At 45.1% G+C, this 72089-nt stretch overlaps 1 protein-coding gene and 1 non-coding gene across 3 annotated transcripts; one reads left to right on the top strand and one right to left on the bottom strand.

The window, feature by feature from the left end:
* Positions 1-2307: 2307 nt before the first annotated feature.
* On the bottom strand, positions 2308-29514 carry LOC145357053 (uncharacterized). 2 transcript variants are annotated; one of them, XM_080210121.1, is made up of 4 exons: positions 29370-29514; positions 25368-26584; positions 12911-13579; positions 2308-3138 (listed from the first exon to the last, which is right to left on the bottom strand). In XM_080210121.1, the coding sequence occupies exons 1-4, from the start codon at positions 29371-29373 to the stop codon at positions 2683-2685; spliced, it is 2346 nt and encodes a 781-aa protein (XP_080066247.1). In that variant the 5' UTR covers positions 29374-29514; the 3' UTR covers positions 2308-2682. The 2 variants fall into 2 exon arrangements, with proteins under 2 accessions (XP_080066247.1, XP_080066248.1); XM_080210122.1 differs by lacking the exon at positions 29370-29514 and adding an exon at positions 27308-27389.
* Positions 29515-48085: 18571 nt separating this feature from the next.
* On the top strand, positions 48086-48157 carry trnah-gug (transfer RNA histidin (anticodon GUG)). Its single transcript has one exon. It is a non-coding gene; the product is annotated as a tRNA-His (tRNA).
* The last annotated feature ends 23932 nt before the right edge of the window (positions 48158-72089 follow it).

Genomic DNA, 72089 nt, shown 5'->3' on the forward strand with positions numbered 1-72089 from the left:
ATGTGACTGTTGGGTAGAAATGTTCTGGAAGTTCTGACATGGCACAGAATGTGCACTCCATCTGACAGATGTCCTGTAAATGTTACTGTTCACTTTCCCTTGTGCTAATATCACTTACTGAAAAGTTTGGATTCCTTTAGCATTCCTACCCCACATGATCATAAGATGAGACCTAATTAAACATGAGGTATAGATTGAGTTATGTATAAATGGGCTTCCTTTCTGTTCTTGTTATTTAATGTGGGTTTTTTGGTTTGTAGATTTGCCTCAACATAGCTTCTTGTTGTAAGGTTCACATTCATGGTATCTTGGTGTCAAATTTTTCAAAGTTGATCAATCAAAAATGAGTGAATCTTGTATGGAAACTGGCAGTGGAGTAAACACTGCACTACTTCACTTGCCCTGGTCTACCTAACAGTATTGTTGCTTAAGCTGATTGAAGAACCACCACACAAATATGCTAGCTATCTATCTTTAGTAAGTCATGATGGTTATTTCTGTGCTTGAGACCAGAACAGTGCAAGTGATTGCCTGTGGTACACACCAAACCTCCTGATGGCCAAAGGGACAATAGCCAAAATAACACCAACTGGCAACTAATTAAGCAGTCTAATTGCCACCAGACCACAACACACAGCTATACACTCTGAAATCCTGAAAACATTTCACACCCTCCAAATGGTGGACAGGCTACAGAAGGTGTAGCCACTTTCACAAGGTCAAAGGGGGGTCTGTGGCCATCTCACTGTCCACAAACTGAACTTTTCCCTTGTGGTAGCACAACTAGTCAGTTAACTGAAACTGTTGGTTTGTTAACCTGTATGTTAACTATAACTGTTTCCTAGTCATATGAGGTTCCTATTCAGCCACCAAGTCTGTGCAGCTCTCCCTAGCAACTCTATTCCTAGGATTCACTCCTTATACCTACCTTTTGCTCTCTATCCACCTCTTGTTAAGAACTTCAAAATTCTACCTGTAGGTAATATTCATGGGGTTTACTTTAATGTATTCTAATTCTCTCTGCCAGCCTTACTGTATCAATTTAAATCCCTTACAAATATCCACAATAATTGGAGATTTTGAATCCTCATACTGACATTATGAAAATAATGTTGCATACTAGCTTTTGTGCCAGCTTATCAGTTTCTAGTTTCTAATTTGTAATTTAGCAGCACATTTTTTTCATTCATGGTATATGGCCTTGGGCAGCAGTCATTGCCCTTGACCTGAGTGGTTTGTGTTGGGCATTTGAGGCAACCACATTGCTATGGATCTAGTGTCACATGTATGCCAGACCTGGGAATAATGGCAGATTTCCTTAAAGGACATTTATTTTCCAAAAATTGGAAATAGTTTACATTTTTAATGACAATGAATTCAAATCCTGCCATCTGCCACAGTAAGATTTAAACCCAGGTTCCCCAGAGCATTACTCTGGATTATTAGTCCAGTGACTATCACTACATGCTCTTCCTCTAGTACTAACACCCATGTGCAAAAGAGGAAGATGATCTTACCAAAAATCTTCCAATAAACCAGCTATCTTAAGGTGATCCACACACTTTAACCATTTCACCTTATTACACTAAAGAGATGAACAAAACACTTCCATCTGTGACCAGATTAAAGCTTTTTGATATCAATGACACCAGCCTGATCCTTTTGGCAGAGTAGTCAACTTGTTTCTAAGTTGAGAGTTGTGACTTTGTGTTGGCTTGGAAGCAAACTAACCAGTTTTCCAAGGCTCTGGGAGTCAGAAAAGACTTGTGATGCTGGAATGGGTTAGATTTATAGCCTGCTCCCAGAGGCAAAAGGGTACTAGCTACATTATTATGCTGGCTGCAACCTTGAATACTCATTTCCAATTTAAAATATCAATAATCCTCATCATGCCTCTTCTCTTGGGGCAGCTCTAGAATAACCAGTTGTCATACTAAGTCTCTGACTTCAAGACTTGTAAATTTTTCAAATGAAGCACCTCCCACTGCATCCAAGTTAAGTCTGAATTACCTCACCCTTCACCAGCACAGCTCTTTAACAAAAAATTCTGCTTATATTGTGGAAGCTGCTGTTTTTTACTGAATGGTCACCCAGGGCTAAATTACACATGAAACCAATGATGAAACTACATACCATTAGAATAGCAGTTTTTGAAGGTGGAATAAAATTCACAACTAATAATAAATACACTAAATTAGAACTAATTAGAATGCACTTGGTTTATTCACTTACCAAATTTCACCCTTGATAAAATCTTTAAGTACCAGAAAGTGGAAGAATCAGATAAAACTACATTATTATGCAAGTTGAGTTTTATTTAATACAACAATGATTTTATTTTGAACAATGGCAAAAGGAATTCCTTTAAACACTCAATATTCTATACACATAGCAAAATACAAATCAAACTCTTGGAACTACAAAAGAAACAAATCCATTTTTTTAATTGTGACTATTTGTAACTATTGAATTCATATATACAGGTACAAGTATGAGTCACTACCTTCCTGAAGGAATATTTGTGTTGCAGCTCTCCTTGGGAGGCTTTCATTAACCTTTTATAGAATTGTCAGGTTTCTGGTTTGCCTTCTCTTATGGCCTTTTTGAAAGCTGATGTTTAACACATTAATTAAATGGTATACAGTTCACTTCAAAAACTACAGTGTTAAAGACTCCAAAGTATCAGAAGTTGACAATACTTGAAAGTGACATTTTCTTCCTCATCTGATCCAACGCTGCTTGCTTCTCCTTCAGCCTTTCTTTGAGGCGGTTTATTTTCTCATCTCGGATCGTTTCGTCAACCTCAACCAGGTTTGATAATGGGGGGTCTGTGGAGTCAACCCCCTCATGAGGATCCGATTTATGAAGGGACACAGATGTGCTCTTCTCCTTGGCAGCCTGACTGTTCAACTCAAGCGCAGCTGAAACTTCATCACAGCTTGGCAGCACTGGGAGAGAATGCTCAGTGTCCATGCTCTCCTGGCTTTTCACATCAAGATCCCCACACATCTCCATTTCAGAGGCATCAGGGGATTCAGAACGAAGGTCTACTTCAGGCTGCTTTCTCCTCTTGGCAGTTCTGGATTGATCAGTCCAATCTGAGTTTAGACAGTCAGAGGTTTGAGTTTCAACTTCAACCTACATTTAAAAAAAAAGAATTACTTTTCAAATCTTGTAACTGTGTTCAGTCTGATTCACTTGTCACCTCTCTCAAACCCCTCACTCTCTGTTGTTCAACTTACCCCCTCTCAGTTCCTTCTGTTCACCCTTTCTCAATGCCTTCACACTCTCCTGTTCAATGCTTTCCTCTCCCAACCTCTTGCTGCTCCCCCTCACTGCCCTTGCCCTGACCTCTCCCATTATCACTTCATACTTTCCCTATGTAACCCTATTTTATCTGTATTTTAATTGTAAACTCCTTCACGGGACAGTACTGGGACAAGCTCCCCTGAACCAGAACAGGAGAGGCATCCCAGCAGATTCATAGAACATAGAACATTACAGCGTGGAACAGGCCCTTCGGCCCACAATGTTGCGCCAACCAGTCTTATTTTTAAAAAAAAAACATTGACCCACTAATCTAAACCAATCCCTTTTCGTCCATAAACCTATCCACCAATCTCTTAAACGCCCCCAAACTAGGCGCATTTACAACTGCAGCAGGCAGGGCATTCCAGTCCCTCACCACCCTCTGGGTAAAGAACCTGCCCCTGACATCCGTCCTATAACTACCCCCCCTTAATTTAAAGCCATGCCCCCTCGTGCTAGCTTTCTCCATCCGAGGAAACAGGCTATCACCATCCACCCTATCTAAACCTCTAATCATCTTATATGTTTCTATTAGATCCCCTCTTAGCCGCCTTCTTTCCAGCGAAAACAACCCCAAATCCCTCAGTCTCTCCTCATAGGACCTCCCCTGCATACCAGGCAACATCCTGGTAAACCTCCTCTGCACCCTCTCCAAAGCCTCCACATCCTTCCTGTAATGTGGGGACCAGAACTGCACACAGTATTCCAAGTGCGGCCGCACCAGAGTTGTGTACAGTTGCAACATGACGCTGCGACTCCTAAATTCAATCCCCCTACCAATAAATGCCAAGACACCGTACGCCTTCTTAACAACCTTATCTACTTGATTCCCAACTTTCAGGGATCTATGTACACATACACCTAGATCCCTCTGCTCCTCCACTCTATTCAAAGTCCTCCCGTTAGCCCTATACTCAACACATCTGTTATTCCTACCGAAATGGATTACCTCACACTTCTCCGCATTAAACTCCATCCGCCACCTCGCAGCCCAGCTCTGCAACCTGTCCAAGTCACCCTGCAAACTTCGACACCCTTCCTCACAATCTACCACACCTCCGACTTTGGTGTCATCAGCAAACTTACTAATCCACCCAACTATACCCTCATCCAGATCATTAATAAAGATTACAAACAGCAGTGGCCCCAAAACAGATCCCTGAGGCACACCACTCGTAACCGAACTCCATGATGAATAATTACCATCAACCACCACCCTCTGTCTCCTATCTGCTAACCAATTCCTGATCCAAGTACCTAAATTACCACCAATCCCATACATCTGCATTTTCTGCAGAAGCATACCATGGTGAACCTTATCAAACGCCTTACTAAAATCCATATATACCACGTCTACTGTCTTACCCCTATCCACCTCTTTGGTCACCTTCTCAAAGAACTCAATAAGGCTAGTAAGGCACGACCTTCCCGCTACAAAACCATGCTGACTATCTCTGATCAATTCATTACTCTCCAAATAACTATAAATCCTATCCCTAATAATTCTTTCTAAAACCTTGCCCACTACAGAAGTAAGACTCACTGGTCTATAATTCCCAGGGAAGTCTCTGTTCCCCTTCTTAAACAATGGGACAACATTCGCTGTCCTCCAATCATCCGGTACGATACCAGAGACCAATGACGACCTGAAGATCAGAGCCAGTGTCTCTGCAATCACCTCTCTTGCCTCCCATAGAATCCTAGGGTAAATCCCGTCTGGACCAGGGGACTTATCTATTTTCAACCCTTCTAGAATATCCAACACATCCTCTGTATCAACTGCAATACTTTCTATTTTACACCCCTTCACCCCAGTGACCTCCTCAGCTACATTCATATCGTCCTGCGTGAACACCGAAGAGAAATAATGGTTCAATGCCTCTCCAATCTCTTCCGGTTCCACACACAACTTCCCCCTACTGTCTGTAACTGGCCCTAATCTTGCCCTAACCAACCTTCTGTTCTTGACATACCTATAGAACGCCTTAGGATTCTCCTTAATCCTATCAGCCAAAGTCATCTCATGCCCTCTTCTAGCCCTTCTTAACTCCCTCTTCAACTCCCTCCTAGCCAATCTAAAGCTTTCTACTGCACTACCCGAGCCCTCAAGCCTCATCCGAACATAAGCCTCCTTCTTCTTCCTAACCAACAAATCAACTTTTTTTGTGCACCACGGTACCCTAGCCCTACCAATTCCTCCTTGCCTGACAGGGACATACCTATCACAGACCCGCAGTAGATTCCTATCCCAAATACACCTGTACCCTTGTTACCTTCAATGTTTCTTCCAATGGTATTCAATATGGAAGAATGCTGATGCATCAGCTTGGGAGCATGGGTCAGGATCATGGTAATGGGGAAGAGGTTTCCTTGTCTGTTTGACCTGATGCCATGAGGCTTCATGGAGTTCAAGTAAATGTTGAAGACTCACAACATTTTGACTGCTTCAATGCTGCCATCTCTGCTAGGCCTGTTCTACTAGTGTGGCAGGATATACCCAGGTAGTGATGGAGCAGTCTGGGACAGTGAAAGGTTCAAAGACCTGCCCTCTCTAACACTGGAACTGGGCATGTTTGCAGATGATTGCACCTTATAAGGAGAAGCTAGATAGACTAGGACATTTTCCTCTGGAGTGTAGGAGGCTTAGGGGTGATCTTATAGAGGTCTATAAAATAATGAGGGGCTTAGATCAGCTAGATAGTCAATCTTTTCCCGAAGGTAGGGGAGTCTAAAACTAGAGGACATAGGTTTAAGATGAGAGGGGGAAGATACAAAAGGATCCAGAGAAGCAATTTTTTCAGAGGGTGGTGAATGTCTGGAACAAGCTGCCAGAGATAATAGTAGAGTCAGGTACAATTCTGTCTTTTAAAAAATGTTTAGACAGTTACATGGGTAAGGTGGCTATCAATGGATATGGACCGAATGTGGGCAATTGGGGTTAGCTTTGCCTCTTCAAAAAAAGAGCAGCAAATACAAGTTGGGCCGAAGGGCCTGTTTCCATGTTGTAAACCTCTATGGTTCTGACAATTAAGAATAGGCAATAAATGCAGACCCTGCCATTGAAGACCACATCGGGTGAATAAATTAAAAAAGGGGCTAAAGTTGAATAAGCCACGTTAGTAGGCAGGCAGTGAGTGATTATCCTACATCAAATAACGTATACAAACTGTACTGCCTGCTCATCTCCTCTGGAGGCAGTTCAAAGAAGGCTCACTCAAATGATTTGCCATATGGAGGGCTTGTCTTACGAGAAAAGTTTAAATAGCCTGGGACTACTCAAATTTAGAAGAATGAGGAGTGATCTCATTGAAACATATAGAATTCTTAAGGGGCGTGACAGGGTAAATGCTGAATGCTTCCCCCCCTCGTAGGAGAGTATCAAACCAGAGGGCATAGTTTCAGAATAAAGGGGTACCAATTTAAGTCTGAATGAGGAGAAATTTCTTCTGAGAGTTGAGTCTTTGGAACTCCTTGCCACCATGAGCTGCGGGAGCGAGGATGTGTGGCTGTGGGGTCAGAGTCCTTTTGTGTATTTAAGCCAAAGATAGATTTTTGATCAGTAAGGGAATCAAGGGTTACGGGGAAAAGGCAGGAAAGTGGACATGAGGAATGTCAGATCAGTTAAGATTCTATTAAATGGTGGACCAGGTTCGAGGGGCTGAATGGGCAGCTCTTATTTCTCATGGTCTAATTGTGGTATGCAACCTAATACTAAGCCTACTACTGAGCGTCTACATGCTGTTTATGCAATGCCAGCAACAATTAAAGCTAGCTTGTGTTTCTTAAAGAGAAATGCATTCTGGCTGCAACAGTGGATGGGAGAGATTTTCTCAGCAGAAACAAACCAGAGCAATGGTCAGAAAGAGGGCTCCAGGTTTTCAGATGCAGCACTAATTAATGCATAAAGTGCAAAAAAGGAGAGAGAGATCATCTTTCACCAACAAGCCATTCATACATATGCTGCAAAGGCAATGAGAGTAACAGAGCTGTCTGACCAAAATGTCTGTCCAAAAAAATGCATCTTTACATGCCTCCTAGCAGATTTGCCACAACCCATCACTCACCTATCTACAATCTCTAATAATCAGAACACAAGCCTAATCAGAACACTTATGCTCCTGCTCATGAAATACGTACCACTGCTAAAGTCTCACACCATCACTCAGATTCCACACACTCCTAGCTTTTCTGTTATAAGTATTTTATCCAAACACATACTCACTAACCTTCTCACTTTCTTATGCAGGATAAAGTAGTATATAGCAAGAGGGAGCAGCAAAGTTCTCTGCAGTACTCCCTCACTGAAACAGAATACTATTCCACCAAGCATACTGTAGCCACTAGGGTCACACTATGTAAGAACTCAAGAAATAGGAGCAGGAGTATACCACAGGGTCACCAAGCTTGCTGTCATTCAATAGGGTTATGGCTGATCTCATCTTAACTCCACTTTCAAGCCTGTTCCCCACATCCCTTAATTACCTGAGACACCAAAAATGTGTCTATCCCAGCTTTAAACATGTTCAACAATGGAGCATCCACAACCCTCTGTGGTAGAGAATTCCAAAAATTTGCAATACTTTGAATGAAGACATTTCTTCTCAGTCCTAAATGATTGCCCCATATCCTGAGAACCTGCACCTGTTTTACACTCCCCAACCAACAGAAGGAATCTGTGTCTACCCTACCAAGTTCCCTCAATTTTATAGGTTTCTATGAAATTACTTCTCATTCTTCTAAACTCCAGCAAATATAAGACCAATTTATTTAGCCATTCATCATTTAGCTAGTTGCATTAATGCAGGAAATGGACAATCCCAGGGACCAATATAGTGAACTATTGCTGTACTGTCTTCAATGCAAACATATCCTTTCTCAAATGTGGGGACCAAATCTGCACAGTATCCTAGATGTGGTCTAAAACAAACCTGTACAACTGTAACAGGATTTATTTATTCCTTTATTCAAATCCCTTCACAATAAAGACCAACGTGCCCTTTGTCTTCCTAATCATAGGCTGTTTTTTGTACAAGCACACCCATGTCTCTGTGAACATCAACACTTACCAGTTCTACAATTTAAAAATATTTTGCCTTCTATTGTTACAATCAAGTAAATAACTTCACAGCATCTTCCAACTTGTTGCTCAACCTGTCTATAAATCTGCAATGTGTCCTCCCCACAGCTCACCACCTAGTTTGGTTTCAGCAAATGCTGATACATTCATTACTCACTCTTTTCATCAAAGTCATGAATTTAGACTGTAAATAGCTAAGGTCCCAGCGCTAATCCTTCAAAAAGCTCTATTTGTATCCACTCTCAGCTTTCTATCCAGTAACCAATACTTTACTCAGGCTCAAATACTACCCCCAACTCCATGAGCCCTTATCTTGCCTATTAATCTTTTGAGACATCTTATTGAATGCCTTTTGGAAATTCAGGTGTACATCTACTGGTCCTCCTTTATCTACCCAGCTAGTTACATGTCAAGGCACGAATAAATTTGTCAAACAAGATTTCCCTTTAGCAAAACCATGTTGACTTGTTCTAATCATACAATGCTTTTCTAAGTATGTTGTTAAGACTGAGATTCCAGCATTTTCCCTCAGAACTGATGTTAGCCTAATGGACCTATTGTTCACCATTTTCTCCCTCCCTGCTCTCGTATGGCGCAGGAAAAGTGGAGCAGCAGTTGCCAACGTTCATCAAGTGAGATTGTTCCCAATTTACACAGGAGTATCAAAATCAGACAAAAGCAACTAGAAGACACACACTATGGGGTGGCAAATGAATGCTGTTTGTATTATTGGAAATGTGGATAACATTTTATGTTGTCTCTTAATACAGGGTTTTGGTCAAGAGTAAAGTATGAAAGTGTGCAGCACTGTGATCTTGGAGTATCTGTATTTTGTTAGGGGTACTGGAGCCTGATAAGACTGCCATAGATAGTCCATCCAGAACGATGGTGTTTCAGATGAGCCCTTTCTTCCTCCTCCTCTTCAGGTGGTTGGCAAAAGCTGTACACATGACTGTCAGGTGGTGGAGGAAGCAGCAGACCATTGAATCACACGACACACTTCAGGTAATGGAATGGTCATTTCAGGATTCCAATGTCCTGCATCACCATGTAGAAACATTGAGTGGTTAGGTGGCAGAGGACAGTCATGAACCATGTGTTGAGCAGGTGAACCTTGTTGGCAAGAAGCTATTGTCTTCAATATGGTTGCTTGAGCGTAGTAGGAAGGACTGACTGATGTAGAATGAAAGTATCGTAACTCCTACCACAGTAGCAGCAATTCATCAAAGTGATGGTGCGCGCTTGGTCACACATCAACTACACTCCCTAGAGTAGAATCTGAAGGTTGTGGTGCATTTCTCCATTGAGATGTGGCATCAACAGAGCCACATTCGTGAATTCACAGGCTCCCTGCATTATTGGGAAGGTCCTGGCAAAGCCATGTGCCCTGTCTATTGTCAGCTGCCTAAGTAGAGAGAGAGAGAAAGAGAGAGAGAAAGAGAGAGAGAGAGAGATGTCCCCTGTCCCTTAGTACAGGAGTACCAACAGCCTCCCAGATGTAAGAATGCATGGTCAACTTAGAAATATTGCTCGTAACATGAGTTCCAGTCTGGAAGGAAGGCCACGGTGTCCCTAATGGCAGCATGGTCCTTGCTATACTCTGTGGCTGCAGTGTGCTTAACACATTGTTGATGAAGTCACTGCTCCTGGCCGAGATGGACATGTGCTCTCTGAAGATGCTAGCCTATAAAGCCTCCTGTTGGGAGCCTTCCTCCAGTTCCCACTGCGTACATCCTTCCCCTCTCTGCTGCCTCTGCTCCATCTCCAGCCCAAGAGGAACTGCAACTATCAGCTTTCTGCTCAGAGGCCACTCCTTCCACAGGTGCCATACCACACCCTTCTGAATGAACTTCTGCCAATTTCTCAAACACAACACTTCCACTAACTCTGCAGCAACAAAAAGTAAAACTCCTCACTAATTATATTAATAGGTGTAATATATGTCTTATTATAGGTATAATGGTAATAATGTAACAATGTCCTGCCAGTGGAGGTCAAAGATGGATATAATTTGCATTTGCCCCAGCAGTTCCAGACAAGCAGTATAAATAAGTATTCATAGAATCAGAATCCTTGTAGAACAGAAGGAGGCCATTCGGCCTGTCAAGTCTGCACTGACCACATCCCTTAATCCCATATTTATCCTGCTATTCCCCAACACTAAGAGGCAATTCAGCATGGCCAAGCAAGCTAACCTGCACATCTTTGGACTTGTGGGAGGAAACCAAAGCACCGAGAGGAAACCCATGCAGAAATGGGGGGGAACATACAGACTCCACACAGACAGTGACCCAAGGCCAGAACTGAACCCAGATCCCTATCGCTGAGGCAGCAGTACGAACGCCTGTGCCACCATGCAGCCTGAACACTTCTAAATACTTGGTAGCTGAAATGCAAGAGTCTTTCACCAACAGTTACAAAATGCTGTCCCCCAAAACCTCAAAGTACTAACACAGGTCATTCCTATCTATCGCTGGCAGTTTTCGATCCATGTAGTCTTTGAAGCTTGGGCAAAAAACTATCTCCAGCTTCCCCTTATTTTCATCCTGTTCACCAACCAGTCCCCACTGAATCAGAGTGAAGTGTAAAGAAAGGACTTTGAGTGAGACTAATTCAAGCGATCTCTCCACCTCCCTTAATTACTCCAATACTGCACCATTATCACGTAAATAGCTTGTTTCAGAGTCACTAAATCTCAGCCTTGCTCAAGCCTTGACTTCATACTTGGGATTCTCAATTAATCCTAGCATGGATTCTAGAATTACTTTTGCACTCAAGGCAGCAACCTCAAGTAAACAGTACATTTGCAAAATAATTTTTGATAAGTTGAGACAAAAGATCAAAATAAGTGAATAAATAAGCCAGATGATAGAAATATTCGCCTCATCTCAAGTTAATTAATGACTACTTCACAAAACTAGCATGACAAACACCAGTATGAAAGATCATCAAGGACCCTAACTTCTATCCTTCTCTAACTTGCAATTAACTGAGCACTGGAGAACCCCAAAGTACAGAAGTAACATTAAGAGCAACCTAAACTTGATAGAAAAAAAACAACCTGACTGTGGAAGAAGAACCACAGATCGAAGATGCAAAAGGACAAACAAAAAGGAGTAAGACAGGTAGCCTATTGATGGACTAGGATGGATTGTTATATGTCAAAAACAGAAAGTGCTGGGAAAACTGAGACCAGCATGACTTCTTTGAAAGAGGAGTCATATTCGACTCAAACCATTAACTTGGTTTCTCTGAGATGCTGTCAGATCTGCTGAGTTTCTTCAGCATTTTATGTTTTTGTTTCAGATTTCCAGCATCTGCAGTATTTTGCTTTTATATTGGTATGTACATTTCTTTAGCTGAAAGGTAATCAATAGATATTGAAGAATGTTATAATAGTCCATGACCTTTCTTCATTAGCTATACTTCAAAATACCATAAGCAATTCTTTGGGAAATATCAGAATAGAGCACAAATTTGCCCTTTTGACAATACAACGGCCACCATAAAACAGAACTTTTGCTAAAAGTAATTACCTACAGACGAGAATGATAGCTGAAATCAAACTAAGCTGACTACGGTCAACGTTCAAGGCACATGGTTGCATTCAGTGATTTTCAACATGATCACCTTGTATTCACCAGAATTGGTAATTTTTTAAACAATGATGAGAGGATAAAAATCCAACGTATGCAGAATTAACTTGACATCACTATTACGCTAATATGCTTGTGGATTTCCCACTTTCGCAGAGAAGCTGTGGGCCATCAGATGGGAATAGGTTGCTTAACCACCCATACATACAACTGGGAATTCTGGAGGGGAACGTTCTGCTTGTTTATTCAGACTCAAATTACCATCAAAACAAGTTGTCAAGATTGAACTGGATGACACACTCAAGCTACAAAGGCGCAAGCACAAAAAAGGAATAATTTATGTTTGCCACAGGCATGTCCAGTTATTGGCCCAAGAATAGACTCTAACATAGTAATCACAGAAGACAAGTACTTAACTTCATCTCTATAAACAGGGAGGCTAACTTCATGCTTTATTCATCACAGAACATTTGAAATTAAGTTTGTTACTATATACAAAATTGAGCCTCTCAGCAGTCAGTAAGTGATACCCTAAAATCACAAGGTGCAGCACCCTTTTCCTGTTAGAAGTGTCTATGAAATACTCCTATAACTTGTTAGTGACTTATAACACTGATCTTCTGAATATTATTTTCTACTCCCCCCTTTCACATTTAGATTGGAATCCAACAAAGTGTCACAAGACGCACTTCAATTCTGATGGCAAAGCTACTTCACAATCCACTCACATAGAATTAGTTCCTCTCCTTTCCCTTCTGAATGATTCTCCCATTACAATAAAATGAAGAGTAAGCACTAACCGGTTAAAATGTTACAATTCTTTTACATGAAACACATCTTATTTGTCTTCCTCTTCAGTTTTATCAGTTTTTCCTGAACCATTCTTGAGCATTAAACAGATTATCATGTTCACAGTAAAATTAAATACCTTTTTCCTCTTCCTTCCGAATTCATGGCCTTCCTCTTCAGATTCAGAAAGACAGTCCATCAAATCTGCTGAATCTTCTCCAAATCCTGGTGTGCCAGGTACTCGGTAGGTATCAACATCTTTTTTCAATGTTATTGTGACACTTTTTTTGGAATAATTGTGACGTTCTTCCAACGTTAGTGGGCTGGGCTCCTTTGAGATAGCTGGGCACTCTTCCAATTCTGCTGGGCTAAATACTCTCGACAAAGCTGCATATTCTTCAAGTAGACCAAGTTCTTTAAACAGTTCTGGACATACTTGGGGTGCTACTGGATCAGGTACCCTCGAGGTATCTGAACTTTGTTCTAAGTCTGCTGGTCCAGCCTCTTTGAAAAGCTCTGGACACTCTCCGAATTCTGTTGGGTCATGCTCCCTGATGAGCTTTGGGCATTCCTCCAGTTCCGGCAGCCCAGGCACCCATGGCTGTTCCTCACATTTTTCCAAATCCGGTGGATCAGGTTCCTTCGAGAGTTTTGGAATATATTTTATGGGAATATCTGACTGACTGATAGAGATTCTATCAAGGCTAACTCGGACATCAGCATAAATCCCAGCTTTCAACAATAAGTCTTTATCCGTAGGTGTTTTTGTAGAGCTGCGCGAAAGGGGATTTGGTAACTGCTTCACAACCTGTGAAAATGAGAGGCAAGAATATCAGTAAAGGATTTGCACTGGAAAATGCCCCACAGCCCCAAAATGTCACAAATAAAACAAAAATACAAACAAACTTAGTGATATATTTCCCTTTGTACAAAGTGTTGGAGAAGCTATATAAACACTACTGCAAATTAGGATGTGGGAATCACAAATTTCTGCACTCCTGAAATGTAACCAAAACTATGTTCAAGCCACAAAGTCTGCAGTTCTTGAACCACACTGCTCATATCCTGATCCAGAAAAAGGTACAAGTGCCTTACCTCCGAGCCAGTATGGTTTTACACAGCTACTCAAAATACTAGTGGCTAAAATGCACTTTTCCCAATGTCTTCAATAGGTTCTACGGCTCTTATGAAATCCTTACAAGACACCTGTGTCTACCCTTCAGCACATACATATTGTATGATGCACAAGTCCATACACGCTCAGAATAAACAGCTGTGATCAGAAGCTATCCAAGGTGAAAACATCCGAGGTCAAAGTCAGTTTTTCCAGACAAGTGAAATGAAGACTTTAAAGGCTTTAAAGTTAAAACAAAAAGAGCATTTTTTTAAAAAATTATGAAATAACTGAGAATGTTAATGAAGAGAATACAAAGGATGTTACCTACATGGATTTTAAGGACATGTTTGACAAAGTAACAAAGAAGACTGCTGAATGGAATTGAGGTTCAAGGAATAGAAGGGTCAGTGTCCCCTTGGACAAAAAAATTGGCTTGAGTCAGAAAACAGTAGATCATAGTAAAGGGCTGTTTTTTCAGCCTGGAGGAAGGCTCCCCAAGGGCCAGTGCAAGGAACACTGCTTTCTTTTACTATTTAAAATAACTTGGACCTTGGAACAGCGAGTAAAATTTCAAACTTCACCACTGTACCAAATTTGAAGTGCAAATATGGAGAGAATACAAATCAACCGCAACATGACAGATAGGCAAGCAGAATGGGCAGGAACGGGAAATGGAATTTAATACGTGTGTGAGGTGATGCATGCAATGACCTGGAATGCATCTCTCCCGAGGCTAGTGGAAGAGAAAACAATCAATGATTTCAAATGGATGGGCACTTGAAGGAAATAAAGCTGCAAACTATTGGGGAGGAGGGGGGGCAGTAGTGGAACTGACAGGATTGCTCTACCAGAGTCGGCATGATCTGTCATCTGAAAAGGACAAATGTGCAAGGTTACGGCGAGAAGGCCGGGTAATGGTACTGGGTGAGTTGCATATTTGGGGAGTGTGCAGACATGATGGACCAACTGGTTGCCTTCTGCACTATTAATGACCCTATGACTCTAATTTAAATAACGTTGTGGAAAATGGATTTTTAAACTTATTTAAAGCCTGGTTATAAACATAAACTCAATTATTGAGGTAAAAAGGAACAGATAAATGCTTCTTCAAAAATATTTTGGCTGACTCAAATGGATGAATGTGTGATGGTAAAAATGTTTTAAATATTTAAATTGGGATTTCCTCATGAAAGATTTTTGATTTATAAAGAAAATGTTGCAAGTATTTGTGTAGAGGAGCAAACTTCCAACAACATTTTTCTCAAAGAGCTTTGAGGTCCATCAAATTGCTAAGATCCTCCAAAGCTCTAGGAATTGGGCTTTGTGTACAAACAACTCGAGCAGAAGTGGAGAGAAATTCTTAAACTATTCCGTATAAAAAAAACAAGCAAGCCCTGGACACCACAGCCAACCTAGGATCAGCTACGGGATGACCTCATCTAAGCCAAATTCTCAAAATGTTTTCCTCAGGAATCCCAATTACAACCTCACCTGCCATTTTGTTTAGGGGTTAAAAGAACAAATATATGAATTATTAGGCTTGCACTGGATGAAGTTGTAACTTCCTCATTGTGCTACATTGCACAGTGAGTGGAAAAATTGAACCTAATTAAGAGATTTTTTTTAAATACAGAGGTTAGAAAAAAGGGATAAAAAATCCTAAATGTCAGGAAATGTTTAATGTGAAAGGAATTTTATTTCACCATTAAAGTAACGGACTAATATTAACTAAAAGACAAAACTAACATTTTCCATATTTCGAGTCCTTTATGTAACTAGATTTACAATTTTTCAATTGAAAAGCACCACTACAGCATGCTGCTTAGACTCAGGCTTGAATTTTTCATCTGTTGGGCGTGGTCTCCGTGGACCTGGAAGCAAGTACATAATGTGCTTCTGGCCACAATTGGCCCTGGAACATGATTTCACACTGCTGGCCAATTAACGGGCAGCCCATGTGAGTCGCCCATTGGGAATAGTCAGCATTACCAGGGAGACCAGGCACAGAAGGAAGAGGGTGGGAGTAGAAGTGAGGGCTCCAGCTGGCGTTGCCAATGGGCACTCTCGACAGGGACAGGGCAGCTGCAGCAGAACTGTCTCAGGGAAATGCAGATGTATAAAATAAATTCCGATGGAAAAACTGTGAAGAATATCTCAGCAGCACATTCAAATGCAAACATCCGTCCCCAGAAAAACTTAAATTTTATTTCGGCCCCGACAGTGCAACCTGCCCTGGATTGAGATTGAAGCTAAAACGTAATGGCTACCTGGCCAACCGACCCACCCACAAGCCATAAAGGTGCATGTGCGCCCTACAGAGCAAAATATTGTTTGAATGTGCAATCTCATCAAGCATTCGTACAATATCATTTCACATGCACACACCCATATGCCCGAACAATACAAGATTCTAGCTCCAGTCTTGATGACCAAGCTTACAAATCTTTTTTCATAGGAGATGTACTTTGACAAGATTACAAGAGATTGGCATTAACTGATGCTTGAATAGCACTGATTCTGTCCAAAGATATGTCAATTCACTTTACAAAATGCTAACTATTGGACAAAAGTATCTTTTTAAGAGGGAGAAGAAATGAGTTTAAAGGAAGTGGAGGAAGAAACAGCATCCGAATCAGAAAAAGCCAAAAGCATAGTCAAAGAGAAGGGGCAAGGGAGCATGTTCCTAAGGCGACATAAAGGAGAGTCCAAATCGATTAAGTCTGCTGGTGACACCACCATGGTGGGTCAGATGCCAAACAATGATGAGACATAGTCCAGGAATGAAATAGAAAATCTGGTGAACTGAGGCAATGACAATAATCTCTCCTTCAATGCGAACAAAATGAAGGAGATTGTCATCAACTTAAGGAAGTTTGTGGAGAACATGCCCCTATCTACATTAACAGGAAGTAGACATGGTTGCGAGCTTTAAGTTTTTAGGTGTTCAGATCACCAAAAACCTGTCCTGGTCGCCCCATGCCGACACAATAGTTAAAACTCACCAATGCCTCTCAGAAGACTAAGGAAATTTGGCACGGCAGCTACAACTCTCACTAACTTTTACAGATGCACCATAGAAAGCATTCTTTCTAGTTATGTCACTGTTTGGTGTAATTCCTGCTCTGCCCAAGACCACAGGAAACTGCAAAAAGTTGTGAAAAGTAGTCCAATCCATCATGCAAACAAGCCTCCCATCCACTGATTCTGTCTACAGTTCCTGCTGCCTTGGTAATGCAGCCAGCATAATTAACAACCCCACACACCCCGGACATACTCTTCCATCAAGGGAAAAAAAAACAAAAATCTGAGATCACTTACCAACTGACTCAAGAACATCTTCTTTCCTGCTCCATCACACTTTTGAATGGACCTACCTGCATTAAGTTGATCTTTTTCTACAACCTAGCTACGATTGTAACACTACATTCTGCACCCTCTCGTTTCCTTCTCTACGAATGTGGTATGCTTTGTCTGTATAGTGCGCAAGAAACAATACTTTTCAATGCATACTAATACATGACAATAATAAATAATAGCTACCAATATGAACACACAAATTTAGAAGCAAGCATGGCCCCCAAGCCTCTCAAGCCTGCTCCGCCACCATTCAATAAAATCATGGCTGATCTGATCATAATCTCCCACCTACCTTGATAACCTTTCACCCCCTTGTCTTTCAATAACAGGAGAAATAGTGGAAAAATGTAATCTTTGGAGCACAGGAACCCAATGAGACCTCACAATGATTGGGCTGGGGGAGCATGAAGACATGATGTGGGTATGCCGGCGTTGGACTGGCGTAAACACAGTAAAAAGTCTGACAACACCAGGTTTTAGTCCAACCTATTTATTTGATAATATTCTCACAAGCTTTCGAGGGGACAGGCTGTCCCCTCGAAAGCTTGTGAGAATATTATCAAATAAATAGGTTGGACTAAAACCTGGTGTTGTCAGACTTTTTACGGAGCATGAAGACACAGGTATTGACATTATGAGTCATCCCAAAGCTGTGAGATTCTTAAGACAGTAAAAAGTCTGACAACACCAGGTTTTAGTCCAACAAATAGGTTGGACTAAAACCTGGTGTTGTCAGACTTTTTACTGTGTTTACGCCAGTCCAACGCCGGCATACCCACATCAGATTCTTAAGACACAGACGACATTGTCACAAAACTTCATTTCAGCATGGTGAGGATGCAGAATGGAAAAAAATAGCTGGGGTTTTCTGTTTCTGTGTAGTTATCAGTGGATAGAAAATCAAAGAATGGGAAACAAATATAAAGGAGCAATGACCATAGTATCATATCACTGTGTACTGCAGAGTTCTGCAGTATAGCGGTTGGGGGCAGGAGCAGTGTTTACTTAATCAGAAAAAATAACTTAAAATTAATATACAAAAAGGAATTGCTAAAAGAAAGGCAGTACTAGATTTAATAATGAACAATGAGCTAGACTTAATTTTTAATCAGCTTGTTAAGTGATCACAGTATAATCAAATTCAATTCTGCTCAGAAAAGGAGAAAGTTATCACAGTTTCTAAGATTTTGTATTTTGTTATAGCTAACATTTAGCAGGTTGAGTCAAATGTGGATGAAAGAAACTAGTCAAAACTAGTAACTGAGGAAGACACGGTGGCTGCTGTTTAAAAACAAATTCTAGTTTAAAAACAGTATATAGTACATAAGGGGCAAGAACTCTATACTTATCAAATATAAAAAACCATAAAGGGGTGACAGGAAAGAGCATGCAGGAGTACAAAGAATAGCATTGATCGTGGGGATTGGGGGATATATAACCACCAGCAAAGGAAGACCAAAACAGAAAGGAACTGGATAATCAAGATTAACAAAAATATTTTACGATTACACTGGGGGCGGCAGCAAGATTTGGTAGGCAAGGATATCGTAAGCCCTCTAAAAACAAATGGAGTTAATATTGCAAATTAAAAACAAGAAATAGATATCAACTTTTCAAAGAATACATGATATTCCAGAGAAACTAATTGTGAACCAAGAACTGAAATGTACTAAAATGAAAGCAAAAATTGGTTTAACAAATTATATTGCTGAAAAAAGACACACTGTCAAAGCTTTTCATCTTGCACTCATCATAACAAGTGTAAGAATGCCAAATTTCAAACAATCTCAATTTATATTAAAGGATAAAAGGTTGCTCATTGGTAGCAAGTCAACTCTGATTCATCAGAGCATTGCCATGGAGAAGGCTCCACAAGCTCCAAGACATTTCAAAACAAGGGCAAGGCTTGAACATATTTTGTTTGTAGTGAGTAAGTCCCTACATATGAGTGTATATCATTTTTAGCAAGGTTAAATCAGCCAAGTTACAAGACTGACTGATCATCAGGTTGTCATATTATCATCGTGCTCAGGAAGTGCTACCCAATCATGGAACCACATCAGAAGATGTTTTGTTGTAGGTTTTGCGAACAGGATGATTGAATATCTTGCTGCAACTGTACAGGGTACTGGTGAGGCCGCAGCTGGAGGACTGTGTGCAGTTTTGGTCACCTCACTTGCGGAAAGATATATTGGCCTTGGAGGGAGCGCAGAGAAGGTTCACTAGGCTGATACCGGAGATGAGGGGGTTAACCTACAAAGAGAGACTAAATAGACTGGGTCCGTACTTGTTGGAGTTTAGAAGGCTGAGGGAGGATCTTATAGAGACGTATAAGATGATGAAAGGGATAGGGTAGAGGTAGAGAGATTCTTCCCGCTTAGAATGGATAGCAGGACTAGACGGCACAGCCTCAAGATAAGGGGGGGGCGGGGGGGGCGCAGTTTAGATCAGAGTTGAGGAAGAACTTCTTCACTCAAAGTGGTGAATCTCTGAAATTCTCTGCCTGTTGAAGTGGTGGAGGCTACCTCACTGAATATATTTAAGTCATGGGTAGATAGGTTTCTGATAGACAAGAGAATGAAGGGTTATGGGGAGAAAGCAGGAAAGTGGAATTGATCCACTTCAGATCAGCCATAATCTTATTCAATGGCGGGGCAAGCTCGGGGGGCTAGATGGTCTACTCCTGCTCCTATTTCTTCTTCTTCTGAATACAGTCTACATTCTACCTATTACAAGCAACCAACGGAACATTTGATCTGCTTGATTTGATTAATCATTGGGCTGTATGGCCTATGTACCTGGCATTATGCCAGCACTGAAATTCATACACAACATTGCTCAACTGTGGATCAGACATAATATCCATTTGAACTAATGGCAGCAACATTTGGTGGAAAATACCACTCATGTAACCACTGCATAGTAGGAGCATAAAACAGCTTCCTTAGCCCACTGTATAAATTTTTGAAATCCTTTCCCAGATAATTTGAGGTAGATCTTCATTTTCATGTCTGAAAATGGCTGCCTTTGTCATTTGTCAGTTTTCACAATCCAGAGCAAACTGTCTGATGAGAATAGCTGCTGTCCCACAGGATAACTTTGATGCGCTCTGTCAAGTTTGCAAAGTCAGCAACTGGCTGGTATCCTATTACAAGATTGCTGATTAGGCCAACCTTATGGTGTATGGAGCTGTATGAATTTCAAGATGTACATTAACTGAAGATAAGCTTGCAGTAGACAGTAACAGAAAACCGATTATCAGACTTTTCAACTAACATATCAAGAGAGAATGCTAGGCAGCTCTAACTCAAAAGTCAATGTGAGCACAAGATGAATTATATTAAGGTGTGTAAAGAAATCCTTACACGTGCCTGCAGAAAGAAAGATCAGGAGTATCATGTCTATATATTGGAATTATGCACAAGGTGGTTAGGACTCGTTCCATCAAAACTGTATTCCTCATGGAAACTGATGAAAATATCAATGGGCTCTTGATCTGAAGAGGTTCCTATGGTTACATTTATTGGGCCATGTAAAATATCACAACAAAAGCTGAATTCAACAGTACAAGTTCCTAAGTTCAATAAAAATCTTTCTCAAATTCAATGACAAATTCTGGTGGTTTCCACTCCTGGGCGTTAAAGGACATAGATGAGGAAATTACAGATGTTATTATTGTACAATGTTCTCCTGATGTGAAGTCTCCCAATTGGAAAGGGAAAATGTAATGAATGGGGAAGAAAAAAAACAGAAAATGATGGACATGTTGGTTATTGATTAGTCATGGCAAGGAAACTAGAATCTCTAATTAAGAACAAAGTGACTGAACACTTACAGCTGAACAGATCGCCAGCTTTTGATTAACACACCTAATTGAATGTGTTTAATTGAATTCATAAACTTCCAGAAAGCATTCAGTAAGATTCAACATAAGAGGCTGTTAGCGAAACTCATGAAATTATTGACCTGCTTAGGAAGTAGAAGACAAAACAGATATACGCTCAAACTGGAAGTCACAAGACTAGAAACATCCCACACGGATCATTGTTGGGACTTCAATTATTCACTAAATTTATCAGTTCATATCTCATGCAGTCACATATCCAAGTTTACCAATGACATAAAATTAATAAATAGCAGGCTGATAAATTTAATTGCAGATAAATTTGAAATGATCCATTTGTGGCCAGAAATAAAAGTTTTTTTTAAATATCGAAAGCTAGGCATAGTGGAGGTCTAAAGAGATGTAGGAATCTATGTCACAAATCTTTAAAATGCAGCCCATTAAAAGCAAAATACTGTGGATGCTGGAAATCTGAAATAAAAATAGGAACTGCTGGAAAGACTCAGCAGTGTCTGTGCCGAGAGAAACAGAGTTAATGTTTCAAGTTTGTATGGCTTCTTCAGAGCTGAATTGTGGTTTGGTAAAAAAATCCAAAACGATGAATGCAATGCTGACCTAGAATATAAAGGGCAGTTTTACTACAGTTAAACAAAGTCCTTGTTCGACCACATCTAGAGTACTGTGTATAAACCCTGGGCACTATACCTTAGAAAGGAGGTGAAGTGACTTGGAATGGATGCAATAAAGCACAGATTTACTAGAATGTTGACAGGCTCTGCAGGTTAACTTAAAAGATTCAAAAAGTTGGGCTTGCATCCTTCCGATACAGAAAGTTAGACTGATGTGCCATTTGTTTGAACTTACTGAGACTTTCAAAGGAATCAACTGAAAAGCTGGAGGAGTTTAGGACAAGAGAATAACCTTAAAAATCAAGAGCAAGACTAATCAGAAGTTAGAGAATACATTGGGAATGCAGAATTCTCTTTGAGAAAAAAAGTAGTAAATGAAAGTTCAATTAATTACTTTCCATCTGAGCGTTATAGATTTTTGCTATGATGCCTAGAAAGTATATGACATTAGGATGCTGATCAGCCATAATCTCACTGAAAGGTACAAACTTCAGAGGCTGATTCCTCGCATTCTTATGCAACACAGTCAAATATGTTAAGGATATTCAGCAAACAATTAGATGCATATGTGGAAAGTTAAGGAGAATAGAGGAATGGGCATTCATAGCAAATAATCTCTTCTTGATTTCAACCAATTTTTTGTGCATTGACATATCAAGTAATAATGTAAATGTAGCTAGAACCCAGAGTCAAGGCTGCGTTCTAGCGCTACATCTCAAGAAAGCATCCTCACTTCACTTCACAGCCCACAGATGTCTATCCAGAAAGCACTTTCAATCACAATGAGTGGAAAAGTACTGTTTGGTACAGAAGGAAAAAAAATCAAACTTCTTTGAGACTGTTGGTAGAGAAGATGTACAGTGACCAGTTGATGTAAATACATTGCAAGCCTCATCATCACCACAGCACTGTGCCTGACTATTCAGTGAAAATGGCATCACGGGTAGCCAGGGTGGTGAAGGTGTTTGGCAATTTGCCTTCATCAGTCAGAGCATTAAGTACAGGTGCTGGGACATTATGCTACAACTGTACAAAACATTGGGTAAGGCCACATTTGGAGTACTACATACAATTCTGGTAACCTTGCTGTAGGAAGGATGTTACTAAACCAGAAAGAATGCAAAATAATTTACAAATATTTTTCTGGGACTAGAAGATTTGAATTATAAGGAGAGGCTGAATAGGCTGGAACGTTTTTCCTCTAGGGCGTAGGAGGATGAAGGTTGATCTTATATAGGTTTATAAATCATGAGGGGCATATATAAGGTGAATAGCCAAGGTCTTTCCCCAGGGTTGAGAAGACCAAAACTAAAGGGCATAGATTGAAGGTGAAAGGGGAAAGATTTAAAAGGGACCCGAGGGGCAACTTTTTCTAGAAAGAGGGTGGTGTGTACATGGAATGAGCTGCCAAGGGTGGTGGCAGAGGTGGGATGGGAAAGGTTAGAGGGATGTGTGCCAAATGCAGGCAAATGGGATTAGAGAAAGAGTAGGTAGTTATGGAACCTGAGAAGAGAGACTCTTAGGCTCTACAGAAAAATCACCATAGGGAGTGACAAGTTTTTGGAGCAATTGCAGGCATAAAAGTGGACAAATCTCAGGTCTGGATGAATTGTGTCTCAGGCTGTTGTGGGAGGCAAGGGAGGAAATTGCAGGGGCTCTGACCTAAATTTTTAATTCCTCCCTGGTCAACCAGGAGGTGCCAGAGGACTGGAGAACAGCATGATCCCACTATTTAGAAAAGGTTGTAGAGACAAGCCAGGGATCTACAGACCAGTCAGTCTCACGTCTGTGGTTGGGAAACTACTAGAGAAGATTCTGAAGGAGAGAATCTATCCATCTCCATTTGGAGAGGCTAGGTTTGATCCGGGATAGTCAGCATGGTTTTGTTAGATGGAGGTCATGCTTAACAAATTTGACTGAATTTTTTGAGTATGTAACCAAGGGTGTGTATGAGAGTAGTGCAGTTCATGTAGTTTACATGGATTTCAGCAAAGCCTTTGACGAAGTCCTACATGGGAGATTTATTAAGGAGGCTAATGCAATGGAATACAGGGTGATCTGACAATTGGTTTAGCGGTAGGGGACAGAAAGCTGCTTTAGTGACTGGAGGCCAGTGACCAGTACCAGAGATCATACTGGGCCCCCTTTTGGTCATCATTTATATAAATGACATAATCATCCGTGTGTTGGTTTGGCGGCAGCGGCGAGGGGGGGTGGGGGGGAAGCGGTGGTTGGTGGAGGAGGGGGATCAATAAGTTTGCCAATGACATAAAGATTGGCCAGGTGGTAAACAGTGAGGATGAGCACGAGTGTCTTGGGTTACAGGAAGATATAGGCAAGATGGTCAAATGGATGGATAAGTGGCAGATGGAATTTAACCCTGAAAAAAGTGTAAAGGTGATACACTTTGGAAGGAGTACTTTGACAAGAAAGGTCTGACACTGGGAAGTTCCAAAGAGACACTGGGGTATTTTCCACAGATCTCTGAAGGCGGAAAGGCAGGTTAATAGGGATGATGAAAAAGGCGTATGGCACAATCGCCTTTATCAATCAGGTTATAGATTACAAAAGTAGAGAAGTCACAATGAAATTTTATAGAACTTTGGTGAGGCCATAGCCAGAGTATTGTGCGCAGTTTTGGTTGCCATGTTATAGGAAGGATGTGAAAGCAATGGACCAGGTGCAGAGGAGAGGATGCTGCTTGGGATGGAACATTTAAGTTATGAAGAGAGGTTGGATAGGCTTAAATTGTTTTTGTTGGAGCAGAGAAAACTGAGGGGCAACCTGACTGAGGTGTTTAAGATTATGAGGGGCAAGGGCAAGGTGGATCAGTATAAGCTATTCTCCTTGGTTGAAGGGTCAATTATGAGGGGACACAAGTTAAAAGTGAGGGCTGGAAGGCGTGGGGGAAATTTGAGGAAAAATGGTGACAATCTGGAATACGCTGCCTGGCATGATGCCTCACATCCTTTAAAAAGTACTTGGACGAATACTTGGCGTGCCATGACATTCAAGGCTAATGGATCAAGCCTGGCAAGTGGGATTAGGTGCGCAAGTCAGGGCATTTCATGCATTGGTGCAGATTTGATGGGCCAAAGGGCCTCTTCTGTGCTATGGTATTCTGAGATTCCGTTTAGGAAACCAGGTTGGCATAGACGAGTTGGGTGCTGTTTCCGTGCTGTATACCTCTATTATAACTTTACGATCAGCGTCATGACTGTTCTCCAGGCCTCTCGACAGATAGGGGAAACTCTTTAAAAACAGCTCAATTATCTCAAACTAAGTCTGAAGCTGCCAGTAGATGTCACCAATTTACATTACTGTGCAACACTGGCTTCTGCGAGGGACATCTTAAATTTTTATTCATTTATGGGTTCTGAGCATTGCTGATGGGCCAGCATTTGTTGCTCACTCCCTAACATTTTGATTTAGTTGGCATGCATCATTCCATGACAAATGGTTATTTGCTCAAGCTTGTTACCATATAAATGGACAGAAACTAGGGCTTGCTAAATAAGCACACAACCCAATACAATAATAGGCTCCCATTATAACAGGTCACAATTATGATCAGTCATTGGATGCGTTTCCCTGATGCCCATTTGTGTAGGTATATGCATCTTAGATACTTGTTTTCAAAGCTTATCACCTCTTGTTTCAGATCCAATCCATTCTCAGCTGGGCTTCTGTCACGGGTACCCATATCTGTCACCTGAGGGTTATTTAAACAGTCATTTTGCTTTACAGTGTGTTCCTGTCCTTGAGTGTCAAGTTCATGGCTCATTTCAGGTGCACTGGCATTCTGTTTTGTATTTGCAGCGCTAAGTGAACTTTGACTGGTCTTGATCCTCTGTTTCACACATTCTTCCGCAGAAAGAACCACCTTTGGTTCACGTGCTCCCGATTCCCTTCGAGACAGCATCCCTTTATCTGCACCAGTGGGAATCTCAATGCCTTTTTGGGCTAAGAAGTATAGTTGTCCATTGAAGAGAAGCAGTGCATTTTCTTTGAATGAACCTCCCCCGACCTTGGTATCTAATTGACTGTTGGAGTAAGCCTTCATCAAACTATCCATATTGACTCCCTTAGCCTGCTGCTTCACAAACGTCTTCAGCACCTGAGAAGCTAGGTTGTTGCAAAATTTTACAGAAACAGGTGTCGGGATAGCAGCTTCCTTTCCTGCCTTGTTCAATTTGCTGTCTTGTTTGCTGGATAAAGGATCCTTGCTTGCCACTTTGGCCACAGGTGATGAGGTGGGTGTCTCTTGAACTGAATCAGTCACAGCCCTAGCCCCACAGTTCAATGACAATGGTTTAGGCACCAAAGGCAAGAGGCGCTTGGCCTCAGTCACCTTAACTGGGTTCACTGGACAGATGTAAATGGCTGTGGTTGGTTTGCTGCTGTCACTGCTCTTGGGCAGGTTGCGGAATCCGCCAAAGATTTTCTGCTGAACTGCCATGGGCAAAGTGAACGTGGAGACAAAGCGAACCTCAGCGTTGATGGGGATCTGGATATAGGTTCCAGGACTGGCCACACTCTGTGCCATCACTGTGCCTGTGCTGAGGGATGGGCTGGTGGCTGCACCATGTGCGGGAGAGGCAACAGAGGAGTGTACTTGCTCACCAACGTCGGCAAGGCTGCTGACAGAAGGCCTAGATGCACGTGCTGTCTGGGATTGAGAACCCAGCTGGTTTTGGTTCATAGCTCCTATGAATCCAGTCACCCGGAAAGACAAGTGGCAACTGTATGTTTCCAACAAAGTCTTCTGCTTAAGAAGGTCCAGAATACTGACTGTAGACCACTTGATGTTGAGAGGCAAAAGGAAATAGTCTCTAAACAGAAGGTGCACAACAGTAGTTCCAGGTCCTGAAAGCACAAATAAAGTATTAACTGCTGGATTTACCTCAGATAAATCAACAATTTTATTAGAAAGTGGAGCGCACAGATATGGGGGGGGGATGGGGGGGGGGGAGAAGGAAACAGGAGAGAGAGAGAGAGGGGAGTCGCACCGCCAGGGAAGGCAGGCAGCTGGGGGAAGCACAGAGGGGTGATGGGGGGGGGGGGGGGAATGGGGGAAAATGGGGGGGGGGGGGGGGGAATGGGGGAAAATGGGGGGGGGAGAAATTGGGGGGGGAATGAGGGTGAGGGTGAATGGGACAAGAGGGTGGGAGGAGAGCCAATGGGGAGTGTGGGTGACTGAGGGAGGAAGGAGGGATGAGAGTTAGCTTGGGGGGGGGGGGGGGGGGTTCAGCAAGAGTGGGGATGGGGGCGGGGGTGGGGTGCAGTGCAGCAGGGTGAGGGTGAGGGTAGGGGTGGGGGTGGGGTGCAGCGGGGGTGGGGCCGGCTGGGGTGCAGCCGGAGGGGGGATGGGGCAGCCGTAGTTGCGGGGGGGAGTAGGGGTAGGGGTACAGCCGTGTCCATATGTGTGGCATATCCCGTTGTTCCCCGGCCAAATTTGCGTCCCCCTCCCCGGCAGTGAGCCGCGCTCGGGCGGAGTTGATCCCGGAGGGACAGGCCAGAGTCCAGCCGCCGACACACCACCGCCGCCGCCCGGGCCAGCCGTGTCGAGGGGAGGGGAGAGCCACCGACCTAGCCGCCCTTCACTATCCGGCCGTTGAACCACACTCCGATCCCCGAGCCGAGGCAGCGCTCAGTCCGCGAGGTCGAGTACCTGTTGCGGCCTCTCCGGCCCAGCTATCGCCGAGCCTCTTCCCACCGGCACCGCACTCAGTGCGCAAGTGCCAAGGCCGGCGCTGCTTCTTTGATCACCGTCTGACGCCAGTCTCGCGCCGGCCCCGCCCACCTGCCAATCAACTCCCGTCCCGCCCCTCCAGTTGACACGCCCACCTGCCAATCCCCGCCTCCCGGGCCCGCCCCTCTAGGTGACGCTATCAATCTCCTCCGGGCCCTCCCCTCCACGTGACCAGCCCACCTTCCATTCACCCTGGTGGCCCGCCCCACCAGGTGACGCTCATCTGCCAATCACCTGTGCCCGTCCCACTATGTGACCCGCCCATCTGCCAATGATTCCCAAGACCCGCCCCTCCAGGTGACACGCTTCGCTGGGTGACACGCCCAGCTGTCAATCACAGTTGTGGTGGACACGCCCAGCTATCAGAGGTTGCGGTGCTGAATCCGGGATCAGACTCTGACAGCTGTCAATCACATGCCGCTGCTGCTTCCAGGGCGCAGCAGAGTGATACATATATATTTAAGTTGGGGGCAAAACATGAGGCAGACGCAAAAGAAGAGTTGAATTTTAGGGCATTTCTGCAGGTTGCAGGAGATTTTAACATCTGACTGGATGGGGGAAAAAAATATGGAAGTGGCGGAAAATTGGAGGATCATTTTATGCCGGAGGAAGTTGGGACTGTTTAAAGCAAGGCCGTGCAATTTGGTCGGTGAATCGATGGCTGAAGGTCAGAAGCATAAAGTGAGGAATGAGCGGGGCATAGTCCCCAAGAAGAATTTAGGGATATGAGGAATTCGGGACTCGCCAATAAAAGGTTCTTTGTCTGATGCTGGTATAAAACTAAGTAAGGTGGCAAGAACAAGCAACTCAGATATGAACAGTGACAATTAATGGTTTGGTATAGTGGCAGGCAAGTAGGATAAAGGCAAAATACTGCTGATGTTGGACTTTGAAACAAAAACAGAAAATGCTGCAAAATCTCAGCAGGTCTGACAGCATCTGTGGAGAGGGAATAGAGTCAACGTTTCGAGCCAGGTGACTGATCCTTCGTCGGGATAGGCAACTAGGACTTGGTTATTGTGAGTGGGAAGCGTTGGGAGTGTGGGGAAGGGACAAACTGAGTTCACTGAACGATAAACAGTTGAATCAAGTCTTGGCTAGCAGAACAACAACAATTTGTATATAGCTTTTACATAATAAAAGATACAAACAAGGAGCACCACCCGAATTTTCTAAAACAAAGCATGACAGACACGTAGCCACATACTGGATCAAAAGTTTGTCCCAAGGAATGTATGAGTCTGAATCGAGAAAGAGAGGAGTAGATGCTTAGGCAGGAAACTCCAGAGCCTGTGATCCAAGACACGGTCACCAGTGGTGGAGACAGAGAGGACAAAACACCCAAGGCAGTGTCTATCGCCTGGTGTTGTAAACATCAAGTACTACTGGGTGAATACACAGGCCTGGCTTTGCAGCAGTAACAAGCCCTGGACTGTGGGTGGTGTTCTTCCTCCAGCCCGCTGTCCTTCCACCACCCCCATCATGCACCACACCTCAAAGTGAAAGAGACGGTAAACTGGAAGATTCTCCCGCAAATGTGTGTTAACATTTGCAAAGAAAGAAATGAGAGAGAAAAAAATATTTTTTTTTAAAAAAAACAACAGCCCACTAATTCCAACAGTGCGTTAACAGAGTGCGCTGTTGCCTAATCCACCAAAATGCCGTTAGTCCTGGGAAACGTTTTATTCCTCAGTTGAAGTTGCTCCGGATTCTTGGCGGTGGAAGGGGGGAGTAGCTTTCTAAACACAACCAAGAGAATCCAGCAGCCTCTGTAATCTGCCGGCTGCGTCGCACCTTGAAAAGTAGCAAGGTATTGACTGTGCAAATTAGCTAGTTTAAAAGACGAGAGCGAGAGGAGGGCCCCTGAAAGAAGAGGATCCGTTGCAGTTTGTTACTCACCCATGCGACGCTGCAGCGAGTGTTCAGGTTGCAGGCTACACTCTATTGTTCCTCCTGCATGTTCTGCGCATTAGGTCACACACACGTGATCTGAAACTCCCATGTACACTCAGCACATTCACAATGTGCTCACTTTGCTTCCAATCCAACCGTGCATTTTATGATTTTTGACACACACCCCGAAGCCTGACTCCGCAGTTGATGGTTGACATTGCCACGGAACATTATATCTCCTTGGGAACGCACCGCTCCTTTTAACCGTGCTGCCCGTTCTTTGCCAAATACTCCTTCTCACCAATGAAAGGGCAGCCAATTGGAAACTCCAGCCCCAAGAAATTCCGGGCTTTAAAAAGCGCATGCCTTTCCGAGTCGTTTCGCCCGTACCAAGCTTCTGCAACGGCGGAGAATTAATAGTTAAGTTGTACACTTGGAGTATTGCGCAAAGAATATAAGATTCACCTGAAGGGGCAGCGCTCCAAAAGTTCGTGCTACCAAATAAACCTGTTGGACTTTAACATGGTGTTGTGCGACTTCTCACTGTGCAAAGAATATAAAGGCGCAAACGAGATTTACACCGGGTAATATCAGATGTGAGAGGTTGTAACCATGGAGAGAAACTGGCTTCAAAAGGAATGGCTGACAGGTCAGGGATTGGAAGTTACAAAGATTGATAGGAAGTGAAGGATTGGGCAGAGTACAAAGGGGATTCACAAGAATGATCCCAGGGATAAGGAACTGTAGCAATAAGGATAGATCAGAGATGTTGAGACTATTTTCCTTGGAGAAAAGAAAACTGACAGAAGATTTGATAGAGGGAATCAAGATCCTGAGAGATGTGGAAAGGATAAATAGCGAGAGATTGTTCCCACTCAAGAAAGCATCAAGAACAGAGAGCACAGGTTCAAAGTAATGGGCACAAGGAGTAAAAGTGATGTGAGGGAAAATGTTTTACCCAAAAGGTGGTTGGAGTCTGGAATGAACTTCCTCAGAAGGTAGTGGAGGCTCGATTGAGGTTTTCAGAAAAGAATGAGATTACTTTCTGAAAGGAGATACTGTGTAAGGTTGGGCGGATAAAGCAGAGGAGTGGGACTAGGTAGAATGTTCTTTCAGAGAGCCAGTGCAAACTCGATGGGCCAAATGGCCTCCTGCAATGTAAAGACTCTGTGATAGGTAGAGTTAGAAATGATGTATCCACGTGTAGACAGTCTATGAGCCATGAGTATGTATGATCATCACAATTGAATCCAACCTGGAAGTTATGGGGAAACCACTTTTCCCAGAGAGTAATTAGGATGTGGTTACGGCTGCCAGCTGGAGCAGCTGAGATGAATATTATTATTAGAGAGTCTTGGTAGTACTTAAAGGACAGAGGAGCAGAAGTAGACATACTTTTCATTTTCATAATTACTTGCTTTACCTGCATACTAACCTTTTATGCTTCATGCAGATCCCTCTGCACCTCTGCAATCATCATGTAGATTATAAGCTTATTTTTTATTCTTCCTGCCAAAATGGACAATTTCACATTTGCCAACATTATACTCCATTTGCCAAATCTTTGCCAACTCACTTAAACTATTTATATCCTTTTGTAGCCTCCTCTTCATAACCTACTTTCCTTGTTATCTTTGAGTCATAACTTCTCCAATCTATCTATATAAAGTATGTAATTATGTATTGGCCGATGGCTTGACTTTTGGCCACAATACCAGCCCTGTGCAGATGAGCAAAATGCACAGGTAATAAACTGGGTCAAGAGATTCACTAATTACATGAAAAGGCGTAGAAGGAAGTGACAGATTAAAGTCAGCCCTAGCCTCTCCTAATGAATATGTGTTCTAGAACATTCTATCCTTGGCCCAGCTGCCATGTATTACAGTTAAACCCTGACCTCTCCCACAGTAGTCACCTCCTGTAATCGCATCCCTTTATCAAACCTTCTGCCTCAACAATGTCTAAGTCTCTGCACTCCTTTGGAAGTGTGCATCTCTGTGCATGCTGACACCAGGTTAAAGTCCAACCTGGTGTTGTGAGATTTCTTACTGGGTTTATCCCAGTCCAATGCCGGCATCTCACATCATGCTGACAACATCCAGCTTTGACTCCCTATCTCCCAGATGCACGTGGTCTTGGTACAGGTCTGTGACTTTTAAGGAAATAACTATAATGTGTGTATGAGGTGGGGGGGGGGGGGTGTGGGTTTAAGCATGGGTCAGACCAGAGAGGGGTGGTAATTTACCTTCTTTCACTTTCTGAATTCCCGCTCACTCTATAGCAATTTTGCTTCTTAGTCACAAAATTCCGGGTTCAAATCCCACTCTAGGACTGGGACAAAAAGATCAAATCTGACATCTCCAGGGAATACTGCACGATTGGAGCTGAAACCGATCTGTCAGGGCAGCTGTAAGCGATTTCGTGTCGCTTTTTGAAGAGGTCGGTGGGGGGGAGTCTCCCCAGCGCCTGAATCGATGTTTGTCCCATCAGCATCACATAAAAATGTGGTAATTTTAGATCGTGACAGCTTGCTGTGCACATATTGGCTTTTCCGACATGACATTAACCTTTCAATTGACTGTGGAGCGCTTTGAGCAATCCCCCGGTCGTGAGAGGCGCTACATAAATGCATGTCTGTTTCCACCCACACCACCCCACCACCACCCCCCCCCCGCCCCCCGAAGTTTCGGACAGGTTACATAAACAAGATATGGATTCGTTCGACTATAGATGATTCAGGGTGATCTAACTGGGATTTTTAGGGTGAAGGAGTTGCTCGAATATATAAAGAGAAATGATTTCTTCCAGTAAGGGAAAAGGCCACGGCTATTCAAGGTGACAGCAGGAAGAACTTCCATACAAAGCCCAGTGGAAACCAGGAACGCACTCAGTCTCACCCTATCAAAATCAGTGCTGAGGATTGAAAGCTTAGACCATAGGATATAAGAGCAGAATTAGGCCATTCGTCTAATATTGATCATTTTAGTTAGGATATTAATGTTAGATAAATTAGCTATCATGTATTGGACAGGGTCAGGGATGCAATGATCTGGTCCCATTACAATGGTCCCTGAATAACACTGCCACAGCGTCCATTCTCAATGTTTCCTTGGTGCTAGCCCGTAAACTCCCAGATTGATTCATAATTCCCCATTGTGGGAATTCCCAACCGCCCTAATGACTCAACTGTCATTTAACAATGGGAAGGTCCATTTCGAAACTAAGCAACTTACCCTGACAAATATTTGTAATTGCAACGTACCCCTGGCTCCCCTCAGCCTGGCTCTGTGAATAGTTTCCGTCCATCTAATCTCTCTCACAGTGACTCCTTCATTGCAATAAGGGGTTAACATAGAAACACAAAAAATAGGAGCAGTAAGCCATTCGACCTTTTGGGCCTGTTCTGCCATTTATTATGGTCATGGCTGATCATCAAATTCAATAACCTGCCTCCGCCCGTACCCCCTCCCCCATATCCTTTGATCCCTTTAGCCTCAAGAGATATATCTAACTCCTTGAAAACATGCAAAGTTTTGGCCTGAACCGCTTGTTGTAGACTCTTACTCACCATAGGAATCAGGAGAATCTTGGAACTACTCAACGTGTCACGCAGCACCGGTGGAGAGAGAAAGATTCGTGATGTGCCTTCTCTGTTTAAAGGGAGTCCTTTGCCTGCATCATTGATCCTTCTGATACGTAAACTATCCCAGACCCGTCCTTTCTTTCTTTTATTCGCCCTCATACTTTTTACAGAGGACCAGGGGGACCTTGGGGTGCATGTCCATGGAGCACTGAAGACAGCAGGATAGGTAGATAACGTGGTTAAGAACGCATATCTGATACTTGCATTTTTTAGCTGAGGCATGGAATACAAGAGCAGGGAGGTTATGATGGAACTGTATAAAACGCTTGTTAGGTCACAGCTGGACTATTGTGTGCAGTTCTGGTCACCGCCCTATAGGAAGAATATGATTGCTCTAGAGGGAATGCAGAGGAGATTCAGTGGGATGTTACCTGGGATGGCGCGTTCCAACTATGAAGAGAGGCTGGTTAGGCTGGGATTGTTTTCCTTAGAGCAGAGAAGCTGAGGGGGTCCTGACTGAGGTGTACACAATTATGAAGGTGGAGTTAGGATGTAACAACATAGAAACTAGAAGCAGGAGTAGGCCATTCGGCCCTTCGAGCCTGCTTCGCTATTCATCTTGACCATGGCTGATCATCAAATTCAATATCCTGATCCCCCTTCCCTCCATAACCCTTGATCACTTTAGCCCGAAGAACTATATATAATTTCTTCTAGAAATCAGACAACGTTTTGGCCTCAACTATAGAATGGAAATAGGAAGGGATAAGATAGGAAGAACATTTTCTCCTTAACAGAGGGGTTAATAACCAGGGGACATATATTTAAGTTAAGGGGAGGAGGATTATGGGAGATGTGAGAGGAAACATTTTCACCCAGAGGGTGATGGGAATCTAGAACTCTGCCTGAAGGGTGGTAGAGGTGGGAACCCTCACAAGATGTAAGAAGCACTTGGATGAGCACTTGAAATGCCAAACCGTACAAGGCTACAGACTACGAAGTGCTGGAAAATAGGATTAATACAGGTAGGTGCTTAATGGCCGGTGCAGACACGATGAACCGGGGGCCTCTTTCGGTGTTGTAAACTCAGTCACTCTACGCCTTCTACCAGAATATTAGACATATGCAACTATACCCATGACAATCAGTGTTATCTACTTACAGTACATGTGGATGCACACAGATATACTTGCATGTACAAGCATAGAGATAGTCTGTGCAAAGCCAAGATTTGTGGCTTGTATTGAATAGTAAATTCTCATCTTCCTGTGAGATGGTTCCGCCCCCCCTGGTGTTTGCACCAAGTTGATAGTAGTCATGATGTGGAGATGACGGCGTTGGACTGGGGTAAACACAGTAAGAAGTCTCACAACACCAGGTTAAAGTCCAACCAATTTATTTGATAGTAAACTCACAAACTTTCGGCGTTTGCCCCTTCGTCAGGTGAATGGAAAGTTCTGGCATCAGACAGAGCATATAACAGCACACATAGTTTACAGATTACAGATACTCCGAAGTCTTCAACATGTCATTGATGAAGATGAACATCTCGTCAGGGCCATCCCCACACCCCCACTTCTTGCCTTCAAACAACTGCACAACCTCAAACTGACCACTGTTCGCAGCAAACTATCCAGCCTTCAGGAGAACAGTGACCACAACACCACACAATCCTGCCACAGCAACCTCTGCAAGACATGCCGGATCATCGACATGGATGACATCATCTCACGTGAAAATACCATCCACCAGGTACACGGCACATGCTCCTGCAACTCAGCCAACGTTGTCTACCTAATACACTGCAGAAAAGGATGTCCCGAAGCATGGTACACTGGGGAGACCATGCAGACGCTACGACAACGGATGAATGAACATTGCTCGACAATCACCAGGCAAGACTGTTGCAGATGGAGGAGGAGAAAGTGGGTTCCCGGACACGCGTCCTTTGTTTGAATAGAGGGGAGTATGGTAGGATGAGAGAAGAATTGGCGAATGTGGACTGGGGGAGCGCGTTGGAAGGTAGGTCTGCTGAGGAGCAGTGGAGGATCTTTAAGGAGATCTTTCTTGGTGCTCAGCAGAAATTTATTCCGATGGTCAAAAAGGACAGTAGGAGGAGAGGTAATAAGCCGTGGATAACGAAGGAGGTGAAGGAAAGTGTTAAATTAAAAGCGGAGGAATTTAGAGTAGCTAAGAGCAGTGGGCAAGAAGAGGATTGGGAAAGGATTAAATGTCAACAAAGATTGACAAAGAAGTTGATAAAGGAGGGTAGGAGAAGCTATGAAGCTGGGCTAGCACTTAATATAAAAAAGGATAGCAAGAGTTTTTATAAATATATAAAAAGGAAGAGGCTGGCTAGGGTGAACGTTGGTCCTTTAGAGGATGAGAAAGGGGAGCTAGTGGTAGGGGATGGGGATATGGCTAAGGTCTTGAATAACTTTTTTGTTTCTGTCTTCACGGAGGAGGACGTGAATAATTTGCTGGGTGTTAGCGATGGAAAGGTGGTAGGACTGGAGGGTCTTAATGACATTACTGTTACTAGAGAGGTGGTGCTCGACAGACTGGAGGGGCTGATTGTGGACAAGTCCCCAGGACCGGATGGAATGCATCCGAGGGTTCTGAAAGAAATGGCGGAGGTTATAGTGGATGCCTTGGTGGTTATTTTCCAGACGTCGCTGGATTCCGGGGAAGTGCCGGAAGATTGGAAAACGGCTAATGTTACGCTGTTGTTTAAGAAGGGTGCCAGGCAAAAGGCGGGGAATTATAGGCCGGTTAGTTTAACGTCTGTGGTAGGTAAAATGTTAGAATCCGTCATTAAGGAGGAAATTGCGAGGCATCTTGAAGGGAATTGCTTGATAGGGCAGATGCAACACGGTTTCATTAAAGGGAAGTCGTGTCTGACAAATTTACTGGAGTTCTATGAGGATGTGTCTAGGGCAGTGGATAGAGGAGAGCCGGTGGATGTGGTCTTTCTGGATTTTCAGAAGGCGTTTGACAAGGTACCTCACAAGAGGTTATTGCAGAAGGTCAGGGGACATGGAGTTGGGGGTAGGGTGTTAGCGTGGATAGAGGATTGGTTGTCAAATAGGAGGCAGAGAGTGGGGGTCAATGGGTGCTATTCGGATTGGCGGTTGGTGACTAGTGGGGTGCCCCAGGGGTCGGTGCTGGGGCCTCAGCTATTTACCATTTATATAGATGATCTGGAGGAGGGAACCGAGTGCAGGGTGTCGAAATTTGCTGATGACACCAAGATTGGGGGAAAGGCAAATTGTGCGGAGGGTGTGGAGAGTCTGCAGAAGGATCTAGATAGGCTGGGCGAATGGGCCAGGAAATGGCAAATGGAATTTAATGTTGGCAAGTGTGAGGTGGTCCACTTTGGTAGGAAGAATGGTAGGAAGGACTATTACTTACGTGGCGAAAAACTGCAGCAGGCGACGGTGCAGAGGGACCTCGGGGTCCTTGTGCATGAGTCGCAAAAACCCAGCTTGCAGGTGCAGCAGGTGGTCAGGAAGGCGAATGGGATGCTGGCCTTCATAGCGAGGGGGATTGAATATAAAAGTAGGGAGGTCTTGCTGCAGCTGTATAGGGCATTGGTGAGGCCGCAGCTGGAGTACTGTGTGCAGTTTTGGGCGCCGCACCTGCGCAAGGATATTTTGGCCCTGGAGGGAGTGCAGAGGAGGTTTACTAGGCTGATACCGGAGTTGAGGGGATTGAGCTATGAGGAGAGGCTGAATAAACTAGGCTTGTACTCGTTAGAGTTTAGAAGAATGAGGGGAGATCTCATTGAGACGTATAAGATGATGAATGGGATGGATAGGATAGAGGTGGAGAGACTCTTCCCGCTCAAAAAAGACAGTAGGACTAGGGTGCACAGCCTCAAGATAAAGGGGAGGTGGTTTAGAACGGAGTTGAGGAGGAACTTCTTCACTCAAAGGGTGGTGAATCTCTGGAATTCTCTGCCCGTTGAAGTGGTGGAGGCTGCCTCGCTAAATATTTTTAAGAAGCGGGTTGATGGGTTCTTGATAAGAGAGGGGATTAAGGGTTATGGGGAGAGGGCGGGAAAGTGGAACTGAGCCACGACAGATCAGCCATGATCTTATTGAATGGCGGGGCAGGCTCGAAGGGCTAGATGGCCTACTCCTGCTCCTATTTCTTATGTTCTTATGTTCTTATGTTCTTCCTGTTGGTGAACACTTCAGTGGTCACGGGCATTTGGCCTCTGACCTTCGGGTAAGCATTCTCCAAGGCAGCCTTTATGACACATGACAGCGCAGAGTCGCTGAGCAGAGACTGATAGCCAAGTTGCACACACATGAGGATGGTCTCAACAGGGATCTTGGGTTCATGTCACCCTGTCTGTAACTTCCATGACTTGCCTGGGTTTGCAAAACCTCACTGTACTGTCTGGAGACAGTACACATCTCTTTAACCTATGCCTAATGCTCTTTCCACTCACATTGTCTGTATCTTTAAGACTTGAATAGCAGGTTAGTTGTAAAGACTCGCATTCTAATCATGATTCTGTAAGCTTCGTGTGCTGTTATATGCACTGTCTGAGGCCAGAACTCTCCATTCACCTGACGAAGGGGCAAACGCCGAAAGCTTGTGAGTTTCCTATCAAATAAATTGGTTGGACTTTAACCTGGTGTTGTCAGACTTCTTACTGTGTTTGCACCAAGGACAGTGTAGAGCTGCTGTATCCACAGTCCCGTGCCCCTTCCTCAAAAATCCGGTGCCTAAAGCGGTCGACAGTCTCAGATGAGTGTGAAGAATGCCGACCAGGAAAGATAGGTAATATTCCGAAGCAGAATGGGTCAGTTCCCGTAGGAAATAACCAAGCGAATATTGCCAGCCTGTGATGTCGCCCTTCTGATTTAACGGGCCCGAAGAGATAGCTGGTTGTAGCAAACCGCTCTCGGCACATCACAGCCACGCCACAGACTAAAAACAGAATTTGGGAAAGGGCTTATATCTGATTTGATAATTTACAGTCCGGTTCATAGAACCATGTTTAGTTTCTAATCATGGGGTTAATAGTAACACACCTGTAACATGTGACAGTGGAAACTAGCTGAAAGATTTGTTAAAGCGGGAATGGGAGCAGGAATTTTCAGAGACAATGAGGCAGTCTGTGAGAATAACACACGTGGTTTGGAAGCCGGGTCACACTGGAATCTATTCATCGTTCTCAGTGAAGATGCTCTCTGAGTCTCAGTGTGATTTGTAATATTTACTTCCAGAAATGACAACATCCATGGTGTCATTCTGCGCATGGGCAGTAGCTTCAATCCCATACATTTGCCATGTGCCAAATCATATTTGCATTCAACATCCTTTCTACCGCATTCTTAAATGAAAACTTGGTCTCTGCTTCAATCACTATATCCGGCAGTGTATTTATCAACTTCCCAACCATTCCAGAGAAAACAAAATCACGCTAGTCCGTGTCTAATTGATTCTGTCCAAATCCTTCAAGGGATCGAGCTCCTATAATAGATCTTATCTCTAAACCATTGGCCACGGTGTGGTCCTGAATTAGACCACTCACAACATTCAGTGCCCTGTTTGACCTGAATCTAACACTCCGATCCAGTTTTGTTTGTGTTCGTTCAGGGATGTAAGCCTGGCTGTGAGTCAGTGTTTATTCCAATTCTAATTGCCCCTGAATTGACCAGTTTGCTAGGCCACTTCAGAGTCAACCACATTGGTGTCACATAGAGGCCAGACAGTAGCTTTCCTTCCTTAAAGGACATTAGTGAACCAGATGGGATTTTACGACAAGCGATAATGGCTTCACGGTCATCAGTAGACTATGAATCCAGATTTTTATTGAGCACAAATTTCACTATTTGCTGTGGATAGTACAGTGACCATGCCACTCGGCCACCAGCTCCAGCTTCTCCGTTACTCAAACGCACATCCATGCTCATTGGTGTTCCAACTTTGGACACTTGCTGCGCTCTCCCTAAACAGAAATTAATCCCAATCCCGACCTTATCGCTCATTCAGTCCCATTAGCCATTGTTTTACAATTCCCAGTTTCGTGTTCAACTCGCCGTGTAACCCCTCCAGCTTTACAACACTCTGAGAACTCTGTCTTTCTCCTGAAGCCCCTCCGCCAACCCCACTTTCACCCCCACCCCCTTCACACCACATTCCTTCCCTTCGCCATTAGCGACCTTCTTTAGCTGTGGGAGGTGGGGCGGGGGTGGGGGGGTGGTGAGGGTACACTCCGAAACCTCTACCCAAGCCTCTATACCTCTCTCCTGCTCAAGGCGCTGCTTAAAACCTATCCCATTAACTAAGCTTTGGATTATCTACTCTGACATCTCTTTCTGCGGCTTGGTTCGATCTACCAAAATGCATCACCTTGCATTTATCTAAATTAAACTCCATCTGCCATTGGTAAGCCCACTGGCCCAATTGATCAAGACCCCTTTGTAATCTTCATTGTCCACTATGCCATTCCCAATCTTGGTGTCACCTGCAAACTTATTAACCATGCCTCTTAAATTCTCATCCAAATCATTAATATAAATGACAAATAACAGTGGACCCAGCACTGATCCCTAAGGCACTCCACTGGTCACAGGCCTCCAATCTGAGAAACAACACTTACATCTACCCTCTGTCTTCTGTCATCAAGCCAATTTTGTATTCAATTGGCTACCTCACCTGGTTCCCATGAGATTTAAACTTATGCAACAACCTACCATGCGGAACCTTGTCAAAGGTATTGTGAAAGTCCATGTCGACAACACCAACTGGACTGCCCTCACCTACCTTCTTGAGTACCCCTTCAAAAAACTCAATCCAATTTGGCAGACATGACTTTCCATTCACAAAGCCATGCTGTCTGTCCCTAATCAGTCCTTGTCTCTCTAAACGCTTGTACATCCTTTTTCTCAGAATACCTTCTACAGATGTTAGGCTCACAGCTGTGCAGTTCACAGGTTTTTCCCTGTAGCCCTTCTTAAACAAAGGCACAACATTTGCCACTCTTCAATTTTTCAGGTACCTCACCTGTAGCTATTGATGATTCAAATATCTCTGCTAGGGTCCCCACAATTTCCTCCCAAGCCTCCCACAATGTCATGAGACACACTTCACCAGGTCCCAGGGATTTATCTACCTTGATGCACTTTTAGACTTCCAGTGCCTTCTCTGTAATATGTACACTCCTCAATACATCACTATTTATTTCCCCAAGTTTCCTAACAACCAGTAAATACTGATGAGAAATATTAATTTAGGATCTCGCCCATCTCTTGTGGATCCGCACTTAGATGATCTTGTTGATCTTTAAGAGGCCCTGTTCTCTTCTTAGTTGCTCTTTTACCCTTTATGTATTTGTAGAAGCTCTTTGGATTCTTCTTTGCTTTATGTGCCAGAACGATCTCGTGTCCCCTTATGCCCTTCTGACTTATCTCCTAATTCTACCCTTACACCTTCTAAACTCTTCAAGGGATCAACTTCATCCCAGCTGCCTATGCATGTCATAATCCTCCTCCTTCTTCAGGATCAATTGATCTTGCCCTGAACCATTTTGGACTCCTTTCTTCTGAACTGGTCTACTCTGGTCCATCTTGATCTCTAACGCTTTTGCATCCATTTCTGTTTATTCTGGACTTCTGAAAGAGATAAGTATTTTTATGGTTTCCAGACCAAATAATTAAAGGGAAAGTTTGGAGAATATGACCTCGAAGAAGAAAATGATTTACAGGACCGAACGAGACCAGACATGAGCCATTGTGCATCATTTAACCGCACCAGTTGAACCATTTTCCTGTCACTCTCGTCAATCGAGTTAGCTTTGCTTTGAAATATCTATTTGTTTCCGTTTAATTGTTCAATGGGGTCGCAAGTTCCCCATCTAATCACTCTCCGGGTAACGTGTGGTTAAACCAACGTTTTAAATAAGTTTAGCAATTTCTCTGCTTTTTTAATTCAATTCCTCTGGAAATTACTTTGCTGGTATTTTGTATGATCTTGATAATCGCGTTGCAAATTTAATTATTTGTGAATGTGCGCCCTGAGTATTCTTTACTCTTCTGCCGCATTTAAATTCTGAGGGGGGCGTACCGGAGAATTGGTCCTGTGGCCCACATTTAATTGTATTAAATATCCTCATAATGTTTAATTCCATTGACTTCAAGACGGGTAGTCCACGGGATATCATCGATACTCCATTTTCCAAACATTACCTGGCCGCTAAATTGCTTCAGCTCACATTGATTGATATTGTAAATCACTGACCCTTGTATTGGTCACTGTTTACTGCCACTCCCATTCAATTGTCAACTGCAAATCTTAAAATTGTAGATCCCAATCCCAGAGCCTTTGTGGAAATTGCGAATAACGATGATCTCATCATAGCTCCCTGTGAATCCTCATTCCAAATTTTCTTCCAGAGAAACTAGATTTATCTCTTTAACATTTGACTTTAATGTAATTTCTTTACATTGGTGATAATGTGGAATGTGTTGCCACATGGAGTATTTGAAGCAGATAGCAAGCTAGAGCTATGAGAATGGATAGATCACGTGGACTATAAAGTCCCGGATAGACTATTCCAAAGATTCTACTTCTGTAATTTTCTTATAGACATGAAGACTTTTCAGTGTCAATTTTCTCTCTCTTGGCTTTCATATCATCTACAGAGTATTCTCTGGAAACAACAGTGACTCTAACTGACTCTGAGACGTCCTCCCCCCCCCTCCCCGCCCCCCATCCCCTTTATCCTATCAAAACATCCTGCCAGCTGCCCTACCATCCCATGAGCAGTCCCTGGCCGAGTCCCGAGCCTCATTCCCTCTCCACCCTTTCACCTTCTCAATATTCCCGCCATTCTGAGTGTGGATTCGCTAAGAGTACCCAGTCAATAGCAGGTTATTGCAATGCTAGTTGAATGGTTCGCACTCCAGGATATGTTTACAGGCGAGTCTACAGGTAGAGAATGGTAACTGCGCTTTGAGAGGCGGATCGTCCGCCACTAGTTACTCTCTAATAGGGCCTGTGGCACAGGGCATTGGCCGACACTTCAAGACGATTCAGGATAGACCGACATTCATGATGGAGGGACAGAGCCGCAGAAAACCTGACTCCGGGAGAGGCGGCCAACTCGGATGAACTTCTCGAGAGTCTGCTTCTCAACCTGGCAACAGCAGTGGCAACATCTACAGGATGAAAATGACCCAAGGGAAAGCTCTGTCTGCCTGTCTCTCATCCGAGTCTTGAAGATCTTATACCTAGATATACCCTCGGGTCTACAGTGGCAGTGGACATAATAGGCAGCAGAGTACCTGTTGATAAAACAGGTTTATGGTTATTATTGCGAACTTCCCTTGGTTTGATTTGATCTCGTGTTTACATTATTGTGATCGTGGGACCGCCTCACTTGAAAGAGAACTAAGCAAATGTGACCAATGACCAAGTCATCAAAAACAGTCGAAAAGGGCCAGAAAACATTGAACAATTGCTATAAAGCAGCGGTATAATGTGAATATCTTGGAATATCCACCATTGCCCATTTCCCAAAACGGGATTACAGATATACTCCAGACCATTTTAAACTGAGGATTCCTGCTACATTTAAATTCGTGTTAAGAGGAGACCTGCCCTTGGTGCCGAACCTATGCCCACAACTCTGCAACCTGACATAGAATCCACTTCCACTGATTGTGCTGCCACTCCACTTTGAAAATCCAGCGCTGAATCTGGCTCTTGTGTTCAGCCCGTGTTCATTCAGCACGCTTGTGTCATTTACTGAACTGGGCGATTTTCCGTTATTGCATCAATAGCTTCCTTTTGGATCAGGTGCAATTTCCTGCCAAGTCGTATACCAAACTGGCCTCCTGTGAAAAGTAACAGGATGTCCCCATTACACTTGCTCTCCCCAGGGTCTTCCAGAGAATTGAACTGTAAATGGCGGCTTTACACAGCATTCTATAGAATGCACAGCGCAAAATCAGGCCATTTAACCCACAGTTTAAAGCCGTTCCCTAAGCCTCGATCCCATGCCTCGCTAGAAACTCAACCACACTGCAATTCTGTTGCCATATTTGACTCTTACATACACTTCTGACCACAAATCGGTACAATCACTGTGACAACCTACTTCCATTTCAGCAGCAATAATTGCCCAAGTGCACCCCTGCCTCAGCTTAACTTATGGCCAATGCAGTCAATGAACTCAATATACGGAAATGCGACTTCAATAGGCCATTACTAAATAACAACGTTTCAAACTTGATTGTTGGCCGCTGCTGTCCCCAGGTAGCACTGTGGTCTTTCTCTTCATCACTTGTTTATTAGCTCGATAGAAAAGTGATGGGTTGTCTTTGGAAACTGGGATGTTCTTGCACGTAACCATCACTCAGAGGGATATAAACACATCAGTGTCAAATGTCATTCAATAACCAGATGGACAAGTTGTCCTTACGAACAAGAAACATAGGAATAATGACTAGACAGTTAATTCAGTTACATTCCAGCTGGCTGTTGAGAGCACCCAACTGCACCTCCAATTTCTGCACCTTCCCTAAACTCTCAGGCTGCCTAGCAAACATTCAGTATTAGGTGAGCACCAATTTCCTCCAGCTAAATATTGGGAAAATCAATATGTTCCTGTGTTCCCTCTTGTGACGATATTTGTCATTGTAATATATTTTAAGTTTAAGGTGGGGTTCTCTAAGAGGTGATGTTTTGTTACAGGAGTCGATTTGTCTACGAAAACATACAGCTGAAATGCTGAGCGCAGGATAATAACTGTTTTCAGCTAGGAATGTATTCCTTTGAAAACTTGATGAACCTTTAGTACTCCTGGGATTTCTGACTCAGTATGCAGAGTCATGTGGTTAATGGGAGGAGCTAAGCTTGAGAGAAGAAGTACTATTTCAATGTAGTTTTAAAGTACAAACAGTTGCTGCCTGAGCTGCCTAAATAAAACACTGTCTCTCTGTGTCTTTCTCCAGAGGTGTTTTGAAAGCTAACCTAAGATATGCATTGTGGGCCTATGTTTTCCTGACTAATTTTAAAGAAGGAGTTAAGTCTATAAGTTTGAATTGTAACTCACAGCGATAGGTTAGCAGGTAAGATGTATATCTTGTATGTTCAAGTGTGGTTCAATTGTTAAAGATTAAGCTAATTCATTTGTTATAGTTAATTGGACCATAGCTTGTGGACTGAATGGGAGTGTTCCTCAAAGTGGTCACCCAGTCTGCATTTGGTCTCCCCGATGTCGCAGAAATCACATTGTGAATGCAGTATACTACAATGATTGAATGCTTGGAGCTACCCTACTTCTTTGGTAAAGAGGATTCCAGTAAAGCTGTGTTACTAAATAAAGTTTGTTGTGATAAAAGCTTCCCAGTATGTCAGCTGAATCATGCTTGGATTGAAACATCTTATCCTTACACTAATGCCAAAATAGAAAATTATTGGGGTCCAATCTGGCTTCATAAAGCTTGAGGTGTCTGACCTGGTTCTTAACACTCCAAAAACTCCATTCCCTGGCAATTCCCAAGGCTGTTTATAGGCTTGGTATCATATTCTGCCATGAGATGGGTTTTTGAACAAATATTCACCCTATCACGTGGACTGCCAATTTCCATCTCTGTGCCCAACTCCTCAACATTCTGCCCACCTGAAGCCCCCGTCCACCCCTGGCTGGATTCTTATCTTGCACCTTCTGTTAACTTAGGTCCACCCAAAACTCTGCTGCTCATAACTCACACAAAATCCATTCACCCATTATCCCCAGCTTGCTGATCTATATTGGCTCAATGCTAAGCAATGTCTCATGGTTAAAATTCTCATCTTTGTTTTCAAAACTCTCCATGACCTTATCCCTCGCTATTTTAGTGACTTCCTCTGGCCGTACGACCTCCCAATCCCTCACCCTCCTCCAAACGTGGCCTCTTGACTATCTCCAATATTAATTACTCCACCATATGTTCAGCAGACATGGTTGGAATCCTCTTTACCAAAGAAATATGGTAGCTCCGAGCATTCAATCATTGTCGTCTACTGCATTCACAGTTCACGATGTGATTTCTGCGACATCGAGGAGACCAAATGCAGACTGGGTGACCACTTAGAGGAACACTCCCATTCAGTCCACAGGCTATGACTCAAGTTTCCAGCAAGCTTGTCATCTTAATTCTCCACCTCACTCCCACTCAGACATTTCTGTCCTAGATCTGCAGCCGCTTTCCATTGAAACTTAATGCAAACTCAACGGCGCCTCGCCTTTCAGCACGGCCCTCTACAACCGACTGAACTAAGTACTGAGTTCAACAGCTTTAGATCAGAACCACTGTCTCTCTACCGTTCTATATGTCTTTTGATGTTGGCGTCTTTCTTTTCTTTATCCCTTCAATCTGCATTCAGATAATTTGTATGCAGCCATTTACGTCTTATTTATACACAGCCTTTGTTTTTTCACCGTTCTCAGCGTTGTTTTATCTTTATGCGTCTAATGTCAATACCGTGATTTTAAATGATGTGGGTTCTAACGGTGGGACTGTGATCTCTGATTCACTGAGTACAGGGCAATCTAGTATTCGGAAATAATAGGAGATGAGCTCCCTTTTTAACTATCCTTCTATCAGTTTAAGATGTGCGTAAGTTAACACAGGGAGTGGGGCACCACCAATTGGAATGGCGAATACCGCACGGCCTAGGGTTCCCAACTGTGGTTAAAATATGACTGGAGATTTCATCACCTGACTTGCCCCACACTCCAATAATTGGTCAGCCAATATATCCACCCTTGTACCTTCCTGCAGCAATTGGAAAGTAGAAAGACTCATTAACCAATTGGATGATGCTTGACTGTCAGCCACACAGCTATTTATCAATTTTCAGTTTAAAATATCTGGTAAAAAGAAATGTTGAAAGAAAATGACAAAAACAATCTATTTTATAAAGTCTCAATGACTTTTTTTCCCCCCGGTTTCACACAGCAGCATCCTAGAGAGCTTCAATGCGGCCAATCTTGGAGGGTTGGATGTTCCACTCTGATAGGCCTCGGTCCCTATGCTAATGTCTATCCCTCCTTTCTGAGGAACATGAGCGGCCATTCGGCTCGGCGATAGTATTGCCACATTCAGTGAAACCCTAATTGACCTGCAGCTCAACTCCTGCAGATTAAATGTTTATCCTGTAGATTAATTTAAAACTCAAGACACACTGCTCTATCATGTAATCTGACTGTACAGAAAAAGACCATTCGGCCCACTGTACGTGTCGGCTGTTTGGAAAAGCTATTCAATTAGTCCAACTCCACCTAACAATCCAAATGCGTAATTTTGAAATTCTTATCCAATTCGCTTTTAATCTGCTTCCACCAGCCTCGCTGATAGTGTAATTGCAGATCACAACCAAGCTGAAGGCGTTCCCTGAAATTGCATGTAAAATTCACAATAAAGAACCAACCAGCATGTGAAATCAACCTACAGTGGAAAATTCCTAGCCCACGTAGCTGCAGTTTATCAGATCCCCCTCCCCCTCCATAGGTATCTACATGAATATTTATCAGCTTAAAGAGTCACATTCCGCTCACTAATTTGCTTAGTCTAGCCAGGCAGCAGCCTCCGAGTACACTGACAAACCGCAGCCCTTCCGGTGGCAGCTATACAAGGCTTCAAACTTACTCCGAATATTGCCAAGGTTTAGAAGACACCCCACTGGCAATTTGAAATCTATTGTGTGTTAAATGGATTGCGTCTTAAATTAATATTCAGTCTGCAGAGGGAGAAAGACTTGGATTTCTATGGTGCCTTTCACCACCCCAGGAAGCCCCAACGTTATGAACATCCGCACAGGAAGTGCAGTCACCGTTAAAAATGACAAGATGTTTTCTATTCATACAGGGGATGTGGGTGTCGCTGGCTAGGCCAGTATTTATTGCCCATCCCTAAATACCCTTGGAAAGATGATGGTGAGCCGCCTTCTTGACCCGCTTGCAATCCCTGAGGTGTAGGTACACCCACAGAGCGGTTTGGGGGGGGGGGGGGCGGATTTTAACCTGGTTCTTAGTTGTTGGCCGCGGGTTAAACGTTGACCTGTTTGCGGTGGCATATTTTACAATAGGGCAAACTGGTCCACTGTTTAATGGCTCCGAGGGAGAGAGCACCGAGGAAGAGACAAAGCTCCTTCAGGACTGCACTAAAATGCAGTCTGCAGGGGGACTTTCAAATCACCACCTCTAACTCAGAGAGCTACCAGTGCCAGCAATTTGGAAGATTACCACGTGTCTACAACACCCACGTATCTTTAAACTGAACAAGTCTATTCTGTAAAATGTGACACTTCAGTAAGGAAATTCACTGGGGTTAGGTGGGGAGGTTGTAAACCATATCTTTACCTCTTGGTAATCTCGAATACATTGTCTAAAGGGACGATAGGCCCAGAATCAAAAGCAACTTTTAATTTTGGCTAAGATCAAATATCAGATCAAGCCCAAGATGGGCTGTAAGGTCTTATCAGCTTGGATCCTGTTTGTCTCCTTTGGGGATGTGGAATTGGATTCAATTGGAATTTGTACTTTCGGAGCAAGCAAGGAGATGAATTTTATTTTGCCTAGTCCACTCTGTAACTTTAAGGATAGAGTAAAACCTTGAATTGGAAATATTCATCAAAATACGAAAAAAAAAATCTTCAGAGTTCCTTCAGTTGCGCATATTGAAGAACGGATAGAGGGTACAGGATGTGTCAAGCCAGAGGGAGTATGGGACAGGCCCCAACCGTCCCCTTGCTCTCTGGGACTGAACAACTTGTAATCATTTAAAAAAATACGTCAAGGTGGATTCAGGAAGTAAGGGGGCTGGGTGGTTGTAAAAATAATCTGATAATTTAAAATCATTCAGTACACTCACTCAAGCCGATAGGGACTTAACTCAAACAAACACATTGCTCGGGAAACGCCAAACCACAAAATGTATAAACACCCTGCCCCCAATACATGCTGAGTCATATCTTCATCTGTCTGTACCCTCCTCACTCTGATCAGCCAGCCTTGTAACTTCCTGTTCGTCACCATTTGACAATATTTCATCCCGAGAATCTCAAACTGCCTTGGTTTTCCAAACACAGTATGTGAAATAAATAACATTTTAAACGGGATTGTCAGTAGCACGCCGTGATCGTATAGTGGTTAGTACTCTGCGTTGTGGCCGCAGCAACCTCGGTTCGAATCCGAGTCACGGCAGTGATAGTTGCGCTGTCTAGTCTGTTTTGTTTATTAGAGCAGCCCCCGTGGTTATTCATGAATTCCTGTCAATTTGAACATGTAAGTCTTTTCCTTGATCTTTAAACAGAAAAAGGATAGAAAGGTGATAGCTCCAGTTCGGGGCATCCCACCACCCACAATCTGCCTCTGTACTCTTGATATGCCCAGACACCTCGCTATTCTACACTTTCGTCTTTCGTTACTTTAAGAACCTCCCATTTTCAATCTGAGTGAGTAATATGATTTTGGAAAAGAATACATGAGATGATTCCCTATCGCCTGCATTTAACGGTGATACAATTCTGTTCCTGAAGGATTCTGCACCTAAATGCAGAGGTTATCACCTGGTTCCCTCGCTCCTCTATCGACCGTACCTCCCATCCTGAGCAGGAGACTTTACTCCCCTGACTGACTAAATGTGGAGATGCCGGCGTTGGAGTGGGGTAAACACAGTAAGAAGTCTCACAACACCAGGTTAAAGTCCAACCAGACGAAGGGGCAAACCCCGAAAGCTGTGGGATTACTATCAAATAAACTGGTTGAACTTTAACCTGGTGTTATGAGACTTCCGACTGACTAAAGGCAGGAATATCCACCCGCTGACGCTGCCACCCCACTCCTGTCAGCAACCTGATATAAGAGTGACTGAAGCTGAAGGTTTCCTTGTTAAATTATTTCTAGCTCACTCGCTTTGACAGAGATAATTATTGATATTTGTAAAGGAAAGATCCCAAATCCTCAAACTGAGGGGATGTGGCCCATTATTCGGTCACAACTGACCTGTACATCACCCTGTACAGAAGGACCCTCTTCCCCGTCCCCTGCACCCACCCCCTGCCCTCCTTCCTCCCTGTACATAACCCTTAACCTTTCACACTCTTGCCTAATAAAAGTTGGAATCTGTTTCATCTCAGTTTGGTGTCCACCGCATTTAGGGAGGGGATTTTCATCAGCGGCTCCCGAGTACTTGTTTCAGATACGGGTATCGTGCCTTCTTGTTCTGGATCCCCTTATCAGAGGCGAATGTTTCTCTATATCTATGATTCAGATCACATCAATCCATCCAAAGTCAAGGAATTCAAGCAAGGTTCGAGCCTTGCCCCCCTCTCCCATCCGCTCCTCGCTTCCCTCCTCCCCTCCCCCTCAGCCCCGCTCCCCCCTCCCCTCCTCCTCAGCCCTGCTCCCCCCTCCCCTCCTCCTCAGCCCGCTCCCTCTCCCTCAGCCCGCTCCCTCCCCCTCAGCCCCGCTCCCCCCTCCCCTCCTCCTCAGCCCCGCTCCCCCCCCTCCTCCTCAGCCCCGCTCCCCCCTCCCCTCCTCCTCAGCCCGCTCCCTCCCCCTCAGCCCCACTCCCCCCTCCCCAGCCCCGCTCCCCCCCTCCTCCTCAGCCCCGCTCCCCCCTCCCCTCCTCCTCAGCCCGCTCCCTCCCCCTCAGCCCTGCTCCCCCTCCCCTCCCCCTCAGCCCCACTCCCCCCTCTCCTCCTCAGCCCGCTCCCCCCTCCCCTCCTCCTCAGCCCCGCTCCCCCCTCCCCTCCCCCTCCGCCCGCTCCCCCCTCCCCTCCTCCTCAGCCCCGCTCCCCCTCCCCTCCTCCTCAGCCCCGCTCCCCCCTCCCCTCCTCCTCAGCCCCGCTCCCCCTCCCCTCCTCCTCAGCCCGCTCCCCCTCCCCTTCTCCTCAGCCCCGCTCCCCCTCCCCTCCTCCTCAGCCCCGCTCCCCCTCCCCTCCTCCTCAGCCCGCTCCCCCTCCCCTCCTCCTTCCCCACCCGCCCCACGTCCTCTCCTTCTCCTCCCCTCTCTTTCCCTTCCCCCCTCCCTGCCCCCTTTTCTGCACCCTCTCCCCCTCCACTGCCACTTCCCTCCCTCTGCTGTCCCCTTCACCCTCCGCAGACCATTCCCCTCAAGTGCCCCCTTCTCCCCTGCCCTCCCCTGTCCCCCTCCCCTCTCCTCCCCTGCCCCCTTCCTCCCCTCCCCCTTCCTCCCCTCCCCACCCTTGCCCCTTCCTCCCTGCCCTACCACCCTCCCCTTCCTCCTCCCGAGTGCCCCTCCCCTCCTCTACCCCCCTGCCCCCTCCCATGCCCCCCTCCCCCACCCCCTTTCCCCTCCCATGCCCCCCTCCCTGCCCCTTTCCCCTCCCATGTCCCCCTCCCCTGCCCCCTTTCCCCTCCCATGCCCCCCTCCCCTGCCCCCTTCCCCCTCCCCTGCACCCCTCCCATGCCCCTTCCCCCTCCCCTCTGCCCCCCTTCATTCCATCCCTGCTGCCCTCCCCTCTTCCTGCCGATCCCCGGCCCTCATCCCCCACACCCCCTCCCCTGCACCCCCTTCCCACCCTCCCCTCCCTTTTTCCCTCCCCTGCTCCACTCTCCCCTGCCCCCTTCCTCTACTTGCATGCCCTCTTCCTCTCCTGCCCTGTCCCCTTTCCCTCCCCTGCCCTGCTGCCTACCCCTCTCCCCCCTCCTCCCCTTTACCCCCTCTCCCCTCCAGTGCCCCAACTCCCCTTCACTCCCCAACCCCCCTTCCCTGCCACCTCCACTGACCCTCCCCCTGCCCCTGCCCCCTCGCCTCCTTCCCCGCCCTTCCTCCCACTCCCGCACCCTCACTCCCCCCTTACCCACACTCCCTTATCTGCCCCTCTCACTGGCCCCTCCCCCACTTCCTGAATACTCTTTCCCTCCCCCTTCCCTGTCTCCCCAGTCCCCCGACCCCTCCCCCACATCTCTCAAACCTTTCCTCCTAGCACCCCATCCCCACCCTCTCCCTTGCATCCCTTCACTGCCCCCATCCAAATCCTGCCCTTCATTCCTCACCTGTCTCCCTCCCCTCTTTCGCCTTGCCCATCATTCCCTCCCCTCCCTGCCCCTCCCCCACATCCCCTCCACCCCCATTCCCCCTTCCACCTACACCTCTTCCCCTTCCCCCTCCCTCATCTCCACCCCCTCCCCTTCCCACTCCCTCTCCTCCATCCCTTCACCTCCTCCCTCCAACCCCCTCCCCTCCCCATTCCCCCTCCACACCCCCTTCCCCCGATTGTCCCTCCCCTTCCCATCCCCTCCCTCCCATATCCCCTCCCCCTGGTTCTCCCTCCCTTCACCTCCCCTCCCTCACACCCACCCACCCACATCCCCTCCCCCCGATTCTCCCTCCCCTTCCCCTCCCTCCCACATCTTCCCCTACCCTCTTCCCTCCCTCCCTTCCCCTCCTCCCATTCCCTGCCCCTCCCCCATTTTCTCCCTTACCCTCCCCCTCCACTCCCCTCCCCACCCTCCCCCTGCTCCCACCATCCTCCCCTCCCCCTCCTCCTTTCCCCCTCCTCCTTTGCCAGGTGTTAGAGATGGAAAGGTGGTAGGACTGGAGGGTCTTAATGACATTACTGTTACTAGAGAGGTGGTGCTCGACAGACTGGAGGGGCTGATTGTGGACAAGTCCCCAGGACCGGATGGAATGCATCCGAGGGTTCTGAAAGAAATGGCGGAGGTGATAGTGGATGCCTTGGTGGTTATTTTCCAGACGTCGCTGGATTCCGGGAAGTGCCGGAAGATTGGAAAACGGCTATTGTTACGCTGTTGTTTAAGAAGGGTGCCAGGCAAAAGGCAGGGAATTTATAGGCCGGTTAGTTTAACGTCTGTGGTAGATAAAATGTTAGAATCCGTCATCAAGGAGGAAATAGCGAGGCATCTTGAGAGAAAGTGCTTGATAGAGCAGATGCAGCATGGTTTCTTTAAAGGGAAGTCGTGTCTGACAAATTTACTGGAGTTCTATGAGGATGTGTCTAGGGCGGTGGATAGAGGAGAGCCGGTGGACGTGGTCTTTCTTGATTTTCAGAAGGCGTTTGACAAGGTACCTCACAAGAGGTTATTGCAGAAGGTCAGGGGACATGGAGTTGGAGGTAGGGTGTTAGCATGGATAGAGGATTGGTTGTCAAATAGGAGGCAGAGAGTGGGGGTCAATGGGTGCTATTCGGATTGGCGGATGGTGACTAGTGGAGTGCCCCAGGGGTCGGTGCTGGGGCCTCAGCTATTTACCATTTATATAGATGATCTGGAGGAGGGAACTGAGTGTAGGGTGTTGAAATTTGCTGATGACACCAAGATTGGTGGAACGGCAAATTGTGCGGAGGGTGTGGAGAGTCTGCAGAAGGATCTAGATAGGCTGGGCGAATGGGCCAGGAACTGGCAAATGGAATTTAATGTTGGCAAGTGTGAGGTGGTCCACTTTGGTAGGAATAATGGTCGGAAGGGTTATTACTTAAGTGGCAAAAAACTGCAGCATGCGACGGTGCAGAGGGACCTCGGGGTCCTTGTGCATGTCACAAAAACCCAGCCTGCAGGTGCAGCGGGTGGTCAGGAAGGCGAATGGGATGCTGGCCTTCATAGCGAGGGGGATTGAAGATAAAGGTAGGGAGGTCTTGCTGCAACTGTATAGGGCACTGGTGAGGCCGCAGCTGGAGTACTGTGTGCAGTTTTGGGCGCCGTACTTACGCAAGGATATTTTGGCCTTGGAGGGAGTGCAGAGGAGGTTTACTAGGCTGATACCGGAGTTGAGGGGGTTGAGATATGAGGAGAGGGTGAATAAATTAGGCTTGTACTCGTTAGAGTTTAGAAGAATGAGGGGAGATCTCATTGAGACGTATAAGATGATGAATGGGATGGATAGGATAGAGGTGGAGAGACTCTTCCCGCTCAGAAAGGACAGTAGGACTAGGGGGCACAGCCTCAAGATAAAGGAGGGGGCGGTTTAGAACGGAGTTGAGGAGGAACTTCTTCACTCAAAGGATGGTGAATCTCTGGAATTCTCTGCCTGTTGAGGTGGTGGAGGCTGCCTCGCTCAATATTTTTTAAGACGCGGGTTGATGGGTTTTTGATAGGCGAGGGGATTAAGGGTTATGGGGAGAGGGCGGGAATGTGGAACTGAGCCACGACAGATCAGCCATGATCTTATCGAATGGCGGGGCAGGCTCGAAGGGCTAGGTGGCCTACTCCTGCTCCTATTTCTTATGTTCTTTCCCCCCTCCCCTTCCCCACCTCCTTCCACTCCCCCGCTCACCCTCCCCTCCTCCTTACCCCTCCCTTCCTCCTTTCCCCTCCCCTCCTCCTTCCCCCCTCCCCTCCTCCTTCCCCCCTCCCCTCCTCCTTCCCCCTCCCCTCCTCCTTCCCCCTCCCCTCCTCCTTCCTCCCTCCCCTCCTCCTTCCCCCCTCCCTCCTCCCTCCCCCCCTCCTCCTTCCCCGCTCCCCCTCCCTCCTCCTTCCCCGCTCCCCCTTCCCCCCTCCCCTCCTCCTTCCCCCTCCCCTCCTCCTTCCTCCCTCCCCTCCTCCTTCCCCCTCCCCTCCTCCTTCCTCCCTCCCCTCCTCCTTCCCCCCTCCCTCCTCTCCTCCTTCCCCCCTCCCCGTTCCCCTCCTCCTTCCCCCTCCCCGTTCCCCTCCTCGTTCCCCCCTCCCCGCTCCCCTCCTCGTTCCTCCCTCCTCCATCCCCCCTCCACCTCCCCTTCCCCATACCCCCTCCCCTTCCCCTCCTCCTCCCCCTCTCCTCTTCCTCCCCCCTCCCCTCCCGCCTTGCTTCTCCCCTCCCCTCCTCCTTCCCCCTCCCCTCCTCCTTCCCCCTCCCCCTCCTTCCCCCTCCCCCACCTCTCCTCCTCCCTCCCCCTCTCCTCCTCCTCCACTCCTTCCCCTCCCCCTTCCCTCTCCCCTCCTCCTTCCCCCCAACCCCCTCCCCTCTTCCTTCCCCCTCCCCCTTCCTTCCCCCTCCCTCTCCCCTCCTCTTCCTTCCTTCCCCCCTCCTTCCCCCTCCCCTCCCTCCTTCCCCCCTCCCCCTCCCTCCTTCCCCCCTCCCCTCCTTCCTCCTCCATTCCTCCTTCCCCCTCCACTCCTCCTTCTCCCCTCCACTCCTCCTTCTCCCTCCTCTCCCCTCCTTCCCCCTCCACTCCTCCGTCCCCCTCCACTCCTCCGTCCCCCCTCCACTCCTCCGTCCCCCTCCACTCCTCCTTCCCCCCTCCCCTCATTCCCCCTCCACTCCTCTTTCCTCCTTCCCCCCTCCCCCTCCTTCCCCCCTCCCCCTCCTTCCCCCCTCCCCTTCCTTCTCCCCTCCCCCTTCCTTCCCCCCTCCTTCCTTCCCCTCTCCCCTCCCCTTCCTTCTCCCCTCCTTCCTTCCCCTCTCCCCTCCCCTTCCTTCCCCCCTCCCCTCTCCTCCCCTCCCACCCTCTCCTCTCCCCCCCTCCCCCCCTCTCCTCTCCCCCCCTCCCACCTCCCCCCTCTCCTCTCCCCCCTCCCACCTCCCCCCCTCTCCTCTCCCCCCTCCCACCTCCCCCCTCTCCTGCCACCCTCCCCCTCCCCTGCCACCCTCCCCCCTCTCCTGCCACCCTCCCCCTCCCCATCTCCCCCTCCCCCCACCGTCCTCCCCTCCCCCCGCCACCCCTTCTCTCCCCCCCACTTCTCTCTCCCCTCCTCCTTCCCCGCTCCCCCTCCCCCGCTCCCCCTCCCTCCTCCCCTCCTCCTTCCCCGCTCCCCCTCCCCTCCTCCTTCCCCGCTCCCCCTCCCCTCCTCCTTCCCCGCTCCCCCTCCCTCCTCCCCTCCTCCTCCCTCCTCCCCTCCTCCTTCCCCGCTCCCCCTCCCTCCTCCCCTCCTCCTCCCCTCCTCCTTCCCCGCTCCCCCTCCCTCCTCCTTCCCCGCTCCCCTCCCTCCTCCTTCCCCGCTCCCCCTTCCCCCCTCCCCTCCTCCCCTCCTCCTTCCCCCTCCCTCCTCCTTCCCCCTCCCTCTTTCTACCCCCTCCCCTCCCCCTTCACTCCTTCCCCCACCCCCTCCCACACCCCCCGTCCTTCCCCTCCCCCCTCCTTCCCCCTCCACTCCTCTCCCCTCCTTCCCTCCCTCCCTCCCCGCCACCCTTCCCCTCCCCATCTCCTGCTCCCCGCCTCCCCTCTCCCCGCCTCCTGCCCCCCTCGTCCCCCCCTCGTCCCCCCTCCTCCTCTTCCTCCTCCCCCCTCCTTCCCCCTCTCACTTGTCTCCCCTCCCCTCCCCCTATACGGCCGGTCTTGTCAGATCCGACTCTGGGACTGGGGGAGGGACGGCACTCGTTCATTTAACCAGAACTGTCACATTGGACTGGAAGCGTTAATGCTGTTTTTTTTTGCCGCGGAAGCTTTCAGAGCTGCTGAATGTTTCCAGAATGTTCTGTTTCTATTTCAGATATGCGGCGTTGTGTTTTTATTAAGCGGCTCCTTTTGTTGTCCTCTTGTCATTTGGAAGGGTCTAATTTCAGCCCAGTAACTGCGTTCTGACAACAACAATGTTCGCTGTAATCCTGTGCCTGGAACTGCTTTACTGAAATCTGTATAATCTTTAATCCCTCCCCCGATTGCACACATCTTTAGACTAACAGCAGCTGGAAACGGTTCCATGTGAGGCAGCATCGCCAGTGAATGGCTCAGAAACCAAACCATTAACCAACCCTTACATAGCCATCGCCAACATGCCCAAGATCTGTTTAGATGCTTCGTTTATATCACGAATTACTACAAATACGAAACTAAATTCATGTAAATTTAAATTAAGGTACACAGTGTTTACCAGCCTATGTCAAGTTTATATCATGAATTACTAAAAATAAGGAATTAAATTAATATAAATTAAAACTAATGCACAGTATTAACTACCTACATAACCAGAGTGAAATGTCAATCAGGCATAGCTGTTGCTATAATGTTGGCTATAATTTAAAAATGTGGCCTAATTAATGTTACTTCTTGGAAACTACTTTTCTTTGTGATGTTCCATAATATTTGTAATGTACAATCTATTTGTTGTGGCATCCAATTCCTTATATTTCCACGAGTTATTTTGTGGGATTTCCCCTCCCAGCTCCCTGCATTGCAGTCTGATCTATCTGCCTGTATGAAACATGGTTGCCCCTCAGAGTGAAGCTGCAGAAATGATAGCCTGTCCCTGCAGCTGAGAGAATGGCTCCGGAAAACTGCCATGAAAGATGTGCGAATGATTCTCCTCTTCCCCCTTTCAGTAGCACGGGGCCTCCGGGCTTTCCTGCCTGCAGCCTGGGAAGCTCCGCCTCTCTCCAGATAGGAGCAGAAACGAATGTACAGATTGTTGGGCCGGCTGGTTCAACCAGGCTGACAATCACCTGCACTGTTTATCATACTCCACAAAAGAATCGCAGAGAAATCACTTCAAATAATAAAGCGTTTGCCAATACACCCCCCCCCCCTTAACACTGTGGGTGTACCCACACCACATGGACGGCAGGCTCCGGAAGGTAGCTCATCATCACCTTCTCAATGGAAAATTAGGATGGAATAAAGGTTGGCCTTGCAAGTGGCAGCTACAGCCATGAATGAATCAAAGATAAACTTTTTAAGTAGGAAAATGTTTCAAGGTTCTGAACTGGAGCACAATCAGGTAAAAATTGATATTGATTGAAAGGTCCTGGACGAATGTGAAGATTAAGCAAGGCCTTAAATGTACCAGAGAGGCAGAAAGAGATTTTGGGAGCTAGACATAAGAGCACAAGAAATAGGAGCAGGAGTAGGCCACCTAGCCCCTCAAGCCTGCCCCGCCATTCAATAAGATCATGGCTGATCTTGTAGTGATTCAGTTCCACTAACCCGCCTGCTCCCCATAACTCTTAATTCCTTTCTTGATCAGAAATCTATCTACCTGTGACTTAAACATATTCAATGAGGTAGCCTCCACCGCTCCAATGGGCAGAGAATTCCAGAGATTCACTACCCTCTGAGAGAAGAAGTTCCTCCTCAACTCTGTTCTAAACTGCCCTCCCCTTATTTTGAGGCTGTGTCTTTTAGTTCTTGTTCCCTTTCTAAGTGGAAAGAATCTCTCTGCCTCCACCCTACCTAGCCCCTTCATTGTCTTATATGTGTCTATAAGATCCCCCCCTCAGCCTTCTAAACTCCAATATGTACAGGCCCAATCTACTCAATCTCTCTTCATAAGCTAACCCCCTATCTCTGGTATCAACCTGGTGAACCTTCTCTGCACCCCCTTTAAGACTAATATATCCTTTCGCAAATACGGGGACCAAAATTGCACACAGTACTCGAGTTGCGGCCTCACCAGTGCCCTGTACAGTTGCAGCAAGACCTCCCTGCTTTTATATTCCATCCCCCTCGCGATAAAGGCCAACACTCCATTCGCCTTCTTGATCATCTGCTGCACCTGCAAACTGACTTTCTGCGGTTCATGCACAAGGACCCCCCCAGTCCCTCTGCACAGTAGCATGTTGTAATTTATCACCGTTTAAATAATAGTCCATTTTACTATTATTCCTTCCAAAGTGGATAACCTCGCACTTGCCAACATTATACTCCATCTGCCAGATCCTCACCCACTCACTCAGCCTATCCAAATCTCTCTGCACACTTTCCGCATCCTGCACGCAATTCACCTTCCCACTCATCTTTGTTTCATCAGCAAACTTTGTTCGCCTACACTCAGCCCCCTCCTCCAGATTGTCTATGTAAATGGTAAACAGTTGAGGCCCCAGCATCAATCCCTGCGGTGTGCCACTAGTCCAATATTCATAGGGTCATAGAACCCTACAATGCAGATAAAGGCCCTTCGGCTCATTCACGTCTGCACCAACCACAATCCCACCCAGGCCCTATCTCCATATCCCTATATATTTATTACCCGCTAATCCCTCTAATCTATGCATCTCAGGACACTAAGGGGCAATATAGCATGGCCAATCAACCTAACCTGCACATCTTTGGAATGCCAACCAGAAAAGCATCCACTTATTCCAACTCTCTGCTTTCTGTTAGATAGCCAATCCTCAATCCACGCTAACACTTTACCCCCAACTCCGTGTACCTTAATCTTCTGCAGCAACCTTTTGTGAGGCACCTTATTGAACACCTTCTGGAAATCTAAAAACACCACATCCATCGGTTCCCCTCTGTCAACCGCACTTGTTACATCTTCATGAAAATTCAGTAAGTTCGTCAAACATGACTTTCCCTTCATGAATCCATGCTGCGTCAGCTTGATCGAATCACTTTTTTCCAGGCGTCCTGCTATTTCTTCTTTAATGATGGATTCCAGCATTTTCCCAACTATGGATGGTAAGCTAACTGGCCTGTAGTTACTTGCCTTTTGTCTACTTCCTTTTTTAAACAGTGGCGTCACATTAGCTGTTTTCCAATCAGCCGGCACTTCCCCACAGTCCAGCAAATTTTGATAAATTACGACTAATGCATCTGCTATTACTTCTGCCATTTCTTTCAGTACCCTGGGATGCATTCCATCCGGGCTTGGAGACTTGTCAATCTTTAGTCCCATTAGCCTACCAAGCACTACCTCTTTAGTAATAGTAATGGTTTTAAGGACCTCACCCCTTACAGTCCCATGACCGTCAATTTTCAGTAAGCTATTTGTGTCCTGTACCGTGAAGATCGACACAAAAAACTTGTTTAAGGCCTCGGCCATTTCCTCGTTTCCCACCACTAAATCCCCCCTCTCATCTTCTAAGGGTCCAACATTCACTTTAGCCACTCTTTTCCTTTTTATATATTTGTAAAAACTTTTACTATCAGTTTTAATGTTTTGCGCTAGTTTAGTTTCATAATCTATCTTTCCTTTCTTTATTGCTTTCTTGGTTGTTCTTTGTCATGTTTTAAAGCTTTCCCAATCTTCTAATTCCCTACTAGTTTGGCCACTCTGTAGAAATCGGTTTTTAATTTGATACTCTCCTTTATCTCCTTAGTTATCCATGGCTGGTTATCCCTTTTCTTACATTCCTTCTGTATCACCGGAATATATTTTTGCTGAGTATTGAGAAAAATCTCCTTAAAAATCCTCCACTGTTCCTCAGCTATCCTAACAACTAGTCTGCGCTCCCAGTCTACATTAGTCAATTCCACCCTCATCCTATCGTACTCCCCTCTGTTCCAGCGGAGAACACTAGTTTGGGACCTTATTTTCTCACCCTCCATCTGTATTAGAAATTCAACTATGTTGTGATCACTCATCCCAGGAGGATCCTTCACAAGAAGATCTTTAATCCCGCCTGTCTCATTACACAGGACCAGATCCAAGATAACTCGCTCCCTCGTAGGTTCTGTAACATGCTGTTCGAGGAAACTACCCTGACAGCATTCTAAGAACTCTTCCTCAAGTCCATCGCATCCGACTTGAGTCAACCAATCAATATGCAGGTTGAAATCCTCCATGATTATCGCCGTTCCATTTTTGCACGCATCCATTATTTGCTTGTTTATATCCTGCCCCACCTTAAAGTTATTATTTGGGGGCCTATAGGCCACGTCCACCAGTGACTTTCTTCCCTTACTATTCCTTATCTCCACCCACAACGATTCCACATTTTGCTCCTTAGAGCCTATATCATCTCTCACTATTGTCCTAATGTTATCTTTAATTAACAGAGCCACCCTGCCTCCTTTTCCTTCCTGTCTATCCATCCGAAATGTCTGATACCCCTGGATATTCATTTCCGAGTCCCAGTCACCCTGCAACCACGTTTCTGTAATGGCCACTAGATCATACCCATTTGTACTGATTAGTGCCATCAACTCATTCATTTTGTTTCAAATGCTATGTGCATTCAGGTAAAGTGTCTTAATGCAAGCCTTTATCTGGACCCCGATTTGTTGAAATGCTACTAACCTCTCCTGAGCCCTCGACTCCTTTAACTAGTTGAATGTCCTCATCATTAACCTGCACTTGTACCCTCTCCTTTACCTTTGATTTGTAATTCCCCATACCCCTGAACCCTCCCCCCCCCCCCCCCCCCCACCCCACTATATAGTTTAAAGCCCTATCTACAGCCCTAGTTATACGATTTGCCAGGACTCTGGTCCCAGCACGATTTAGACGGAGACCATCCCATCTGAACAGGTCCCATCTTCCCCAATACTGGTGCCAATGCCCCATGAATTCAAACCCATTCCTCCCTCACCAATCTTTGAGCCACGCATTCACCTCCTTAATCTTATTGACCCTGTGCCAATTCGCTCATGGCTCAGGTAGTAATCCAGAGATTACCGCCTTGTTCGTTCAGCTTTTTAATTTGGCTCCTAGCTTTTCATACTCCCTCTGCAGGACCTTTGTTCCTGTTCTACCTATGTCATTGGCACCTACGTGGACCACGACAACTGGATTCTTACCCTCCCAGTCCAAGTTCCTCTGCAGCCCAGATGAGATATCCTGGACCCGAGCACCAGGCAGGCAACACAACCTTTGAGATTCTCGATCCTGGTCACAAAGAACAGCGTCAATGCCCCTAACTACACTATCCCCAATTACCACTACATTTCCTTTCACTTCCTCCACTTGAGCGGCTCCCTGCACCACGGTGCTGTGGACAGTTTGCTTGTCCTCCTTGCAGTCCCCAAGAATCTCAAACCTGTTGTACAGATTCAGGGACTGAGGCTCTTGGAACTCTACCTCCTGGATCCCACTTCCTGCCTTCTTCCTCCCACTTCCTGTCTCACTCGCAGCCACACCCTCTTGTCCCTGACCCCTGGCTGAATTAGTTAGTCTAAGGGGTGTGATTGTCTCCTGAAGCACACTGTCCAGGTAACTCTCCCCCTCCCTGATATGTCGCAGTGTCCGAAGCTCAGAATCCAGCTCGTCAACTTTGAGCTGGAATTCCTCAAGCAACCAATACTTACTGCAGACATGCTCACTGGGAATCACCTTGGGGTCCACCAGCTCCCACATCATGCAGGAACAGCACATCACATGACCCTCCATCCCAATTACCTAGTTAAAGGTAGTACAAACTAAGAATTAATCCTACCTTGCCTCGCCTGATTCCGCCTAAGCCTGATGAGCCAAATACCCTTAGCTCTCACTCTGCTCCCTGCTCACTCCGCTGCTCATGGACAATTGAAAATATAGTTGCGGATCGTGGAGGGTAAATAGGTAGAAATGAACACAAAACTAGAAGTACCTAGAGATCTCAGAGGGTTGTGGAGTTTATTACAAAGAAAGTTAAGGACAACCTAGATCAGTGGTGGCCAACCTGCAGCCCAGCAGCCATTTGCAGCCCATCTGGGTTCTGAGTGCGGCCCCATGAGACATTCTGTTGACTGTTGTCCAAGCACAGGATTGCCATGTTCTTTTGGTTTCTGTGCATAGCTTTTTTCCTGAAGTGATTCACACATAAAGCAAGGGCAACTGAAGTGGGGTGCATACTGATTACTCATAACATTGACTGTGAGAATCATGCACTCATTCTATGTCCAAAGTGTCAATATTTCTTTTGTTTTTACCATTCGAAGTTGATAATATTTCTATTATCACATGAATAACATTTAGAATCATAGAACTCTACAGTGCAGAAAGAGGCCCTTCGGCCCATTGAGTCTGCACCGAACACAATCCCACTCAGGCCCTACCCCCATAACCCTACATATTATACCCATTAATCCCTCTAACCTACACATCCCTGGGCACTAAGGGGCAATTTCTTAGCATGGCCAATCAACCTAACCCACACATCTTTGGACTGTGGGAGGAAACCGGAGTACCCAGGGGAAACCCACGCAGACATGAACAGAACAGACATGAACACTGTCTCCACACAGACAGTGACCCAAGCTGGGAATTGAACCCAGGGCCCTGGAGCTGTGAAGCAGCAGTGCTAACCACTGTGCTATTTGGCATATATTCAATATATTTAACTGTATTCACAGGGTCATGGTTAGTGGACAACCCTGATTTCAATCTTGCAGCCCACTGAGATGAAGGAGGACCACTTACTAGCCTGGGTTACCCTTCACCGGGTGAGACCATGGAGAGATTTAAATGCCATAATACAAATTTTAAATAGAGGCATTGATGTTGTATGTCACTGAGCACAGTGACACACAATGCTTTACACTCTTTCATGTGAGTGTCGCTGACAAAGCCAGCATTTGTTGCCCATCCCTAATTACATTTGAACTGAACATTTTAAGAGGGCAATTAAGAGTTAACCACATGTAGGCCAGACCAGGTAAGGATGGCAGATTTCTATGTTGGTGAATCATAGAATCCTACAGTTGGCCATTCGGCTTAATAGTCTGCACCGACCATAATTCCACCCTGGCCCTATCTGCACAGCCCCATGCCTTTACCCAAACTAGTTCCCTGACACTAAGGGGCAATTTTGCATGGCCAATCCACCCAGTTTGCACATCTTTGGACCGTGGGAGGAAACTAGAGCACCCAGAGGAAACCCACGTAGACACAGAGAGAATGTACAAATTCCACACAAGCAGTGACCCAAGCTGGGAATCAAACCTGGGTCCTTGATGCTGTGAGGTAGCAGTGCTAACCACTGTGCCACCATGCCACCTACATGAACCAGTACAACAATTGACGGTAGGTTCATGGCTGCTATTACCCAGTCTAGCTTTTTTAATATTTCCAGATCTATCAATTGAATTTAAATCCCGCCAGTTTCTATGACCCCAGAGTATTAGCTTGGATCTTTGAATGATTAGTCCAACGACAGTGCCACTATTCCACTCTCTCTCCAATGAAACAAATATGGTCCAAGTCAGGATTTGAGTTGAGGATGAACCCTGGTTTATGGAAAGTGGGGGATGGGAGGGTTAAACAAGGGAGCACTGGAATAGCCAGATCAGGGGGTAGAAGAACATGGATAAATACAGTAGACTATTTTAGAATCTCACTAAGAAAATTTCAGGATATAACCCCTGTGATGAACTTAATTTCCATGTTTAATTCACTGTTTTTCACCTTAAAATCTGAAGACAGCTGGAGACAGAAATCCAGTCATTTTGTCCACGAGCAGCAGTTCAGTCATTCACTGGAAGAGACTTTTCAAACCTTAGTGCTGCTGCTCATAATTTCATTCCCTCCAGATGTTTTTATATTCCCTTCTTTAGATATTTATCCACTTCTCTTTGAAACAAAGTTTCTGTCTCTTAGTTCAATAGCCAAATGTGATGAAAAGCCCAATGGTCTAATAGCCCTCACTTGAAGAATCTGTCCCCTTAATTCTTCCAGCAATAGTCTTTGGTTTCTCACCCCTTGATCCCTACTTGTCGACTGGTGAAAACAGTCTTTCAGCATTTACCCACAGTGGGGTTTCCACAGTCGTATGAAGGTATCTGGCAGAGTGAAGGTTAATGTGGGAGTTGAAAACTGTACCATCTGATGTAAAGAGACACATGCCCTGAGTCTGTTGTGAACTGGACAGAGGCCTCTGTAGAGGCAGGCAGGGAGCTATGTCATGATTTGGGCCATATGCTGCATATATGTACAGCCATGTTGTCAATTAAGACAATGTTCAACCATACAAGACTCAGAATATGTAAGACCTTACTACAATGCAGCACCCAGGTTACATTTACATCTTTTATAGCTGCTTCTCTCAGTGCTGCTTCAGACTCTGCAGAAAATTCTGGCTTTCACCCACATACCATTCCACTTTGGCTCAATCTCTCTCCCGCTCTATGAACTCTGATGCATAATGCTGTCTGCCCTCACCCATCTCATAGGAATATCAAAACTGCAATAGAATTAAAGGACCATACAGTGTGAAGGAAGCCCTTTGGCTCATTGAGTCTGCACCGACACACGAAAAACACCTGACCTCCCACTTAATTTCATTTACCAGCACTTGGCCCATTGCCTTGAATGTTATGAGGAGACCATTACGATCCTCAAGCCTTTTCATCATTCGATTAGGACACAGTTCCATACTTCCACCACACATTCTATGAAGAATTGTTTCACATCTTTCCTCTGTAAAGCACCACCTCTGGTTTCACATTCAAGCCTGTTACCCTAGACTTCTCTAACAGTGCAAGTTTTCCTACGTACTCTGTTAATTTATTTAAAAGTCCTAAAATTAAAGCACTCTTCAATCATATATATACTTGGGAATACAGGCCTGCTTTATGCAAATTCTGTTCATCATCTAACCCTGTTAATACTCTGCTGAATCATATTGTTTGTCCTCTGACGTCCATATATTCTTTCTCTGGTGTGGTGCCCAGAATTGTACAGTCTTCCAAATATGGTCTAACCAGGATTTTGGACAGCTAAAGGAGAACATTCTCCCTTTATATTTTGGCCTTCTAGTTAAGGACAAACATTCCATTCGAATGTTTGATTACCCTTTGTTACTATTCACAATATTTTACTGATTTGTATACAGACCATTACTCTGTTTTAAACCTTTACTGTTCCTAATCTTTCAACATCAACAAAATTCAAACCTATGCAAAATGGGTGGCCTCACAATCCATCTGTCATGTTTACAGGATCTGCTCTTCACAAATCCATGATGATTCTCCCTCAAATTAGCTTCAATTCGTTCACCCCATCAGATACTTTATCCTTAGATTCCAATAACTTCCTCACTACAAATATGAGATCAATAGGTCTAGGAGTTCCTTGTTTTTCTCATATTGCTTAAACAGTTTGCAATTTTCCATTCTAAAATGAAAATTTCTAATCTCCTTTCTGTTCCTCATTTCCCAGTTATTCTCACTCCAAGCCTCATCCATAATTCTACCATTCCAATAGCTCCTGGGTCTCTCTCTCTCTCTCTCCCTGTCCTTGAATGCTCATTTCCCAGTCTCTTTCCCAACCCCATGAGCCTCCATTCCCCAGTTTCCATCTTTCCTCATGCCCCCATTTACTAATCACATTAATTCACCTCTATTCCCAGTCACCAACCCTTCTAACCAAATCTTCTTTCTCCAGGTTTCTCCATTCCCATCTCCATTAACATTCCATTCTCCAGTTATAAACCCCCAGCTTCCTCCCTTCACCTCACATCAGTACTTTCCTCCAACCCTCTTCCCCTCCCCTTAAGGCCCTTTTTCCATCACCTGCCTTCAACCCTCAGATCTGTTTGTTTCTGAAAAGCCCAGTCTCCATTGACCTATTGAGTCCCAAGTCCATGCATAGCATCCCCCAAACCACATATCTCCCATGCCCTCCCCTCAAAGCAACTTATGGCTCCCCCTCCATTTAAGCCCTGACCTCCTTAAGGCCTCCAGCAACCAATAGCCCCTGGCATCTATCAATCCTATCCCCACTCTTGATTCCTTATAGCTTCCATTCGCATGTTCTCCATTTCCTCCATGACCCATTTCCTCATTTCCCTCAATGGAAGCTTCCATTCTGCAGTTTTCTTATTTCCACCTAAACCAGCCTTTCCTGGCTCCAATTCCGCAATCTCTCACATTCCCATTGTAATGGAAAAAAAGCCATAAAGATGGATACCTGGCATAAATATAGCTGCATGGCACATGAAGGGTTAAAAGGCATTAAGCAGACACTGACTTTCAACACAGACAACTACTTGAACTTTAAACCACAGGACAGACAGTTACTTGAATTGATTACTTGAATACAGGGAACAAATGCTGCAGGAAGCCAGGCACCTTAAAAGATAAAGATAGCCCTGGGACAGTGAGGTCGGATAGGGGGGTTAGCCACAAGTAGGAACAGGAATGCATAAATGCAGGGAAACCAATTAATGTAAGAATAGACTGAAACTATGTCATTGATAAAGAAGAAATGTATCCATTCATGGAACAATGTGATATTGAAATGATCATGACTGTACCTGTCCATAACGAAGTGTTAAGGGATGTTCACCCATTTGATTACAACGATGTGTTAATAGTGTCCGGTCCATCTATTGTGTAAAGGGTATAAAGATGGACCGCTCCTATTGTTTCATTGAGAGAAGGTAGCTGCCCAGTACTGCAGAGTGCTGGTGCCTTTTCTCCATGAAGCTTCGCTAAATAAAACTGTATTGTTGCACCTCCAGTCTGACTCTGAAGTGGTAATTTTCCCACAACACCATTCTAATCTACTTTGCACCCTACAATCTCCCTCTTTCCCAGTTTCTCTCAGCCAAGTTTGATTTGATTTGATTTATTATTGTCACATGTATTGGTATACAGTAAAAAGTTTTGTTTCTTGTGCACTATACAGGCAAAGCATACCATTCATAGAATACATAGAGGAGAAGGAAAGGAGAGGTTGCAAAATATAGTGTTACAGTCATAGCTATGGTTTAAAGAAAGATCTGTTTAACATATGGTAGGTTCATTGAGAGGGCAGATGACAGCAGGAAAGTAATTGTCCTTGAGTCTGCTGGTACACAATCTCAGACTTTTATATCTTTTTTCCAATGGGAGAAGGTGAAAGCAAGCATGTCCAGGATGCATGGGATCCATGATTATGTGGGCTACTTTTCCAAGGCAGCAGGAAGTGTAAACAGAGTCAATGGATGGGAGGCCGGTTCGTGACTACATTCACAACCCTTTGTAGTTTCTTGCGGTCTTGGTCAGAACAGGGGCTATACTAATTTGAGATACCTCCAGAAAGGATGCTCTCTATGGTGCAGCTGTAAAAATTGATGAAGTTAAACCAGACATGCCATATTTCCTTAGCCATAACCATATAACCTAACAGTGCAGAAAGAGGCCCTTTGGCCCATCGAGTCTGCACTGAACACAATCCCTCCCAGGCCCTATCCCCCATTTCCCTAAACATTATACCCATTAATCCCTCTAACCTACTCATCTCTGGACACTAAGGGGCAATTTCTTAGCATGGCCAATCAACCTAACCCGCACATCTTTGGACTGTGGGAGGAAACCGGAGTACCTGGAGGAAACCCATGCAGACATGAGGAGAATGTGCAAACTCCACACAGACAGTGACCCGAGCTTGGAATCGAACCCAGGATCCTGGAGGTGTGAAGCAGCAGTGCTACCGTGCAGCCCCCTGAGAAAGTAGAGGCACTAGTAGGCTTTCTTAACTGTAGCATCAGCATGGAGGATCCAGGACAGGTTTTGGTGATTTGGTCTCCTAGGAACTTGAAGCTCTCGGCCATTTCCACTTCATCCTCATTAATGGAAGCAGGGGCATGTTCTTATGCTTGCTGAAGTTGATGACTATCTCCTTTGTTTTACTGACATTGAGGGAGTGATAACTGTTATTGCACTATTTCAACAGATTTTCTATCTCTTTCCTGCGCTGCATCTTAGCATTGTTTGAAATTTTGAGATTTGACTCACTACAGTGATGTCATCAGCAAATCAGCAATTATCATCAGGAATTGTGAGGTTGAATGTTATCCACCATGGGGTGAGCCAATTTTGGATTTCTGTAAACTTGATGTCATCTATAAAATTCTGCTGTCTGTGTCTTAACTCACAGCAAGACCTATTTGCCTAATACCCTCATGCTTGCTGACTACAATGATTCTCAGACAAGCCATATATTGATTTTTAAATTCTCATCTTTCTTTTCAAATCCCCATGGCTGCATTCCTCCCCAACCTTCCAAAATATCTGTGTTTCTCTAATTCTGCCCTCTCATATGTTACCAATTTTAAATGCTCAACCATTGGTGGCTGTACTTCAATTTTCTCAGCCCCAAGTTCTGGAATACCCTCACTGCCTCTTTTTCCACTTGTAAGGCATTCTTTAAAAACTACTTCTTTGCCCAAGCCTTTGGTCAATTGACCTGATACCTCCCTATATGATTCATATGTGTCATATTTTGTATTGTTATGCTCCTGTGAAGCACCTTGGAACATTGCATTACATTGAAGATGATATATCAATATGTTATTGCTATAATAAAGACCAAATGCATGTCTTTAAACTGGACACTCAATATTTTATATTACGTAAAATTTACAATGCAGAAACAGACCATTCAGCCCAACTGGTCCATACTGATATTATGCGTTACATCCCATATTCTCTGCTAGCCCAACCTTCATATCTTTCTATGCCTTTAACCAGCTTCCCCATAAAGGAATCCACAATATTCAAATACTCTTGTAGCTAGTTCCACATTCTAATCATTCCTTTGGGAATTCTTCATGGGCTTTATTATTGATTTGTTATTTATATAATAAAAATCTTATAGTACTGTGTACTATATCTGCAAAATCTCACTTTGTGTGGTCATGTTTTGTCATGTTTTTCTGGCATTTATCTTCTATTGTAAATTCCTATGTCCATATTTTCTTCCAAACTGTGAAGCTGCCCCACTGTATTTATACTTCCCTGGTATGGGCCAGCTCCTCAGCTTAAACTATGGAGTGATTCCTGTTACAAATAATCACTGTATGAAGAAACAAAAAGCCAGCAGAAGAGGACAGACAGGTTGCAAACAATTGATTGGACTAAAGTACGTTAAGCATTTTAAAAAGATGGGGACAGGAAGTCATTTTGCATTTTAGCACCCTCCCATATACTACAATCTGCAAGTGTTTAACTCAGTTGTGGGATTTAAACCCTTTCCGTTTAATAGACAATGTGGAATTGGTCATTCATTTTTGATTTTTTGATTTGATTTATTATTGTCATATGCATTAGCATGCAGTGAAAAGTATTGTTTCTTGCGCACTATGCAGAGCATCCCGTTTATAGAGAAGGAAACAAAGCAGTGCAGAATGTAATGTTAGTCATAGCTAGGGTCTAGAGAAAGATCAACTTAATGGAAGGTAGGTACATTCAAAAGTCTGATGGCAGCAGGGAAGAAGCTGTTCTTGAGTCAGTTGGTAAGTGATCTCAGACTTTTGTATCTTCTTCCCGATGTAAGGTGAAAGAGAGAATGATCGCGGTGTATGGGGTCCTTAATTATACTGGCTGTTTTGCCAAGACAGCAAGAAGTGTAGACAGAGTCAATGGATGGGAGGCTGGTTTACATGATGGATTGGGCCACATTTATGAGCTCTTGTAGTTTCTTGTGGTCTTGGGCAGAGCAGGAGCCATACCAAGCTGTGACACAACCAGAAAGAATGTTTTCATTCATTTTTCATTAAAACTTAGATTGTGCGCACTTTACAGCATAAATCAGCCCTAGTGGATTATCTAAGATAAAGTCAGACTCTGGCAACTCCCAAAAAGAGCGAGTGTTTCTGCTGAAAAACTGACTTCTTCATGCACGGTAAGATCCCACACACAATACTAAAACCAATACAGTAACCAATCTGTTTTACTCTACAGCGAGATTCGATGATCTTATTCCGCCTAAGCCAGCAGAGCAGACACTTAGCAGTTTATTCCGAAGCAGCGCACATACAGCGACACGACTCCCGCTCGGTACTTCACAACTGCAACTCTTGGTCAGCCAACTACGCATGCTCAGTCAGCCCCTGCCACTCACGCATACACAGCGAGCTTTGCTGACTACGCATGCTTAGTGAGCCTCGGCAGCCACGCATGAACATTGAGCCCTTGCCACTCACGCATGCTCAGTGAGCCCCTTATCAGCCACGCATGCCCGATTATGCTTTGTCAGCCACGCATACTCAGTGAGCTTTGGCAGCCACGCGTGCTCAGTGAGCCTTGGCAGCCACGCATGGAGGCCTTGCCATTCACGCATGCTCAGTGAGCCCCTTATCACTCACGCATGCGCGATTATGCTTTGTCACCTACGCATGCTCAATGAGGCTTTGTCATGAACTGTCTTTTGTTGTGTATGTTTGTCTGCTTCTCCATGTGCAATGATATGGAAGACGCCGCTGTTGGACTGGGGTAGGCACAATAAGAAGTCTCACAACACCAGGTTAAAGTCCAACAAGTTTATTTGGCATTACAAGCTTAAGTGCCAAGGACCTGGGTTCAAAAGCTTCTGCTGCCAAATAAACCTGTTGGACTTTAACCTGGTGTTGTGAGACTTCTTATTCTCCATGGGTTGCCAATCCTCCAGGATTGACCAGGAGTCTCCAGGAATTGGACATCAATCTCCAGGATATTGCTGTTGTGCAATCCTACAGAGCTATCATAAGGACATTACAATGTTTTTTCTTCATTTTCTTTTATCATTTCTCTTTACAAGATATATTAAAAATGAAAATGGGGAGAAAGTTATGTACCTGACAGCCGAGCATCACATAATGATAGAACTGATGCAGTGTAGAAAGAGGCCATTTCTCTCATCATTGAAAGGGCACTTCACCTGTCTACTCCCCACAACTCTGCACACTGGTTAGCACTGCTGCCTCACAGTGGTTCATTTCTGGCCTTGGATCACTGTGTGGAGTTTGCCCATTCTCCCCGTGTCTGTGGGTTTCCTCCGGGTGCTCCAGTTTCATCCCACAGCCCAAAGATGTGTGGGTTAGGTTGATTGACCATGCTAAATTGACTCTAGTGTCAGGGGGATTAGCAGGGGAAATATGTGGGATTATGGAAATAAGGCCTAGGTGAGATTGTGGTTGGTGCAGACTCGATGGGTACTGCTAGGATTCTATGATTCTTCCTTCTAATTCTATTTCCACTTTGAATGCTTCAATTAAATCTGCCTTCACAATCAGGCAGTGCATTCCAGACCCTGACCACTCACTGCGTGAAAAAGATTCTCCTCATATCAATCCTGCTTTTACTTATTATTCTAAATCTGTGCCCTCTTGTTCTCGATCTTCCCACCAATGGACATGTTTCTCCCTATCTGTCCAGACCTCTCATGACTTTGAAAACCTCTATTAAATATATCTCCTCTCAACCTTCTTTTCCTTAAGGAAAACAGTCCCAAATTCTCCAAACCATCTTTATGACTGGAAGTTTCTTATTGCTGGAACCAACCGTGTGAATCTTTTCTGCATTCTTCCCAATACTTTCACATCCTTCCTATATATGGTGCCCAGAATTCTAGCTGAGGCCGAACTGATAACTTATACAAATTCAGTAGCCTCCATTGTCATGTACTTCATGCTCTATTAAAAATATTATTGACTGCTCCCTCAAGCTGTTCTGCTAAATTCAGTGATTTATGCACAAATACATCCAGGTCCCTCTGTGCCAGAATTCTTTTAAGAGTTGTACTCATTATTTTGTAGTGTCTCTCCATATATTTCCTACCAAAATAAATCAGTTCATACTTATCTGCATCAAATTTAATCTGCTACCTGCCTGTCCTTCCCACAGAATTATCCATTTACCTTTGAAGTTCTATTCACAGTTCACAATGGTTTCAAATTTTGTACTTCCCACAAGTATGAAATTGTGCTCTGTATATCAAGATTTAGATGTGGAGATGCCGGTGTTGGACTGGGTGAACACAGTAAGAAGTCTCACAACACCAGGTTAAAGTCCAACAGGTTTATTTGGTAGCAAACACCACTAGCTTTCAGGGCTCTGCCCCTTAATCACTAAAAAAACCTTCCTCCAGCCTGAAGAAACATCCATTAACCACTTTTCTCTGTTTTCCGTCAGTCATCCAATTTCATATCCATGCTGCTGTTCCATGAGCTATAACTTTGCTCACCAGTTTGTTTGTGGCATTGTATTGAATTCCTTTTGGGAATCCATGTACACCACATCAATAGCATTACCTTCATCAACCTCCTCTGTTAAGGAGCTATCTAGCAAATACAATTTGCCCAGCAGATGCAGACAGCCAAATCCACAGAATCAAATATCAAAGTGTCTAAATGGTATAATTGCCAGTACCCTCAGGGGGAAGGAGGCCAGTACATCTGGCAGCCCAGGAGGCTCATGGGGCCTGTCCAACCTAACAGGTTGAGCCACAGCAGGTTGCAGATATTCTTTTCCGCAAGACACATTTTGTAAGTTCACTGAACCAATGACAAAAAAAAAGACCGTTAGCCAGATCTGGTCATCTATGCTGTATTGTGATAACTATGAGCTAAGTTTGACTTATAGAGTTACTAAATTAGATGTTGCTTTGGAAAATAGGTGCATTAGTGAGTTCAAGGAACATGGATGTACAAAGAACGAAGAAAAAGAACAAGGAACAATACAGCACAGGAGCAGGTTCTTCAGCCTGCACCAACATATGATGCTTTTCTTTTGCCTCTATGAGGTTTAAATCTCTCTGTTCCTTATCTATTCATGTATTTGTTAAGATGTTTCTTAAATGTTGCTATTGTAAGTGCTTCTACCACCAAATTCCTGTCACTTACCACCCTCTGTGTAAA

The sequence above is a fragment of the Carcharhinus amblyrhynchos genome, chromosome 22 (genome assembly GCF_965287045.1).
Source record: "Carcharhinus amblyrhynchos chromosome 22, sCarAmb.v2.hapA, whole genome shotgun sequence".
Taxonomy (NCBI): Eukaryota; Metazoa; Chordata; class Chondrichthyes; order Carcharhiniformes; family Carcharhinidae; genus Carcharhinus; species Carcharhinus amblyrhynchos.

Excerpts from the sequence above, each read along its gene's own strand:
- LOC145357053 (XM_080210121.1), bottom strand. Across the intron at positions 13,580-25,367 it reads GATTGGATCTGAAACAAGAG|GTTGTGAAGCAGTTACCAAA; the intron begins GTGATAAGCTTT and ends TCATTTTCACAG. Across the intron at positions 3,139-12,910 it reads TCGGAAGGAAGAGGAAAAAG|GTTGAAGTTGAAACTCAAAC; the intron begins GTATTTAATTTT and ends TTTTAAATGTAG.